Genomic DNA, 72089 nt, shown 5'->3' with positions numbered 1-72089 from the left:
AGTGGCTGCTATGGTCAGAACGAATGGACTTTTAAAAAAAATCTTTTTTCTTATTTTTATAAAACGAACTGATACCTGAATCATTTGACGGGCTGATGAAGTAAAAGTGGACGGGATCACATTGTTTTACGGTTCATAAACTTCTCTCTCTCTCGCTTCATCCACCTGCAGCCCCACTGTCTAGAAGCATCAGCAGCAGCCGAGCAGCCAGCGCGGCTCCATCCCCGTCCCTCAGCAGGCGCTTGGATGGCGCCCGAGCCACTCCCTCTCCCAGCAGCACCCTCCACAGACAGTGTAACAACAGACCCCAACCTCATCTGAACCGGGACTCCCCGTCCTTGGACGCAGGTGGGAGCTGCTACACGGAGCTGTACCCCGGCCCCCAGAGCTACGTGGAGAGGCTGCGGGTGGAGGAAGGGTCAGCGGGCGTGGCTCCACTCAGGGTGGAGGATGGGAACGTGTACTTCTCGCCGGTGGTGGAGACGGCCTCTTTGTTCAGACCGAGTGGGTACCAGTCGCTGCTGATGCCCAAGGAGAACAAGCCTCTGGAGGTGGGAGTCCTGCGGAGGGTGAAGGAGCTGCTGGCCGAGGTCGACCCGAGGATGGCAGCCAAACACATCACCAAGGCTGACTGCACGGTACGATATATACATACATGGATACACATGATGGATTAAATCACAAACAGGAGATAACCAACAGTCATGCGTCTGTGTTTCCAGGTGGCCAGAATTCTGGAGGTGACCCCGGAGGGGCAAAGGATGATGGGAGTGAGTTCTGGGATGGAGCTGCTCACTTTACCACATGGCCAACAGCTGAGACTGGACCTGCTGGAGAGGTGAGCAAGGATCCAGAAATCCTGAACACTGGGGTTACTTTACTGTCACAATCCCTCTTTGGCTTGTTGTTATTTTTCTGCATCCACATACAGATATCTGTCTATAGAGATGTCAACTCCATTCCCACTTCTCAAGTTTCTAATCGGACCGTAAACAATGGCCGCGCCTCAAAAGAGGAAGTCTTTGTTCGGATATTTGCTGGCTGCACCAGAAAGTCCAAAATATTAGCCGTTGCCCCCATTAAAGTTCAAAGTTTTTATTAGTCACATGTTTGTAAAAAAGAGCATTGACATGCATTTACATACAGTGAAACTAAAATCAGACAAACAGCCGACCTGTGTGATTGTCTGAGACTAGCTGCTGACTGTGGCTCAGCGGCAGAGTGGGTTGTCCTCCATTCAAGAGATTAGCGGTTCAATCCCCAGCTCCCCTGGTCCATGTGTCAAAGTTTCCTTGGCAAGACACTGAACCCGGAATTGCTCCCCGTGCTGCGAATGGGTGTGTTAATCTGATGTGAAGGGTTAGATGAGATGGTACGCAGATGTCCACTGCCATCAGTGTGAATGGGTGAATGTGACAAGTAGTGTGAAAGCACCTTGAGTAGTCAGAAGACGAGAAAGGCGCTATAGAAGTACAAGTCCATTTAGCTTGTGTTGATTTTAACGAGCTAAATGTTAAATGCTTTAAAGTAAACAGGTTGCTCTAAAACTGACAAATTACTGCTTCGAATTAGGGCTGTAACGGTCAGTGGATCGACTAATCTCTATTACTATTTTGGTAATCAGTTAAATCCCCAACGTAATTTTTAATGCAAAAAATGGCAGAAAATGCTGATTTCCTACATTTTTCTGTTCCATATCAGATTCAACTGAATATCTTTGAGATATTTAAAGGCTTTGAGATAATGGGATGGACTTTTTCACTATTTTCTGACATTTTAAAGTCAGAACGAATAAGGAATTTAGAATGAGAGACTAGATGAACATGAACAATATCGATACCAAGAAATAAGGGGATGAGTATCTTCTGCCATCTGCATGTTAAAAACGCGATAACAAGGTTATGGTATGAAGCAGGAGCACCGACCTTTGAGCAGTGGGCAAGCACTGTGTTAGAAATATTTGTAATGGAAAAAATTACACATAAAGTATTGTCAAAAGAGACACAATTTTAGGAAAAATGGACAGAGTATAGAAGAAAGCAAGAGGTCACCACCATCACCACTGGAAAACAAGGTCACTGATATAAGAAGGTGTGTAAACCTTGACACTGTAATTGGAATTTAAAAAAAAAACTTAAAGGTTGAATATGTAGAATCTTTATTAAAAGCTATATTTTTAGAAGAAATAACACACCCATGGGGCCAGGCCCGCCATCAGCCGTACAGTTGTCCCCGGGCCCTGGAGATGGGAGGGGCCCAAGCAGACGTTCTTTTTTTCTGCAAAGGTCTCCTTGGGCCCCTCCCACCTCCAGGGTGCTTACCATTACTGAAAAAAATCTGCTGATTCCCCATATTCAACCTTTAAGTTAAAAAAGAAGAATCAATCGATAGTGAAAATAATCTTCAGTTGCAGCCGAACTGCAAATAATGAAAATCAAAGTGAAAAACTGTGGTTGTGCAGAGGACAGACCCTGTGATTTAGGTGGCGACAAGATTTAGATTAAACCACAAAAGAAAAGTTAGATTTTCCTGTTTTGGGAGAGCTAATGATGTTTGTGTCATTTGATTGTGTCATATGATTGGGATCTAAACTCCTGCAGGTTCCAGACCATGGCCATCATGCTGGCCGTGGATGTGTTGGGCTGCACGGGCACGACCGAGGAGAGGGCCGGCCTGCTGCACAAAATCATCCAGATCGCTGCGGAGCTCAAGAGCACCATGGGCAACATGTTCGGCTTCGCTGCCGTCATGAGAGCTTTGGAGCTGCCGCAGGTAAACAGGGCGTCACGGGGGCCTGGGGTCACACTGATGACTCATTAAAGTTATGATATTCATGCCTCAGTCAGTCACCTGCAATAAGAGCTGCGGTGTAACCCCTCACACACTGCACACTGCACACACCGCGCATTATCTCACTGCAGCACGATGGCTGTGCTATCTCTGATTAGTGCTGTAAAAGGATTTACAGCTGCGTCCTGTGTTCTCCATTTCAAAGTTAAAGCATGACCTGGCAAGTTCATAAAGATATCGTAAATGCAACAGGAGACACACACACACACACACACACACACACGCACACACACACACACAAAGATAAGGATAAAACAAACATAAGAAAGAACCTAATAGCCCTGTCAAATACTAGTGTTAGAAGGGAAAGCAAGGTTGGACATGCAACAAATGGGTAGTTGAACAAAATATTAAATCAATATAAAATAAAGGGAGACAAGAAGAAAACAAAAAAGCAGCAGCAGAGACAACATTCCCGATAAAACGACCTTCTTTTACTTATCAGACAATTTTCAGGGTCAGAATTATAAACCATTTCTTAAACTATAAAAGAATTTAATTATTTTAAATACAATACATCCACAGTATTGTATAGTTTATCTAGTGTTGTACAGGTAAGTTGAGCCAGTCAAATCCCACTACAGACGCTTCCCCTCCAGACGAACCATCTAAAAACATCTTTTACACCAAATATATTCTATCACAAAAATAAGATATTCTTTTCAATTGCATTCAAATGCGTGTGAGTATATTTCAATCCCTGGTTCTTCTGGGGGCAACGGGGGGCCCGACCCCTTCATCTGGAAGTGATCCTGCAAGGTTTTGAATGGGGATGTTTTTCTGTCTCAGGTGTCCCGTCTGGAGCAGACCTGGACGGCGTTACGGCAGCGGCACACTGAGGGCGCCATTCTCTACGAGAAAACTCTGAGGCCGTTCATGAAGTGTTTGAACGAAGGGAGAGGTAGGGCTCCTCCACGCCGCTGGTTCCCAATCTTGGGGGTCACCCACACTTCACGGGGGGTCGTGAGGACATTTGAACTTCTAAGTTTGAATTATTATTTAAGATAAACTTAGGATTAGGACGATGAAGATCTGAACACAAGACATATTCACGTAGCTGTCAACCAAACAGCTGATTAAGCATTAGCGTCAGGGAGAGGAAAAACTGACTTTGTCAAAAAAGGAGCTTATTAAGTCTTTATGATTAAGTTAATTAAAATAACAGGAAAACTCATTTCTGATGCAATATTCACAGAAAATAATCCTCTCAAAGTTTATCCAAATGGCCAAATCCAATTTATTAATACATTTTTGTGTTAATTGTACAGTTTCTCAGTTGTTATAATATAATATGAAATATCTTTAAATGTTGTAATAAAAACCTCCCTTTAAACTTGATAAACTGTGTGTTCATCCTCCAGAAAGCTGTCCGCTGTCCAGCACCACCTTCCCCCACATTCTCCCCCTCCTCTCCCTGCTGGAGAAGAACATGGCAGTGGGCGAGGGGGCGGAGCCGTGGGAGACGGTGGAGGTCGGGGTGGACATCGTCATGTTCCACCTGGGGGCGGCGAGGACCATTGCTCAGCTGGGGGGCATCTACCGCTCCAATGCTGAGAGCAAACTACAAGGTGAGAGAACAGTTTGGTGTGCTGTTGAACTTTTTTATTATTACCTTTAATAACAAAATTAAGTAAAGACATTAAATAGGATTTGCCATGGCCTCCTCTGGCAATGGATAATGCTTGTGATTATTGCACAAAAAAATCTGAGGGCAGACTTGCACAGAAGCCCTGAGTTCATCTATGGATTACTGAACGGGCCACACGGGGCCCTGACTCATAAAAATGTCACTGCAAAAGAGTATAGTGACTAAAGGGATGCAAAACCACCAGAAAAAGATGCAAAATGACTAAAAATAGATGCAAAGCCACCACAAAAAGATGCAAAATGACTAAAAATAGATGCAAAACCATCACAAAAAGATGCAAAATTACTAAAAATAGATGCAAAGCCACCACAAAAAGATGCAAAATGACTAAAAATAGATGCAAAACCACCAGAAAAAGATGCAAAATGACTGAAAATAGATGCAAAGCCACCACAAAAAGATGCAAAATGACTAAAAAATAGATGCAAAACCATCACAAAAAGATGCAAAATTACTAAAAATAGATGCAAAGCCACCACAAAAAGATGCAAAATTACTAAAAATAGATGCAAAACCACCACAAAAAGATGCAAAATGACTAAAAATAGATGCAAAGCCACCACAAAAAGATGCTAAATGACTAAAAGTAGATGCAAAACCACCACAAAAAGATGCAAAATGACTAAACATAGATGCAAAAGTACCTCAAAAAGATGCAAAATGACTAAAAATAGATGCAAAACCACCACAAAAAGATGCAAAATTACTAAAAATAGATGCAGAACACCACAAAAGGATTCAAAATGACTAAAAATAGATGCAAAACCACCACAAAAAGATGCAAAATGACTAAAAATAGATGCAAAGCCACCACAAAAAGATGCAAAATGACTAAAAATAGATGCAAAGCCACCACAAAAAGGTGCAAAATGACTAAAAATAGATGCAAAACCACCACAAATAGATGCAAAATGACTAGAATAGATGCAAAACCATCACAAAAAGATGCAAAATGACTAAAAATAGATGCAAAACCATCACAAAAAGATGCAAAATTACTAAAAATAGATGCAAAGCCACCACAAAAAGATGCAAAATGACTAAAAATAGATGCAAAACCACCAGAAAAAGATGCAAAATGACTGAATATAGATGCAAAGCCACCACAAAAAGATGCAAAATGACTAAAAATAGATGCAAAACCATCACAAAAAGATGCAAAATTACTAAAAATAGATGCAAAGCCACCACAAAAAGATGCAAAATTACTAAAAATAGATGCAAAACCACCACAAAAAGATGCAAAATTACTAAAAATAGATGCAAAGCCACCACAAAAAGATGCAAAATGACTAAAAGTAGATGCAAAACCACCACAAAAAGATGCAAAATGACTAAACATAGATGCAAAAGTACCTCAAAAAGATGCAAAATGACTAAAAATAGATGCAAAACCACCACAAAAAGATGCAAAATTACTAAAAATAGATGCAGAACACCACAAAAGGATTCAAAATGACTAAAAATAGATGCAAAACCACCACAAAAAGATGCAAAATGACTAAAAATAGATGCAAAGCCACCACAAAAAGATGCAAAATGACTAAAAATAGATGCAAAGCCACCACAAAAAGGTGCAAAATGACTAAAAATAGATGCAAAACCACCACAAATAGATGCAACATGACTAGAATAGATGCAAAACCATCACAAAAAGATGCAAAATGACTAAAAATAGATGCAAAGCCACCACAAAAAGATGCAAAATGACTAAAAATAGATGCAAAGCCACCACAAAAAGATGCAAAATGACTAAAAATAGATGCAAAACCACCACAAAAAGATGCAAAATGACTAAAAATAGATGCAAAACCACTTAAAAAGAATCAAAATGTCTAAAAATAGATGCAAAAACAATCAAAAAGACATACAAAACAACTAAAAATGAAAGAAATTACCAAAACGAGAAACAAAATGACTACTAAACAACTAAAAGTCGACTCTTTGAATGTGGGTGTCTTGTTGCTACGTAGACAGAGTGGGGGGCCTCTTACTTGTCTGTGCCCAGGGGCCCGCTGACTCAGAATACGTCCATGCCAGACATGTGAGCTTGAGCAGGAACTGTGTGAGTGCGAGGGTGGGCGTTCGTAAACCTGAAATCAAATCAATGATGTTGCTGATGATGCAGGTTTCCAGGAGCAGACGGAGGTCCTGGAGCTCTTCCTGACCGACTTCCAGATGAGGCTGCTGTGGGGGAGCAGGGGAGCCCAAGAGAGCCAGGCTCTGCGATATGCCAAGTTTGACCAGGTGCTGACCGCCTTGTCCAACAGACTGGAGCCGCCTGTCAGACCATGCTGACGTGTTTTCAATAACTTTTTTTTAATAATCTGGGATGAGCTCAAGAAGTGTGAGCCACAAGATTGTATATTGTATTCTCATTTAGCAGTATACAATATCTAAGTGAGGACCACTGTAATGCATCTGTGAACCCCCATGTGAAGATAGCAGTGGATATATGCGGTACTTTTGTTCAGCAGAAGAAATGTGTCCTTGGTTTCTGTGATTAAGGCTGTGCTTCGGTCCGTTAGCTTAATATATATATATATATATATATATATATATATATATATATATGTATGTATATATATATATTTATATATATATATATATATATATATATGTATGTATAATGTATGTTTTCATGTGTGCCTGAAGGCTGGCCCTTCACTGTATGTCCTATTATTCAATAACAGAATAGCTTTCTATCTTCATTTACATGTGTTTATATTATGTTTATCTTCACATTTTTAACCGTATGGATTTAATCATTTTAAAGTGAACTGGTGCAGTGATCAGTGCTGGGGTCAGTTCAGAACTTCTCCTTCCTGTTTCCTTCCAAATGAAAGCTTCTCACTATCACACTTACTGTGACTTTCACCACGAGCCAACTGTCCCTAAACACCTGAGTACAGCACAATGGTACAGAGCATTTCTACATTTCTACTACTTTGCATAATATTAATGTCTAATAATTATCTGAAACATGAGAAGGGAATAAACGTGTTTACCTCACTGTCACAGAAATCGGTCCGTTTCATGTGTGACGCTCATTTCTTGGATGGATTACTGAATTCTGTCTAGCAGGCACATATTGTTGTTAGTAAAAACACACAAAATAATCAAAAAGAGATACTAAATGACCACAAACGTACACAAAACGACTACTAGAAGACACAAAATGACGACTAAGACACCCTAAATGACTGAAAAGAGACACAAAACAACACAAAATTATGAAAAGGCAAAGTATAACAATTCAAAATGTCATAATGTATAAAAAAAGGACACAGCATAGAGATGCAAAATGACTACAAATAGACGCAGAATATAGCTACAAATGTGGTTGTATTGCCTTCATAAAATGTTTTATTACCCTTACCGTCTTGTGTGTTTGATAAAATAAATGAAACCATACAGTGTTTTTCCAGTCTGGTCTATTTTTCTATAAAAACGTATCCTTAATTTACAAACCATTTCCACAATAACAGCACCATCTGCTGTAAAAATAACATTTTTTTAAGAGATTTTATTTTGACAGTGTTTTATTTTTATAGGACATCACAGGTCGTTACAAATATAAATGTGTAATGATATCAAATATGATATAAAAATGTCTAAAAGTTGATTTTTAGTTGATTTTTCTGTGTATTGTGTACTAAGTATTTTCTCCAGCTGTTGTGTTTACCTCTGGGCTTCTCTGAACTGTGACCCTCCAACGTGTCCTATAAGTTACTCCCAGATGCTTTCTGGGAAATGTAGTCCTTTATGTAACTTCATTACGTGTTTCTGGACGCCCCCATAGGGCTAGAAAAACTACAAACTGGCCGGTTGTCGTCCGGAGAAGCTGCAGTCGTGTTTTCCTGTGAGCCAGCAGGCAGCCAAAATGTTGGCCGTCCTGTCTGTGCTGCTTTTATACCTTTGTAACCCGGTCTGTGGTGTTTTCCAGAAGCTTTACTGTAGCATATCAGAAAATTGTGACTGCGACTTTAAACCGAATATCAAAGGTAAGACGACTGAAGTTAGCTAACGTTAACGCTAACTAACGGCTGCTTCTTCGTGTTAGCCAGGCTAAATAACAGCATAGCAAGGTTTTTCCGGTAATTTTAACACATGTGATGTGTTCTGTTTGTGTCCACAAATGGTTAGCTAACCGGTGTTTTAGTTTACAGTGTTCACGGAGAGCTAGTTAATACTGTTACTGAAAGCACCGCTTTGCTAGGTAAGTTAGCTGTTATGCTAAAGTTAGCTAGCAAAACACAGGAAGTCCTTTCTTATTTTAAGACTTGTTTGTGTTTATATTATTTATATGGTGAAACCAGCTCTCGGTCATTGCGACGTTAAAAATAATTACAATTATAATGATAACCCCACAGTCATTTAAACTAGAACAGGTTTTCATCTCATTTATATTTCAACACAAGTAGGTAGAGCTAGAAACCCTGTCAAAGTAAAGGTTGATTAAATGTAATTTAGATTTTTAAATTTGTACGTATGTTTTATCCAAAGCACCACTCCATCCCTACAGTGTATTAGTACTTTTGATCTGAATACTTCTTCCAACACTTATATTGGGTAATTATTTTTAATCAAATGTAGTTGCATAACATAAAACATTTTGATAAGGATCAATTCAAATTTGTAGTGCATCAACAAGGTCAAAATCAAGGATACCTGAACCTGGAGAAGGTGTTTTCCCGGGTTTTGTCAAGTTGCGTTAGAAATGACAGTCTAATAGCTTGTTTCTACCACAGGATCTTCTTTATTTGCATTTATACTGAAGGAACCAGGGTCTAAATTAAGTTATTCAGCCCTAAAAGACTCAACCTAAAGGGCACAGTATTGGGACTTTAATTCCTGGAATAAGTTCCTGTGGGTCCGCAGTTCCTGGAGCAGTTTTATTGAAAAGGAAATAAGTTTTAAGCGATGAGTCAATAGGGTGTTGAGGATGGTTGTTAACATTAAAATCACAGGTGTCTTTTATTTCCTGACCACCAGACCTGGAGTGGGACCTCTACAAGAATGTTTATGGACAACACATGGCCCAGGACATCGTGTCGGAGGAGGTGGAGAGGTTCCTTCAGAATAAAAGCCCCGAGCGGCCCCTGGTGCTGTCCTTCCACGGCTCCTCGGGGACGGGAAAGACGCTGGTCAGCTCCATGCTGGGAAATCATCTGTACGGCTCAGCGATGAGCAGCCCGTATGTCCACCAGTTTGTTCCCACGCTGCACTTCCCCTTACCCGACCGGGTCAAAGAGTACAGGGTACGCTACGTGTTGGGTAGCATTAGTCTTGATTCAAGCAGTAGTTTAAGGTTGTGACTGTCAGGACTCAACTTCCCTCCTTTGGTCTGCAGGAGGAGCTGAAGAGCTGGGTGCAGGGGAACCTGACGGAGTGCGCTCGCTCCGTCTTCTTTTTTGAAGAGATGGAGAAGATGCCTCCAGGTCTCATCGACATCTTGGAACCCTTCCTTGGTCCCTCTCACGTTGTGTTTCGCACTAACTACCGCAAAGCCATCTACGTCTTCATCGGGTAAAAACACACACACACACACACACACACACACACACACACACACACACACACACACACACACACACACACACACACACACACACACACACACACCATTATTGGGCAATGAAATCCAGAAAGTCCAGTTTCATTAACAAATCAATGAGTTTGAATGGTTTTTAGACACCGAAGCAGTGCTCAGTAGTTTAAAATACTATGAGAACTCTGGAAAGTAATCCTTTTATCCTCAGTCCGGACAGTCACCGGTACAGTAGATCTGGCTGGAACGGTAACTTCTCTCTGAGGGACTCAAAACTCCCAAGTTCAACATGAAACAGTTATGAGGGACTGAGGGTGGTTTGTGTGTTTTCTCTGCAGCACCACAGGAGAGGAGGTGATCAACAAAAAGGCTCTGGAGAGCCGGGAGGCCGGACGAGACCGAGAGGAGATCAAGTTGGCCGACATGCAGGACGCCATCTCACGAGCGGTTTACAACAGCACGACAAGTGAGTGTCTTTAGTAAGTTAAGTGTAAAAGCTCTTGCTGAGTACAGACTTGGAATTAAAACTACAAAGAGCTGATAGTGTGGTGAATGTTGATCAAACGGTTACATCAGTGTCTCTCTCTCTCTCTCTCTCTCTCTCTCTCTCTCTCTCTCTCTCTCTCTCTCTCTCTCTCTCTCTCTCTCTCTCTTTTTCAGGCGGTTTCTTCCAGTCCAGCATCATCAAACAGAAGCTCATCACCCGCTTCGTTCCCTTCCTGCCGCTTAGCCGACGGCACGTGGAGCGCTGCGTTCGCTCGCAGCTCTGCCAGCGGGGCAGCTGCGGCCGCAGTGACGTGGTGGAGGCAGTCGGGGGCGACATGATCTACAATCCCGTCCAGGGACATTACTTCTCCACCACCGGCTGTAAGGCTGTCCCCGCCAAAATCAACCTCTTCCTGTGAGTCGAGGGGAAGGGATTTTATTTTTTTAAAGGACTTAAAAGGGAAACTCCTTCTGAGCTGAGTCAGTGATGAGAAACATCTCAGAGTCTGTCTGAAGCAGGTCAGAGGTCAGAGAAGCATCTCTGGAGCGGTGTCCTGCAGGGTAAATGAACTCGCAGCCCTGCAGGTTCCCTGAAGGCATCGTCGGTACGCGTCCGGCTGTGAGCAACTTAGGAGAGTTGATTCCCTGAGCTGTATTCAGTGTCTGACGCTGGAGTCAGGCCACGCTGACGCTCTACCTCAAAACTTTCATTCATGAACTCTAAAGTTGGTTGCATGTGTTCAGGTTTCAGCTGCGGCTGTTTTTCCATCCGGTATCACCAGTTAATTTGTTTTAAAGTCTATTTATTCAGTATTTAACACTTTCCCTTTCATTCAGTCACACTGTTCACTTCCAGATCCCAGCCCTTAACTTAGCATCTTTTAGTTTTCCTCTAAATCGTCATAAAACTACAAGATGTCCATAAGTATTTGTCTTCTAAAAGTGCCACGTCCATTTTTATTTTAAATGGAGAAAAAGTCTAAAAACAGAAGATGGATTTTTACTTGAAAATGGTTTGGATTCTTTTGCTGCACATCATCAGTTCTGCCACTGGGGGGCAGTAGATACTTCTTTTAGCCAAGAGAGGAAGAGGTGAAGCAGAGTTCACTGTGCATTTTTAATTCAGCTGCGTTTATTTAGTTTCTTTAATGTCAAATATATCATAAAGAGACATCGCCTGTGTGTGTTTAAACACACTCAAAGTGCACTTTACCTGTATGGAGGATAAAACGGACCTGCTATATCATCGTTATAGTCTCAAGTGTGTGAGGAGAAGTCCCAATGAAAACTTTAATTCTGAAACATTAACGAGTTTGACTTGTTTACAGCTAATTACTGATTTATTGTATTACAGGACGGTTGTATGAACATGGTTACATTGCAATGAAAATCAAGTTTTAATTCAATTCAAAACGAGTGCAGGACAGACAGAGTAACAGTCTGTACTGTTTTAGTGTTGTCAAAAGAGTGAAGGAGACTGGAGGAGATTTATCACTTTTCACATTTATTTCCTTCTTTCAGTTGTTTTATGTTCTATTGTTTTAACCAAAGTGCAGAGACTTGCACACAGTTACCTCCCACCAGACTCCATTTTAGCACACCGGTGTCACAGGCAGTGTGGTGATCGCACACCTTTCCCTGCCAATAAGTGACATGATTCACCATCAGATTGAGACATTATTTATAGTGTTGTTTGTGGACGATAACGTCTTCTTCCAAAGTTTCCAGTTGCAGCCGCTGAAGTGCCTGAAGACAAATTCAACTTCTGGTACTACAGTGTAATGGAAAAAATAAAATGGAAGTGCACAACAAAACTGTTGTTCTGTTCTCTTTTAGACATTCAAGAAAAATGTTCCCTTAAGTTTGGCTGCAACTGACGATTCTTGTCATGGGATTATTTTCTTCATTAGTTTGGTAAAAAATGTGGATTAAAAACCCAAGATGACGTCCTCAAATGTCTAGTTTTGTCCCCAATTCAAAGGTATTTAGTTTACTGTCACGGGGGGGGGGGGGGGAGAAACCAGATCCTATTCACATTTGAGAGGCTGAAATCAGAGAATATCCTCTTTTTTGAATTAAAAATGGACTCAAAATAACTAACCAGTTCTAATAGATTTAGTGTTGATTAAGTGGTCAGTTTGTCACATGCATTACATAACATTCAAGAAAACAATCGTACATCATCCGTATTGGGCTCAGTGTTTGGTTGTTATTACTAAGTTAGATTAAAGAGACAAAGCTTACAAGTGGCCTCGCACTGATTTAGTTTTTATAGTATCATATTGCAAAAAATTATCTTATCAAAGAAAAATACAACAACAAAATGACAGGATGCAGACGAGGCATAAGCTTATATGTTTCACACATTTCCAGAAGAGAAATGTAAACATTGGATAAAACCAGGTTCCAAATTCCTGTTTCCTTTTGTTGACCAATTCGATTTAAAGTTTTTAAAGAGAGATATCCCTTTTTATCACTCCATAAATAAGAAAATACTGGAATGAAATGTTGTATTAAAGAGGCTGTGAATGTAAAATAAGTAGATACCTGCTTTTCTGGGTTTTTTGACCCACAATCCTCTGCAGTACATATGAGCCAGAGGGTCAAAGTTCAAGTCGTGATGTCATATTTTATGTAAAAACCGCATTGAAAACCTGGCTTTTATTTGTTCAGGACTCAAAGGCGTCGTAGTTACTGATAATCTGATGTTGTTTTTCTCAACCTGTCACTGATGGAGCTGCTGTGTCACGGTGAGCAGGAAGCAGCGCCACTATCTCCTCCTGCAGGAAATGAATAGTTTCTCCATCGGAAATGAACAGGTGACAGGTGTGTGTGTGTGCGTGTGTGTGCGTGCGTGCGTGCGTGCGTGCGTGCGTGCGTGTGTGCGTGCGTGCGTGTGTGCGTGCGTGCGTGCGTGCGTGTGTGTGCGTGCGTGCGTGTGTGTGTGCGTGCGTGTGTGTGTGTGTGTGTGTGTGTGTCAAATCATAAAAGACAACAAATCGTGAAACACACCAACAAATCATGAAAGAACAACAAATAGGAAAACACCACAACAAATCATAAAAGACAACAATTAATAAAACACAACAACAAATAACAAAAAACAACAACAAATTATAAATAAATCATGAAAGACAACAACAAATAGGAAAACACCACAACAAATCAGAAAACACAACAAATGGGAAAACACACCAACAAATCATAAAACACAACAACAAATAAGAAAATACAACAAATAGGAAAACAACAAATTGTAATTAAATCATAAAAGACAACAACAAATAGGACAACACAACAAATAGGAACATATAACTAAAACAACAAATAAGAAAATACAACAACAAATAGGCAAACAACAACAAATTATATTAAATCATAAAAGACAACAACAAATAGGATCATATAACAACAAAACACAAAAACCAATGACAACACAACAACATGTGTTTGTTCTGGTGTTTTTCTAATTACTGTTTGGATTTACACTTCAGGGCCACCGTACCTCATGCATGAACTAGTCATACGAACAGATTTCTTGAACGAGTGATTTAGATTTAATTTTCTCTGAACACAATTTAAAAGTCCAGACCTGTCGCAGTTGTAGTCTCTTCAGTTTTTCACAAAATGATTCTATAGTTCATTTATCTATTCCTAGTTTGAGAACCTGACATTAATCGCACTTTATAATTATGTTGACATTACAACGTTTTACTACGATATCATCATATCACAATCATATCATATCACCGTTTTTCTTCAGAAATAGAGCCTGTTTCTCTTTTAAAGCCAGAAAACGTATTGTTGCGGCCACTTTCTTGCCACTCCTGGATTATGGGGATGTTGTATATATAAATGCTTCTGCTCACTCATATCACGGGGCCTTGAGATTCATAAGTGGCTGTAAACCCCTCACACACATCACTGTACATTGTACTCTCTCACAAACTGGTCTTCACTCTCCATGTGCAGAACCACTCACTGGTATCTATTTATCTATAAATCCAGTATCGGACCGCTCCCCTCTTATTTGTCAATGTATCTGGTACAGAATCAGTCCAATTGCAGCCTCCGGTCCCTGGACTTCATCTCGTTTGCCATCCCGTCAGTCCGTACTGAACTTGGCAAGAAGGCACTTTCCTACGCTGCGCCTGCGACCTGGTCCAGCTTTATTTCTTTAGGGGACTTCAAACTGTTGAGACAGTCTGTGGGGGTCTGCACTTGTACATAACTTAACTTGTACTTAACTTGTTCTTTGCCCTTTGCAGTTTGTACTTTGTACTGTTTTACTGTTTGTGTTGTGTGTTGTGTCTCCTGTGTGTTCAGTTAGTGTGTAACTTTGTGTTTTGCTGCTACCTACCTGAACAGGTCTCTCTTGCAAATGAGACCCTGGGTCTCAATGGGATTTTACCTGTATAAATAAAGGTTAATAAAATAATGAAAAAAAATCATTATTTTAATTTGACTATAAATGATATTAACGCACATATGGATGCACATCTTTTTTGCAGTTCGGCCCTCAGGGGACATTAACAGGTATTCCTCCCGTTCCTGTCTTCAGCAGGTTCTTTAACTCCGCTGCTAAGGCTGTAATATCGGGACGTTATTATGCTCATTTACGCAGTTCTCCGATCGTCCAGTAGGAGTAATTTGCACAATATTGACCCCCATGTTAAACAGGCCGTTTTCACAGCATCATTAAACCTGTTTAAGGCCTGGTACAAAAAACATTCTAGTCTGCATGTTTAGGTCATATCTCCATGACAACACTGAGGGGGGTGAATTTTTTTGTACCAGGCTAGTTTTTATTTTATTGGAGGTTAAAGTCTATGAATAATTAGGGGCGTGGCCTCTTGAGTGACAGCTAGCCTCTGGCCCTCACTTCTCCTCGGAGGCTAGTTGTCATGATTAGCATCATTAAAATGCTCACTCCTTCATTTCGACCTTTGCTCTTCGATCAACTGTACAAGCAGATGGTTTAGGACCACACTGTGTTTACGTTAGCTTTGTTATGCTAATTAAATAGCAGCACTTGCACCATGATTTGTAGTACAGCCTGCTATCTATGACACATACACTACATGCTAATCTAGAGCAGTGGGAGGATTCAGGCTGTGAGGGTCTGTGTTTTACAGTCTTTGAGCATGGTACTGTGTTGAATACCATTTTAAATCATAAATCATAAATGCTGCCTGCACTTCACTCCTGGAGCCGGTGAAGTCTCCACTAGAGACAGGGGACTCAGACTCCCGTTTATCTAGTAACGTGTTCTGTTAGCCTAGCTCCTGGGCAGTGGAGCTAATGTGAGCTAATGTGGCTAATTCTGTAAACGTCACCCAGACGGACGTCTCCCTCCCCCCAAAGTCACATACATGCCCTTTTTAGGTAAGAGGAAATGAGGAGGAGTCAAAGTCTGACAAGATGGCTGCTCCCAGAGGCGAGTATGATTGGATCAAGTAGAGAGAACGGGCCCCGGCGGAGAGGGTACGTCCATTTTTTATACTGTACAGTCTATCGTTGAAACCCTTCCATCCCTCCTCTTTCTCTCTCGTCATTTTCCGTCCCGTCTCTGCTCCCCTCCATAAACAGCGGTTTGGTCCTAAACATGAACAAAACTACGTCCCCAATGACTCGTCACCTGCCGGAGGTGACCGACCCACCATCTCTTTTGGATGCATTACCTCATGCTCTCAACGGCACCCCGTCGCCTCCTATATATGCCAACATCTCTGCCCGAACTTGCCGTGATGACTTCATTAACCCCCCAACCCAACGACCCACCCACACCACCATCACCACCATCACCACAGAGGAAGAGGAGGGGCTCGGAGGTCAGCTTATAGAGGCCTCTTCACCCCCAGCTGCTGTATCACCATCTCTCCATCCTGCTGGACAATGAGACACACACACACACACACACAAGCATAATAATGCTGGGATGACCACCACACATACAAACATCTCTTCTGACCTCTGAGCCTGTTTTCACACGCTCCCTGCAGAACAGCTGGACCGGCCGCCACAGGGGGGAGGGAGAGAGAGGGAGGGAGAGAGAGAGAGAGAGAGAGAGGTGTTCCTTTCACTTTCGCCTCCTCCATCTCTCTCTCCCCCGTCACAAATCGGGTGTAAAAAGCAACTTTCACCTCCCACTTTACCTCCTCACCCCTTCCCAGCCCTCCCTTCTTCCTCCCCCTCCATTGGGGGTGGGCGGGGGGGGGGGGTGCAACAATGGGACGTTGCTCCTTCCTCCCCCCTTTTTCCCCTCCCACCTCCACCTCCACATCTGTGAGTGCCCCTCTGTCTCCTCATTCTTCTCCCTAACCGCTCCATTATTGGGCCTCTTTCAGTTGTAAATGTGGCCGGCGATACTTCTGATGGGTCTTTTATGCACGCGGCCGGGGTCAGCAGAGAGGTAGAGGGGGTGGGTCAGGGATTGAGGGTGGGGAGGGGAGGGTTTATGGAGTCTTGTGCCGTTTTTTTTTCTTGCAGGCCGGAGTGTGAGGGAGTTTGGGGGGGGGGGATTGTGACAAAGAGTTAAATCCTTTTTTGTGTGTGCAGTCATTTGGGACGGTTGGGACGGGCCCAGCTCTCTTTCGCCTCCTGGCATTCCTGCAGCCGCCCTCTCCGCCCCCCCCCCCCCCCCCCCCCCCCCCGCAGGACGGAGAGGACCAGAGTGGAAGCTCAACAGGCGTGCGAAGAAGCCTTTAGCATAGCATGACAGAGCAGATCACATTGTAATCCACAGCATTACAACAGGTGCTCTCGCTATAAGGTGATGTTTTTGGGGAGGTTTTATAATAATTTCTGCTTATGCAAAGAAATCAAACTGAAGCTCCTACAGCCATACATGCAGCTCTGAGGCTCAGTGGTGCTGAAAGAGGGCTAAAGCCTAACAATGACCATGCTAACATGCTGATGTTTAGCAGGTAATATTTACCAGTGGGGTGTACTACGAAGCTCGATAAATGGGTTAGAGAGGTATGTTGAGCTTAAAGGTCAGCTGTGACACGAAAGTCGCTCTCTTTAAGCATCACTGTATCACCATGGTAACTGATGCTTTCTACCAAACCTGGTCAGGAGGAGGTTTTCAGCTCAGTGACGTAGACTTTGGTGTTAGAGCGGCTCCTTAAAGCTCAGAGCAGCTTCCTAGACTTCCTTTATGAGAGACACAGGTTCATCAGAGGGTCTTCACTGTCTGACCGTCCTTGTTGGACCTCATGTTGGTAATGTTACTCACAGAAGCTGCACTTAGTGTTGAGCAGTGTTTCAATGTGATTCTCTGACACAGGTTCATCAGAGGGTCTTCACTGTCTGATCGTCCTTGTTGGACCTCATGTTGGTAATGTTACACCAGAAGCTGCGCTTAGTGTTGAGCAGTGTGTCTGTTTCACTGTGATTCTTTGCTACAGGTTCATATTATCATGCAGTTGGTGATGCCGAAAATCTGAGCAAAAATACGATGTGCTGTGCTATCAGCAGGATTGTAGCTGCGGTACTCTGTCACTGAAGTTACCTGAACGTTTACCGTAGCTATGGCAACAACAACAAGCTAGCGTTTCAACAACAATAAGTCATAAAGACAGAATTCAGCACCAACTCCCAACAGTCAAAGCCCTCAGGACCTGAACCATGTGTTGTTACAGGTTCAAATGTTAAATGTGAAGCATAAATCCCTCTGTGACACAGCAGCGTCCTCACAGCTGCTTTACTGGGGAAATGGAAACTTCCGGTCAGAGAATTTTTGAATTTTTGTGATCATAATACACGGACCCAAAAGATACACGGACCGAAAAAAAAACACTGGAGGAGAAAAATAAAACACTATTTTTCTAACTTTGAATTTAATACATTTTTGACTTTTTCTATTAGATTGGCTAGTTTTTAAACTCGTAAATCTGAGAGTTTTTTCTCGTAGAATATTCATATTAATGTCATCCTATTGGTTTTATTAGTAAAGGGAGACACTCCAGGCAAAATCATCATTTGGAAGACTTGTGGAAAGACAACATTTATTTTATTAAATTTGTCTGTTTGTGTCTGTAGATTTCTCCTCAATTCACCAAAAGTTTATAATAGATAATGCCTCATTTGCATTTACAATAAATCTGTATAAATGTTTTTAAATCTGTCCTTCAGCAGCACTTACAGGCACCAAACTTTACACTTTCATTCCTCTTTTAATCTGAAGGATTTTACAGCATCAGTTATGCAACATTTTTTCAGAAAAACATGGAGAAAATTCATCTTAGTTATGGGGAGTTATTGAGTTATAAAAAGAGATATCTGTAAAAACCTTTGATTCTACTATGTCAACAAAATTAAACAAGAATTTTGAACCTGGTTTTATTTATTGTTCACATTTGTCTGTTCAGGAAATGTATGAAAAAAATGATCATATTTTTCAATTCAATTCAATTTTATTTATAGTGTCAAATCATAACAAAAGTTATCTCAGGACACTTTACAGAGTAGGTAAAGACCACACTCAATGACTTATTTATGATTTACATAGACCCAACAATTCCTCTGTAGAGTACAGTGGCAACGAAAACCTTCCCTATAACAGGCAGGAACGTCAGACAGACCCAGCTCTGTGGAGGACGGCCATCTGTCTTGACCGGTTGGGGAGGAAGAAAAGGAGAGAGAAAGAGAGAAAAGACACACAGATGGACAGGGAGAGACAGACAGACACACTTCCAGAGATGCAAGCAAAGCCTAACAGTAACTATAATATTTATAGTAATGTGAATATGACGTATATGTTAAGGCAGTTAATACAACAGAATAGTAGAAACAAGCACAGCTAAAGTGACAGAATATGAAAATGATAATAATTATGGTGGCAAACATGATCAATGATGAGTAGTGGCAATAGCAGCTACAATACAGCTACAAATTTTATAGTTTATTAAACTAGTGATAGTATATATGAGTAACAGTGACAATAGCAGCAGGAAGCGTCATGTAGGACCACGGCAGCAAGCACCACCACGATCAGCAGAGACCTGCGAGACGACAAAGCACAAACAGCTCCGGGGAAGAAGCTGAATCAGTAACATGCATTGATGGGACATGAATGATTCAGACAGAGAGGAGAGAAGCTCAGAGTATCAGGAAAAGTATTATCCCCCGGCAGACTAGGCCTATAGCAGCATAATTAAGCAGAATAAGTCTCATCGTAAGCCCTAGCTGTAAGCTTTATCAAAAAGGAAAGTTTTAAGTTTACTCTTAAATAAGGGGACAGTGTCTGCCTCCCGAATAACATTTGGGGGTTGGTTCCACAGGAGAGGAGCTTGGTAGCTGAAGGCTCTGCCTCCCATTCTACTTTTGGAGACTCTAGGAACGACGAGTAGCCCTGCATTCTCAGAGCGCAGTGATCTAGTCGGGTAATACGGTACTATGAGCTCTTTAAGATACGACGGAGCCTGACCAATAAGAGCTTTGTACGTAAGGAGAAGGATTTTAAATTCTATTCTAGATTTTACAGGTAGCCAGTGCAGAGAAGCTAATACAGGAGAAATATGTTCTCTTCTATTTGTTTTAGTTAGTACACGAGCTGCAGCATTTTGGACTAACTGGAGACTCTTAACAGACTTATTGGAGCAGCCTGATAATAAGGAATTGCAATAGTCCAGCCTAGAAGTAACAAATGCATGAACAAGTTTCTCTGCATCTTTCTGAGACACAATGTTCCTAATTTTTGCAATATTACGCAGGTGAAAATATGCAGTCCTAGTTTTATGTGAGAATCGAAGGACATATCCTGATCAAAAATAACACCCAGATTCCTTACTGTGGTGCTGGAGGACAACACAACATCATCCAGAGTAACAATGTCTTTAGCTATTGAGTTTCGGAGGCCTTTGGGGCCAAGTACAATAATTTCAGTTTTGTCTGAGTTTAACATCAGGAAATTGCAGGTCATCCAGCTTTTTATTTCCTTAATGCACATTTGAAGTTTATCTAACTGATGGGTTTCTTCTGGTTTGATCGACAAATATAATTGTGTATCATCAGCATAACAATGAAAATGTATGGAGTGCTTCCTTATAATAATTCCTAAGGGAAGCATATATAAGGTGAAAAGAATCGGTCCAAGGACAGAACCCTGTGGGACTCCGTGACTAACTTTAGTGTGCATGGAGGATTTGTCATTAACATGTACAAACTGAGATCTATCTGATAAATATGACTTAAACCAGCTCAGTGCGGTTCCTTTAATGCCGATCAGATGCTCTAGTCTGTGTAGCAGGATGTGATGGTCAATAGTGTCGAAGGCAGCACTAAGATCTAGTAAGACAAGTACAGAGACAAGTCCTTTGTCTGAAGCTATTAGAAGGTCGTTAGTAATTTTCACCAGTGCTGTCTCAGTGCTATGATTTGCTCTAAATCCTGACTGGAAATCCTCAAATAACTCATTATTATGTAAAAAGTCGCACAACTGATTGGCAACTAATTTCTCGAGGATCTTAGAGAGAAAAGGAAGGTTAGATATAGGTCTATAGTTGGCTAGTACCTCAGGATCAAGACTGGGCTTTTTAAGAAGAGGTTTAATTACAGCTACTTTAAAAGACTGTGGTACATAACCTGCTGACAAAGACATGTTAATCATATCTAATACAGGAGTGCTAATTAAAGGTAACACTTCTTTAAGTAACCTAGTTGGAATAGAGTCTAGAAGACAAGTAGAAGGTTTTGATGCTGAAATAGTAGAGGTTAATTTGTTAAGGTCGACTGTAGAAAAGCAGTCCAAGAATATTTCAGGTCGTACAGTTTGTAAGGTTCCTGGGTTTGATGAACAAATAGTGCCAAGCGAGTTGATTTTGTCTCTAATAGTTATAATTTTGTCATTAAAGAAGGTCATGAAGTCGTTACTACTGAGGGTTATAGGAATACATGGCTCAATAGAGCTGTGGCTCTCTGTCAGCCTGGCTACAGTGCTAAAAAGAAATCTAGGATTGTTCTTATTCTCCTCTATTAAAGATGAGTAATAGGCTGCTCTGGCATTACGGAGGTCCTTCCTATAGGTTTTAAGACTTTCTTGCCAAACTAAGTGGGATTCCTCCAGTTTAGTGGAGCGCCATTTACTTTCCAACTTTCGCGATATTTGTTTTAATTCACGGGTTTGTGAGTTATACCACGGAGCTAACTTCCTCTGTTTTATTATCTTCTTTTTTAAAGGAGCAACAGAGTCAAGTGTTGTTCTTAGAGAGCCTGCAACACTTTCAACAAGGTGATCAATTTCAGAGAAACTAACGTTAGTGCAGGAATCTTGAATATTAGGATGAGGCATTAAAGTAAATGCAGATGGAATCGCTTCCTTAAATTTAGTTATAGCACTATCAGATAAACATCTGGTGTAGACACTTTTACCCAGTGGTGAGTAGTCCTGTAATATGAATTCAAAAGTTATTAAATAATGGTCTGATAAAATAGGATTCTGTGGAAAGACTATTAAGTCATCAATTTCCACACCATAAACCAAAACAAGGTCGAGGGTGTGATTAAAACAGTGAGTAGGTTTATGTACACTCTGACTAAAACCAATCGAATCTAATAGAGAGATAAACGCGATACTGAGACTATTATTATCGCTGTCCACATGAATATTAAAATCACCTACAATTATTACTTTGTCGGATTTAAGGACTAAATTTGACAGAAACTCTGAGAATTCGGACAGAAATTCAGAGTACGGACCAGGAGCACGGTACACTATAACAAATATAATTGACTGCACAGTTTTCCAGGTTGAATGTGAAAGACTAAGAACAAGACTTTCAAATGAATTATAATTTAGTTTAGGTTTAGGGTTTATTAATAGGCCTGAATTATAAATAGCTGCAACGCCTCCTCCTCGACCACTGCCTCGAGAAATATGAGTATTAATATGACTGGGAGGAGTGGATTCATTTAGGCTAACATATTCTTCGGGACGCAGCCAGGTTTCGGTCAGACAGAGTAAATCAATATGGTTGTCTGATATCAGATCGTTTACTAATACAGCTTTAGATGAGAGAGATCTAATGTTTAAAAGTCCACATTTTATTTTCTGATATTGTTGCATTGTCGCAGATTTTGCGTTGATTTGTATCAAGTTTTTCTTTATAGCTCCTCTTCTGTTCATTTTTGATCTGTTTAATTTAAATGATCGTGGGGCAGACAGTGTTTGTATACTAAACTGAGCTGGAAAATGCTCCACAGGGAGCGCAGAGAGGTGTGTAAGACTGCCACTCTGCTTCCTGGGCACCTGCGATAAGGGCAGCGCAGAGAGGTGTATTAAACTGCGACTCTGCTTCCTGATCCCAACACTGGGTTGTCATGGTTTTAGACCGCTAACAACTGCGTCCAGGTTCTTAGATATGAGAGCGGCACCCTCCAAAGTAGGATGAATACCATCTCTCCTAATAAGACCAGGTTTTCCCCAGAAAGACTGCCAATTATCTACGAAGCCCACATTATTTACCGGGCACCATCCAGACAGCCAGCGACGGAATGATGACATGCGGCTATACATGTCATCGCAAGTCAATATTTCATTACATAAGTCCTAATTTGCATATTAAACATTACATTTCAGAAAACTTGTAATATAAAAAACATTTGTCTTAATGTCAGTGATCAACTGGGGAAGTTTCATGGTGACATCTGTGAGTTAAATATTTCCCCTCATTCACCTGTAGTGTCTCCACAGGAGATCAGGTGGTGTAGAAAATGCAGGAAGTTTGTTTTGTCAGCATTTTTTGTCCTGGTGGATAAACCTCAGATTTATGCCGTTTATGTTTCTTTGAAAGTTTGCTCCTCCATTTCACACTGAACCAAACAAACAAATGTGTTTAAATCTGTGTTCTTGGGCACTTTGCTGAGGTAACCCCTCCACCTGCCATGTTTAATTCAGTGTGTGTCTGATCCTCCAACCAGCACTTATTTTACTGAGTAATTATTATATTTAAGTTTGTTCGTGAATAGTTTTATTCTTACAAAGTATATTTATGCAGAATTGACAAGAATACTGTCAACTTATGGAGACTTCCATCTTCTGTTTCTATCCATCCATCCGATCCCTGCTGACATCGGGCGTGAGGTGGGGTCCACCCTGGACAGAACGCCAGTCCATCACAGGGCACATAGAGACAAACAGAGACAGACAACCATTCATACCTACGGGCAATTTAGAGTCATCAATGAACCTATCACCTGCATGTCTTTGGACTGTGGGAGGAAACCGGAGAACCCGGAGGGAACCCACGCAGACACGGGGAGAACATGCAACCTCCACACAGAAGGGCCCCAGCCGGGATGCGAACCAGAAACCCTCCTGCCTTGAGGCGACAGTGCTAACCACCACCCACCGTGCCAAGAATGTACCGCCTAGAGATGTGTTTTTGCATTTGTGCTGTTGTTTTGCACATAGTGATCCTGCAAGATCTCCAGTCTTTGCCAAATCAAATGCAAGGTCTTCAAATGCAACAGTTGACTAAGGAAAGAAAGTTTATGACTGTTTTTTCAAGAGCAATAATTCGCAGTTCTTCTTTCTTTCTTGAGTTCTTCCAACCTCAGAGTGTTTTGAGTGTCTTAAAAACATGAGTCATGCTTTGGTTGCCATGAGAGGATCTTGTTGCAAAGGCTTAAATGCATGACTCTGGCTTAATTCAAACTACTGTATTGGTAGTTGAATATCAACTACTAACACAGTGGCCGGAGAAGAAGCTGAAAGGAAAAGTGTTTGATAAGACAGGATGAACAGAAACAGGAGGCCTTAAGTAGGTTTAATTATGCTGTGAAAATCGGTCTGTTTAACATGGGGGTCAATGAGAAACTGCTCTGTTATGAAACCTGCTCCTACTGGACACTCAGAGAACTGCAGTTTTTGGCACTTCCTGATTGGATCAAACAGGAAGTCGCTGTGGCGGGGGCTTGGTAAGTAGGCTATCCGGCTGTAAGCGGCGTTGTTTGAACAGATCTGAGTTTTAAAAAAACAACGTAATCATCATTTGACCTTTTTCTTATCGATGAAATAGGCGTCTAACTGACGAAAGAGTTTTGCTTCAACGGAGTGTTTGGACACAGAAATCCTATTTTGAAAGGGTGTTACGTCAGACGGAACAGCCGAATTGAATGTGTGTTTGTTGATGTAGTGATTTGATATGTGATTGGAAGACTTGCTCCATGCCTTTCCTGTATTTGATTTCCTGCCTGGCTCGAGTTTCTCTGTGCAAAAATCAAGAATAGACTATACGCGTGTCTTTAGAGAGCATCTTCAGTGGACTCCCGGTCACCGCTTGGTAAAATATAATACAAACCTGTTGATGGGAATACGTAGCTCAGACACCTGTTGGAAATCTAAAATGAACTGAGAGGTTCTCACATTAGCTTTACTACAGTATGCAACCTAACGACACAGATTGAAAATAATATCTTAAGAAATATGGTATTCTATTTGATGCCGTGAAGCGTCTACCGGATAGTGACTTTTAGGTTAAGTTTAATCACTAAAGGACTTGGTTCAGATCATAAAGGCGTATTTGTTCTTCCAGGACTTGAACACCAGTCCTCCAGGTCTAAGTCCTGTGTTTTGGGACCATCCAACACCCTGACCCTCCTCCCTACGGGTGTGTTGGTGCTCTGATACTACGTCACCTGATTTCTTTCTTCTTTGCTCTGAACGTAATTTCTACAGTAATAAAAATGTGATGATGACACACAAATTACAGTGCGTTACTTTTTATAGTCATGTGTACAAACAGAGAACAAAAGCAACAATACTCCATCTAGTGTTTTATTAAAGTTCTCTGATATGCTGTATGAAGCTATGGTCAGTAAATATGATGTTGTGAGTGTGTAATGTTCATTTCTGTGACGTTATTTTACTTTCATGTGGTCGCTAAGTGGCCTCTGTGGTGTCATGGCCTGACCAGTGTTCTGTGGGATTATCTGCTATTTTAGCATCTGCCCTGACCTCTGACACACACACACACACACACACACACACACACACACACACACACACACACACACAGAGCCATCGTTCACAGTAGAGGGGTGGTCTCAGTGGCAATAGAGTCTCCAGGACAACAGGTGGACAAAGGGGACACGGCGGGGGGAATGTGAGGCGAGGAGGGTGGTTGAGTGTGTGTTTGTGTGTGTGTGTGGCTCCTAGAGAGGGCAAATGGGTGATGAGATGATGGTGGTGTTTGAGGGGGGCAAGGTGGGGGTCAGGCTGACCTTGGCCTCTGTGCGGTGGTCAGATGGGGTGCGAAGGCCACCGGCCGTGAAGGAGGAGGATGGAGAGCATGGCAGGATAAAGGCTGTGACGCCTCTCACTCTCTTCAAACCAAAGTGATTAATGGCAAAACACACACACACACAAAACACACACACACACACACACACACACACACACGCAGAGCACCCAGGCTGACCCCTCTGAGCCCGCTGCTCAAACAGCGGCCCTGGGTCTTTGCCGTGGTCACTTTCCCAACACTTCTGATTGATGAGCGATTCCTTTCCCACCACAAATTATGGTAATAATGCTGAAAGAGGCGAAGAGCCGCAGCTGCTCCGCACAACTCTCTGATCCCACCCAACAACCTCAGTGTTTCTTCTTCTTCTCACAAAGTATACGTTTAAGTTGCTTGGTTAGCCGACAACATGCTCCTATATGCACAAAGCTCTTCTAAGATGTTTCTAAAAGCCACACGTAAGATTCAGAGCGTCTCAGTTTATCACCACATCTGTAGGGAAAAATGAGTCCGAATGCCTCTGCAGTGAAATTTGAGTCACTAAAAAATGTTGGCCATCTACCAAAACAAAAAAGTTGACGGTGAAGGTGACGGTTAAGTTAAGACAACAAAAGGTGAAAGTTAAGTTTAGATGACAAAAGGTGATGGTTAAGTTTAGACAACAAAAGGCGACGGTTAAGTTTAGACGACAAAAGGTGATGGTTAAGTTTAGACGACAAAAGGTGATGGTTAAGTTTAGACAACAAAAGGTGATGGTTAAGTTTAGACGACAAAATGCAACGGTTAAGTTTAGACGACAAAAGGTGATGGTTACGCTTAGACAACAAAATGCGACGGTTAAGTTTAGATCACAAAAGGCGATGGTTTATTTTAGATGACACAAGGTGATGGTTAAGTTTAGACGACACAAGGTGACGGTTAAGTTTAGACGACAAAATGCGACGGTTAAGTTTAGACGACAAAAGGCGATGGTTTATTTTAGATGACACAAGGTGATGGTTAAGTTTAGACGACACAAGGTGACGGTTAAGTTTATAGGTGTAGGTACGAGGAATGGATTATTAGAGAGCACACACTCTCTCTCTCTCACACACACACACACACACACACATACACTATTATATAAGGGTTTTTCCCTGCGATGTAAAACATTATTACAGTGAACTGACATCAGGTTGGTCTTTGGTCTTTGTAGTTATCAAGATGTCGCGCAGTGTTGCACCACAACATCATGGCCACGCTCACCGTCTGCATGGAGGCAAGTGGCTTCTACATTTGCAGTTTTTCGACGTCTTTTCTCCACCGAAGTGTCTCCTACAGGAATTTGTGGACGACAGCAGAGAAACGACAACTTCAGTCATGTCCTCCTCTGGCCAGGCACTAAGTGTTGCTTAAAATAAACAAAGCAGGCGATTGGCCGGGAGGATGCGTTGATGTCAGAGCGCCCCTGCTGAACTGCAGCTGTGCGTCTGCAGCTGCATGGGGCTGAACAGTGGTGCAGTGTGGTGGCGGTGGTGGGGGGCGTCTGCTGTTTGGTACCAATAAAAGGGGTGATGGGGGGTGGGGCGTGATAGCGGCTGGGTTGGGGACGTCCAACCGATGTCTAAAGGGGGAAACAAAGTGCGGCGAAAGAAAGCACGTAAGCTAACACATGTGTCGCGTGGCATCGTAAAGGATACATTTGTCGGCAAACATGGCCGCCTGTAGCATAACAGAGTGCTCGGCGAGCACAGCGGCGGTGACATTTTGCAGGAGGTGATGTGATTTGATGGGGCCGTGTGTGTGTGTGGAGCAGGGCACCGTGCGACTACATATGGACCATCTGCAGACCGCCTCACACCCCCAACATCCTAAAACCTTAACCCGCCTAAAACTGGACCTCTTAACGACTGACACTGCAGACTGTGGAGGATGCACATGAATTCTGTATGCAAACACACACACACACACACACACACACACACACACACACACACACACACACACACACACACACACACACACAAATGGCCTCTTCCTGCATCACTAATAAAGACGTCACGTCTTCGTGGAGTCAGGAGGTCATTTCCAGACAGACCTTCAGCATTATTTGTCAGACGCCTGTGTGATGCTGCCGCTGTTGTGTGTGTGTGTGTGTGTGTGTGATGGTAAGGAGGTCGTGATGTGACGTCACCCCTGATGCTTTCACACCTCCTCCTCCTCCTCCGCCCACATCCGGTCCCCTCCCTTCATGTCCTTCTCCATCCTCCCTGCCTTTTACTCTGCGGCGGCGGTGTGTGTGTGTGTGTGTGTGTGTGTGTGTGTGTGTGTGTGTGTGTGTGTGTGTGTGTGTGTGTGTGTGTGTGTGTGTGTGTGTGTGTGTGTGTGTGTGTGTGTGTGTGTGTGTGTGTGTGTGTGTGTGTGTGTGTGTGTGTGTGTGACAGTGATGACACATCCAGGGTCATGTGACTCTGGAGGTGGTGGTGTACGTTTAAAGGAGGAGGAGGGGTATGTACGAAGGAGGAAGTGAGTGACCCGTGAGTGAACACAGCAGGATGAGAGCTGCGCGACGGCGTCCAACATGGAGGCCGAAAACTGGGAGAGGAAGTGTTTCAACGCTGCGTCAACGCCTGGTATCACATTCATCTTCAGTCACCCCCCACCCCCCTCCCCTGCCTTCAACACACACATTAACCTTTGAAGAAACACGCAGATGAGGACAGAGATGAATCTGTCTCTTTTCTTTTAGACACTCGCCAAAGACGAGAGGATTTCAGGCAGCAAAAACGTTCAGACAGACACACGCGTTGTGTCGCTTTGTTCTCGTTTTGTGTCTCTTTGTAGTTGTTTTGTCTCTTTGTAGTCGTTTCGTGTCTCTTTGTAGTTGTTTTGTCTCTTTGTAGCCGTTTTGTGTCTTATGTAGTCGTTTTGTGTCTTTGTAATTGTTTCGTCTCTTTGTAGTCATTCTGTGTCTCCTATCTAGTGGTTTTTGTGTCTCTTTGTGGTCACTTTGCAACTCGCTGTAGTCGTGTTTTGTCTCTTTGTAGTTGTTTGTTTCTTTGTAGTTGTTTATGTTTCTTTGTAATTGTTTTGAGTCTCTTTGTATCAGTTTGTGTCTTTTTGTAATTGTTTTGAGTCTCTTAGTGGTCATTTTGTGTCCTTTTGTAATTGTTTTGAGTCTCTTTGTGGTCAGTTTGTGCCTCTGTAAATGTTTTGAGTCTCTTTGTGGTCAGTTTGTGCCTCTGTAAATGTTTTGAGTCTCTTTGTGGTCAGTTTGTGCCTCTGTAAATGTTTTGAGTCTCTTTGTGGTCAGTTTGTGCCTCTGTAAATGTTTTGAGTCTCTTTGTGTTCTCTTTGCATCCCTTCGTGGTTGGTACGTCTCTGAGTGACATTTTGCAGGTGAAGGCCCGTTCAGTGATCCATCCATGTTCTGAGGCTTTGTAAAGTCTTGAATCAGGAAGAGACTGAACATATTCAGAAAGACACAAGATGACAGAAGCAGCTGCAGGACGAGGAGAAGATATTATATCATCCTCTAATAAAACATGCACAAAACCTCCAGGAGGCCCAGCGGTCAGTCTCCATCATCAGCAGATGCCAGTGAGGTTAAACAGCTGTAATGATCTCTCTAATCATTACACCGCTCTCCTAATTGTTTCCTCCAGATATCTTTGTCATCAATATCGCTGCCGATACTGATCCATTCCTCGCTGAGGCGCTCAGCTGCGAGGGCACCTGAAGTAAACCTCACTTCAGCTTTATCAGCACTTTTAGGGCTTTTGTTTGGTGAAAAATAAGCGTGATTCTGCCTGTTTTTACGAATCGATTGATTGAATAAACGGACGGGGGGTTATTTCTACATGTGAATCCAAGCTTCTCTTCTTTTTTATTCAACAATTCTTAGACCAGCTCAACTTATTAAATATCCACTTTTGAGTTGTTAAATATGACAAAACTATTGAAAACTTAATTGAAAAATATTATTGAATAATGCAGTAAGACAGTGGTTTCCAAACTATGGGTCAGGACCCCGAGAAGGAGTCACAAGATATATCTGAGGGGTCGATTAACGGAATATTTTTATTTTTCACTTCACAAAATGATGGTTGTGTTTTCAGACATGTCTCTAATAATGCCATTTTATTTTTCGTGAATTGATCAATCTTTTTTTTTGTCTTAACGCCACTAAAAGATAAAGAAAGCCAGTCGCTAAATCTGTTACAACAAAACCTTTACCAAAACAAACAGTAGGATTATTTTTGTTTGTTTGTTTTAAAAATTCTACTTTTTATTTATTATTTGTTAAACTGTTGAAAGCCAGAAGTCTGCATTGATTTTGATTAAATACCTCCAGACTAGATTCACAAAAATACAAATTTCAGACCTTATTATATTTACAGAAAGTTTTTATTTTAATTTTTGATATTTGACCTTTTATTAACTTTTAATTAACCCTACAATTTAATCCTTGCAATAGTCCTTTGTTTCAGAAAATGTAATTTCACATTATTACAATTTGTCACTAAAGTAAACGAGTGCTGAGCATTAAAAACAGTAGAAAACCAAAAGTTTGCATTGATTTTGATCAAATAGTTCCAGAAAATGTACCAATTTTAGACCTTACTCTATTTAAATAGATGTGGTTTGGCTTAAAAAATATTGGCAAAAGTCACTGAACCCAAACCAAATAGTATGCCAAATATTTGACCTTTTAGTCTTAATTTTTTAAATTAAAACTTTACCATGAAACCAGTATAGTCAGCATAAAAAGCTGTCAAAAGTGTACATTGACTTTGATCAAATAGTTCCAGACTACATTAAAAAAATGCCAATTTAAGACATAAAGTTTTTCATTTTTAATATTTTACCTTTTTTTTATTAACTTTTAGTCTTAAATCCTTAAATATAAGCCCTATTTTAGAATGTTAGACCTTATTCTATTTACATAGGTTTTTCATTTTTAATATTTTACCTTTTTATTAACTTTTAGTCTTTAATCTAATATAAACCCTAGTTTTGAATGTAAGACCTATTTCTTTTACATACGTTTTTTAATATATATTTGACCTTTTTATTACCTTTAAGTCTTAAATCCTTCAATATAAACCCTATTTTAGAATGTTAGACCTTATTCTATTCACATAGTTTTTTTAAATGTATATATTTGACCCTTTTATTACCTTTAAGTCTTAAATCCTTAAATATAAACCTTATTTTATCATTTTAATCCTTACGTATAGATGTCATTTGGCTTCAAAAAGACAGTAAGCAAATAACAGATAAAAACATATAACAACGCATTAGATTCTGGTGTACAGTGTATTTTTTTTAATACTTGACCTTTATATTAACTTTAAGTTTTGATTCCTTAGATTAATGTGCGATCAGAGCTAAGTATGTTAAAATGAAAATATAAGTATAAATATATTTATAAATATAAATAAAATAAAACCCCTAAACTTTTTAAAAATGTGACCAAAGTGCTGGAAAACTGTCAAAACCCAAAAGTTTGCATTAACTAACATCAAAAAGCCCCCCCCCCAAAAAAAATTTTTAGAATCAATTTTAGACCTATGTCTGGTCCTTTGTGTGTAGATTTATGGATTGAACCCATTTGATAAAATAGACAAAATAAGAGAAAAAGAAAAACACAGAAACACATCAAAAGCAATCCTGAGGTTCGAGCGACATGAGAAGAGTCACGATGAGGCGTTCAGTGGCGCTCGGTCAACAGACAAACGTGTGCCCCCCCTCCCATCTTGGGTGGTGGTGTTTGGACTCGGCATACACACACACACACACACACACACACACACACACACACACACACACACACACACACACACACACACACACACCATACACACACACACACACACACACACACACACACACACACACACACACACACACACACCATACACACACACACACACACACACACACACCTCCTTGAGTTTTTTAATCCAGAGCTGTGAGGCTGAGCTGCTCTGCTCCTCGGGCAACACGCTGAGAGCGGATTACAGCAGCAAATTAGTGTGAGGAGACCCGATGCATCCGAGCCGAGCTGAGGCTGTGGTGTGAAAATCAAACAGACCCCTGTCTCAGAAAAGCCAAGGAGGCCAAAGTCAAACTGAGAGCTTTGATGACAGCTTCTCAGAGTCCTGTCTAAACTCTCACGTGTGGAGATTCCACCAAAAAACACATCAATGTCATCAGCGAATAGATTCATTTAAGGGGAAGGAGTGAATGCGGTAAATATTTTGACTAACAGATGTCACCATGAAACTTCCACAGTTCATTACTGGCATTAAGGCGGTTATTTTTTACATTACAAGTTTTCTGAAATGTGATGTTTAAATGTGCAAATGAGGCGTTATGTAAAGAAATATGAGCTAAACTTCACACATTTCCCAGACAGAAATGTGAAGATCGGATAAAACCAGGTTCAAAGTTCTTGTTTCATTTTGAAAAAGAGATGTCTCTTATTATCACTCCATAAAATCAGAAAATACATAAAAAGTAATTTTTCTGCATGTTTTATGAATAAATGAGACTGTGAATGTAAAATCCTTCAGAATAAAAGAGGAATGAAAGTGTAAAGTTTGGTGTCTGTGAGTGCTGCTGAAGTGCAGATTTAAAAACATTTAGTTCATTTCTGATATTCAGATGATTCTTTTTTACATTACAAGTTTTCTGAAATGTTTTGTTTAAATCTGTAAATTAGTCATTATCTCATGTTAACGTTAACTTTAGGAGAAATCTACAGATACTAACAGACAAAGTGAAGAAAGTTAATGTTTTCTTTCAGACTGATGGAAAGAAAACATTTATTCTAAATTCAAGAAAAAGAAAAATTGACATTTAAAATAAAGAAAAACATATTTTAAAGTTAAAGACTCTCCTCTTGAACATTTGAATCCAATTCTGAAAGAAATAATAGAAGTTTTTCTGAAGATGTTTTTTTTTTATATGAATCGTATAGGGGATTGTAATATTCGTTTGGTTTATGACATTACTGAAAATCCTCTTAAACTATTCAAGATATTATTTTTATGCAGGTCACTCCAACACACTCAATCCCTTCATAACCCCCCGGTTATATAGATAAAAGTTGTTACAATGTAACATCCATCAAAACAACACGATTCATCATATCATTATAGAAATATAAGAACTTTTATAAATATGAGACGTCATCAGAGAGATCCTCACAGAACATGTGCATAATGCGTGTCTCCTTTCTGATTGGTTCACTTTCAGATGTCAATTACTTCGTTTCTCCTTCTGTAAAATAATAAAATATTTGATCTCTGCATCATTTTCTGGACTGGAAATCAGTTTCCTTTAAAACAGACAAAGCAATGAATTAAAAAGGAAATAATAATAATAATAATAAACCTTTCGACCTGCGGTTAGTAATGTCAGGACGACAGAAGAGACGATTAGTCGACTAACCCACAGGAAAATAATCCTCAACTGTTTTAATAACGGGTTAATGGATAAAGTCGTTTTTTAATGCAAAAACGTCATAAAACGCTCATGTTTTCTGTCTCTCAAATATGGAGATTTGATTTATTTAATATGATGTAAAAAAAAAAAAAAAAAGACTTAAAGACGTTGGACTTTAAGAAAACTGGGATGCAAATGTTTCCTTACATTTTAATGACCAATCGATGAATGTAAAAATAAAAGCAATCCCAGGTTAACGGATAGTAAAATAATGTTCAGTTGCAGCCCTGCCCGACTGAAACTCCATCTAAACATGGATCATTTTGACACCACAAGAAAGAAAAATACATAAAAAAAGCACAATTCCTTTTCCAAACCTGCAGAACTTTTTTCTCAACGAAATCAGATCTGAATGAAACCATAAAAAGAAAAGATGGAAACCAATCAAAGAGGACAGATGAGGAGAAGGAGGAAGAGAAAGAAAAGGCGACGCTTCCACTGATCGTTCATTCTTTATTATTCAGGTTTAACAGTAGCATCGGCACAAACGAATCCCGTCTTTATTGGCTTGTAATGGCGTCTTTTTATCAAAAGGATAAAGGGTTTGGGAAGGGTCACGGTTTGTTAAACAAAATTAAAATGATACATTCCTGGAGAATTATGCTAATTATAATCCCCCCCAAAACGCCAACAAAAGGCGGCAACAAAAGCTCACCAGTGGAGCGACAATAAACCTTCCCTGCGAGCTTTTTCTGCAGGAAAAGTGCGAAGAAAGCAGAGGAGCTGTGGAGCTGTGGGCCTGCCAAATATTAGTTTCACTCCAACAACTTAGGAAAAATGCCCCAGCTTGTAAAATACTTAATTATCACTCTTTATTATGATGTTTTTGGGGAAGCTGGCCTCCTTTCCCCCCCCCGCAGGCCTGGGAGGGATGGAGCATAATGTGCACAGAGTGACTGTTTTTAGAGTTGGCTTCTGCTTCGCTCCCTCGCTTAAAGGAGCCGAGATCCCCGCGTTTTAGAGATTTAAAAGTTGATTTTTTTAAACAAAAACAACAAATTGGAGTCAAATGGAGGTGTCGGAGAAAGACTGTGGCCCTCTGAGAGAAAGAAAAAGAGGCCTTTAGACGGAACGGCGTGTGGTAATTCAAAGAAAAGGATGATTATGTGATTCCAAATGTGAAAAAAGAATCGAATAATGCACATGCGGAGATGGGGAAACAAAATAAATGCATATCTGTATCCGGCAGAAGAGGATCAGGAGTGCGGGAGCGTCCAGCAACAGATGTCCAGGCACAATTCTCGGGTTGGGTTTGAGATTTGACAAGAATTGCGTTTGGACAATCAGCGGCTAGAGCTCAGAAACACCGGGCGGACTTTGGAAAAAGGTCCTCTCCATCACCACTCACGTTCAATCCCACAGGAACAACAACAACAACAACAAACAGTGAGCGCACATCATCACAGGCCACATCGGCCATATTATCCAATTACAGCCGCTAATTAAGCGCTCCCCGGTTGATCTGAAAACCTCCCCGAAAACAGCAGCTCCCATCTTAGACACCGCACAGACAACAACTTTGGCTTTCTATGGAGGGACAGAAGGAGAGGGAGGGGAGAGGGAATCCAGCTTTACCCCCAAAACTCCTCTCCGCCATAGCTGCACCTGTTAAAGACGCATCTCTCTCCTCCATCCATCCATCCATCCATCCTTCTTTCCTTCCTTCCCCTTCGTGCTGCTGTAGCAAAAGAAAAAAAGGAAAAAAAAGAAGATAGCGCTCTTTTTCAGCTGCACAAACCTGCAAAAGAAAGAGCCGCAGGTTGCACTCATGCACCTGCTCCGCCGCGGGTAGTTCCCTCGGAAGAAGAAGAAGAAGCTGTTACTCCTCCAGCGGCTGGTGACGGAGGGAGGGGAGCGGGGCAGGGAGGCTGGAGGCTGCAGGCTGCAGGCTGGAGGCTGGAGGCTGGAGGCTGGAGGCTGGATGCTTCCTCCTCCGGATGGTCGCAGGAAAGGACGGAGGGTGCGAGCCGCCACCACATGCACCGCCGCGGTCTCCGCTCCTCCCGGTCTCCTCCCTCCTCCCTCCTCACTGGCCGACTCGGGGGCTCTTTTTCTGGGTCTCCTCCAACAATAAGCCCCGGTGCGTCCGTGTCACCGAGAGAGAGCTCGCGGGGAGTGTGGGGCCGGTCCGCTCTTGGTACTGAGATTTGAATAAACACACACATTCACACACACCGCGGGGGTGAGGATAAATGCCCATTGTGCCCCCGGAGGAGGAGAAGAAGAAGAAGAAGTAATGAATCTGCACTGGGGGAGAGAGAGAGAGAGAGAGAGAGAGAGCGAGAGGAGAGAGAGAGAGAGAGAGAGAGAGAGAGAGAGAGAGAGAGAGAGAGAGAGAGAGAAGCAGCAAACCTCTTAAAGACACAACGGTCTTTTTTTCTCCTTTTCTCTCTCTCTTTTCTTTATTTTCCTTCACGACCAATTACAATCAAAACACTGTTTACCCTGCTGCATAAACACTGTTTTACAACACACACGCACACAGATGACGTTTCCCTTTTGGCTGTTGTATCTGTATGAGACAGTTGTTTGAGCTCACAGAGGTTTCCCTCACTGATGATGATGATGATGATAATGATGATGATGATGATGTTATGGTGGAGGAAACAACAATAACAGGAATAAAGAAAAAGGTGCATTAAGTTTCATGACAAACGAAATTAATTTTAAAAATATTGGACAAAGTATTGGACATTTGTGCATCACAAACACTCACTAATTATTATACGTTTTATTGTGAAGTATTTTCAAATATAATAATGATAATTATTATTATCATTATTATATAAGCATTGTTATTCAATACTCTATTACAGACTCCAGATAAAAAATAAAACCATTATTATTATTATTATTATTATTGCTAACTTTTTAAAACGCCTTAAAATGCCTTATTACGCCTTATTACGCCTTAAAATGCCTTATTACGCCTTAAAATGCCTTATTACGCCTTATTACGCCTTATCACGCCTTATTACACCGTATTACGCCTTATTACGCCTTACACCGCCTTACACCGCCTTACACCGCCTTACACCGCCTTACACCGCCTTACACCACCTTATTACGCCTTATTACGCCTTATTACGCCTTATTACGCATTATTACGCCTTATTACGCCTTATTACGCCTTATTACGCCTTATTACGCATTATTACGCCTTATTACGCCTTATTACACCTTACACCGCCTTACAACGCCTAACACCGCCTTATTACACCTTACACCGCCTTACACCGCCTTATAGCGCCTTATTAGGCCTTATTACGCCTTACACCGCCTTACATCGCCTTACATAGCCTTATAACGCCTTATAACGCCTTACACGCCTTATAACGCCTTACACCGCCTTACAACGCCTTACAACGCCTTACACCGCCTTACACCGCCTTACACCGCCTTATAACGCCTTATAACGCCTTACAACGTCTTATAACGCCTTATAACGCCTTTTAACGCCTTTTAACGCCTTTTAACGCCTTGTACTGCCTTAAACCGCCTTGCACCGCCTTGCACCGTCTTGCACCGCCTTGCACCGCCCTGCACCGCCTTGCACCGCCTTGCACCGCCTTGCACCGCCTTGCACCGCCCTATAACGCCTTATAATGCCTTATAACGCCTTATAATGCCTTATAATGCCTTATAATGCCTTAAAACTCTTTATACCGTTTTGCACCGCCTCACACCGCCTTAAACCACCTTATACCGCCATATTCTGCCTTACTCTGCCTTACATTGACTTATAGCACCTTATTGCCGTATTCTGCCTTATACCACCTTATACTGCCGTATACCACCTTATTCTGCTTTATACCACCTTACTCCGCCTTATTCTGCCATCTACCACATTTTACCGCCGTACACTGCCTTATTCTGCCTTATTCTGCCTTATATCACCTTACTTACTTACTTTTCCCCATTAATCAGTATTTTCAGCTCATACATCCATGATTTTCAACCACAGAGTAACTTCAGACAATGTCCAGTGTTTGTAAAAGTCACAAGATATGTGTTTTCATGAGATTATTTCTGACACAGAGCTTAAACACGATCTCAAAGTTAGGATAATTCTGTAAAAGCTAAATTCATATCCCAAGATAAGATTACATTTTGTCCCGAATGCAGTTAGGGAACATATTTTTGTAAAAAAAAAAAAATCCTAAATGTCATCCTAAACTGAGATAAGGCAGGATTTCAGACTTGTAATAATTGATTTATTTATTTGTTTATTTCGGGCATGTCAGTCAGATCAATCATCATCTCACAATATCTGAAATCATACAATTCACATGGCCGAAAGGGAAAGCGGGAGAAGCAAAAGCTCATCTAGTCCCGCCCCTGTTACCACAGGATACATTATCTTCATCATACTATTTTTCTTATGACATTTGACATGTGATGTTTCAACAGCAGGCTGTAGTCAGAGCTGCAGTCCAGCTCTAGACAGTCAAACTATGTGTGTGTCTGCACAAGTGTCCATATTAGTCCATCATGAGTGAGCTTACGCACAAGTTGACATTTGCCTCGTACTGTGCTTTTCAGTGTCAGTAATTGTTTGGGTACAAGTGTTTTTTCTTTTTTCTCCCATCCCGTCTCAACACACTGCTGACTCCTGCCTTTGACCTTTATCCACCCTCATCATGCGTCATTCTGTCACGATTAATAATCATACTTACATACTTCTTTTTGAAGTCCCTCAGTTTTGCCGATTTTTTGACCGCCTCATCTAGGTCATTCCACTGGCTGACACCCTGTAATGACATGGTAAAGGATTTTAATGTAGTTTGTACCTTTCACTGCCTGAAAATCCTGTTCCCTCTCAGATTGTGTCCCTCCTCTCTGTCTGGAATAGCATTTGCAGGTTGTAAGGGAGGCTTTTGTCGGCAGCCTTATACATCAACTGTACTGAGCGATAGTTAATTAAATCATATAATTTTTGATTTGATAAATCATTGATTTGTATGTGCCCTATAGTTAGCGTAATGTAGAATTCTCAGAGCCCTTTTTAGGAGTATTAGCAGGGTGTGTGTGTTGCCTTTATAAGTGTGTCCCCAAACCTCTGCACAGTGTTGTGGGTGTGCAGAGACTAGTGAGCAATACAACAGATAAAGTGCTTTCTGATTGAGTAGTTTTTGTCCAAAGTATGGACACACTCCTGGACAGCTAACTTTTTAAATGTCTCATGTATGGCTTCCAACTTAACATGTCATCAGCACTTTGTTCTCACTAACCCTTTAAATATTCACTCCATTAACTTGAATGTTAATACTCAGCAGCCTTTTCCCCCCACAGCATGTATTTCGTTTTCTCTAGATTTAGTGATAGTTTATTCTTAATAAACCACACATGAAGCTTGACTATTTCATTATTGACTGTTTCCACTAATTGGTTCAAATCCTCCCCAAAACAGAAAATATTAGTATCATCCGTGAATTATATTAATTTCAGAATATTGGATACCTTGCATATGTCATTTATATATATTTTCAGCTTTGGACCCAGAACTAACCCCTGTGGGACCCCACAAACTATGTCCAAGCCAGTTGATGTGTTATCATCATAGACTGTATAAAAAAATGGACGTAGCCTCTCCGCCAGGGCTCGATCTCTCAACTTGATCCAATCATAGTCGCCTCTGGGAGTCACCATAAGCGCGGGAGTGGGACTCTAGTAGAGACTACACCGGCTCCGGGAGTGAAGTGCAGGCAGTGTTTATGCTCTATGATTTAAACTAATATTCAACACAGTACCATGCTCAAAGACTGTAAAACACCAACCCTCACAGCCTGAATCCTCCTGGTGCTCCAGATTAGCATCTGGTGTATGTGCCATAGATAGCAGGCTGTACTGCAAGTCATGGCGCAAGTGCGGCTATTAAATTAGCATAACAAATCTAACGTTAACACGGTGTGTTCCTAAACCATCTGTTGGTACAGTTGATCGAGAGCAAACCATCTTGTCACTTATAGTAACACCACAACACGAATAATCACAGTCCAGGTCGAGATGACGGAGTTAGCATGCTAATAATGCTAATCCTGACAATTAGCCTCCAAGGAGAAGTTAGGGTCAGAGGCTAGCTGTCACTTAAGAGGCCACGCCCCCTAATGATTCATAAACTTTATCCTCCAATAAAATAACAACCAGTTACAAAAATTTTCACCCTCCTAAGTGTTGTCATGGAGATATGACCTAAACATACAGACTAGAATGTTCTTTTGTACCAGGCCTTAAACAGGTTTAATGATGCTGTGAAAACGGCCTGTTTAACATGGGGGTCAATGAGAAACTGCTCTATTATGAAAACCTGCCCCTAGTGGACACTCAGAGAACTGCCGTTTTTGGCACTTCTGTATTGGATCAACCAGGAAGTGGCTGTGGTGGGGACCGGGTTATCAACCCTTTTTAACAAATTGAGATCTCTTGTGTTGGTAGCTCTTGACCCAGTCCAGTACTATATCTCTTATACCACATCTCTCCAGTTGTGCTTTCCCTGGACCCGTCCTGGACATGCAGAGATGAAACTGATATCCACCTGCAACACTGGACTCTGGAGAACAAGAGGATTTCAAAATGATCCTGACTGTCAGTTTGCTTTTAACTGACATAATTCATGCAGCTGATTCAAAACGACACATGGATGATTATTGGTTTATCAGATGATCACAAACATGATGAGTCTATTAAACAGAAACGTGGTGAAGACGAAAACATCATTAGCACTGATGAGATGAATGAAGGGCCAAAGCCAATATGCTTTATTGATTCATGAAATCAATACTGACCAAAAAGCAGTCAATGCACGAGACACAGAGGTGTTTGTGAAACAGCGTATCATGTGAGTTCAACGTGTTCTCATCAACAAATGTGTACAATAGCTCATGAAAATATGACATTTCAAAGATAGTGTCTAAACATAAGTCAGAACAAGAGCGTAAGCAGACCATGAGTTCAGACGGATTTATCGACTCTACCAGATTTTTCCGTTAATAGTTGTTAAACAAAAAAAAATGTCTTGATGGCTTCTTTGATGAGTGTATTTGCCGTAAAAGACCATGGGACGCTGGAATTTTACTTAGGTCACCTTTTGTTGTCTAAACTTAACCATCACCTTGTAAACTTAACTGTCACCTTTTGTTGTCTTAACTTAACCGTCACCGTTTGTTGTCTAAACTTTAATCACCTTTTGTTGTCTTAACTTAACGTCACCTTTTGTTGTATAAACTTAACGTTAACTTTTGTTGTCTAAACCTAAGTCACCTTTTGTTGTCTTAACTTAACCGTCACCTTTTGTTGTCTAAACTTAAATCACCTTTTATTGTCTTAACTTAACGTCACCTTTTGTTGTATAAACTTAAATCACCTTTTGTTGTCTTAACTTAACGTTACCTTTTGTTGTCTAAACCTAAGTCACCTTTTGTTGCCTAAACTTTAACGTCACCTTGTAAACTTAACTGTCACATGTTGTTACGTAACTTTACCGTCACCTTTTGTTGTATTCACTTAACATCACCTTTTGTTGTCTAAATGTAACTGCCACCTTTTGTTGTCTTAATTTAACATAACCTTTTGTTGTCTAAACCTAAGTCACCTTTTGTTGCCTAAACTTTACTGTCACCTTATAAACTTAACTGTCACCTGTTGTTACGTAACTTAAACGTCACCTTTTGTTGTCTTAACTTAAATCACCTTTTGTTGTCTTAGCTTATCCTCACCTATTGTTGTCTAAACTTAAGTCACCTTTTGTTGTCTTAACTTAATGTCACCTTTTGTTGTCTAAACTTAAGTCACCTTTTGTTGTCTTAATGTAAGCGTCACCTTTTTGTTGTCTAAACTTAAGTCACCTTTTGTTGTCCAAACTGAAGTCACCTTTTGTTGTTTTAATGTAAGCGTCACCTTTTTGTTGTCTAAACTTAAGTCACCTTTTCTTGTCTTAACTTGAACGTCACCTTTTGCTGTCTAAACTTAACTTTCACCTTTTGTTGTTTTAGCTTAACCGTCACCTTTTATTGTCTGAACTTAACCGTCACCTTTTGTTGTCTAAACTTAACTGCCACAGTCATGTAACGGTCGCCGCGTCGCACCATTAAATAGTCATATTTGGTAACGTATCATACTGATGGATGAGAAAACGTTGCGTGAGAGCTCATTCTGTGAAGACGTTTCCGAATCCTGTTCAGAGCATCAACTCTTTTTTCCACTAAGGCAAAAACCACCTCAAGTGAGCAGCTTGTCTTATGCAATATTTTAAAATGTGCATAACAATATATTAGGCTAGTATTGGCTTTCATCAGCTTAAATAATATAGGTTTTAATTCTTGGTATAAACCAAATCATTTTGTGCCTCAACAATGAAATCTGGAAATGACTGTATCTGTATTGGCTTCTAAAACCTGCATCGTGGATCCCAGGGTGGTAATCCATGATGCGATCTGTATTGTGCACCTGTTGTGAGTCGCTCTGTACCAAAACATCACCTTAAAGCCAAATGTAAACAGTTAGACAAGGGGTTAAAGGATAAATTACCCAGCAGGCTTTGCCTTCAGAGCGACAGTGGACCCTTCCTTCCCCTCTTGTCAGTGGATTCCCTCTGCCTCGCTCTGCTCTGTATACGGCGAGTTAACATTTCCGTTGCTGGGAACATCTCTGCACGTTGGATGCTCATTTGCCTCTTAAAGGGCCCCGCTGCTGCCTTTTCATGGCCCTGTAAGAATAATTTAGTGCGGGAGGCCCAAGATCATTGGAGATTATGGCTATGAAAGAGGAAAAGGATGCGTTATTAATGCTTGCTCATCGGAAAGAGATGGGTGAGAAAAGGATCCCCAACGGACCTGGATTCACTGTAACACATGACTCTGCCATGGGAAACCACAAAGGCTTCAGTCGGTTGTATTAAAGAAAAGCTTAAAAAAAGAAAGAAAGAAAGTGCAGTGATACTGAGAGATACTATAGGTCCCTACTGCAACATTACAGTATCACATCAAGGGATAAAACACATTAAAGTCACTAAAAACTGCTGTTCAGTCCCAGCAGATATATTAAAGGAGCGTCATGAGGGTTACCGTAAGACTAATGGGGATAAAAATAACATGAAACAAACACAGTAGGGTCACTATTCTGGGCCTTATCGACACTACATGTGGTTGTAAGGCATATCGTTCAAATATAAATGCAATGAATACAAATACAATTACAGGACAACTGCACCAAACTTCAATCTGATTTATTATATATGTACGCAATATGCAGTAAAAATAATAAATATACACAATATAATTTTAAAGGCCACTGTTATAGGGGCACTTAAGCGTTTTAGTATTGCACTTCCATAAAGCTGAGGGACTATATGCATCATCAAAGCTAAAAAAGCTGAAATGTCCGGACTTTTATGGTTGGAGCTCCAACCATGCTGGATCCTACATTTCCTACGATACAACACAATAACATCGTCTATTGTCATTCTATTCTAATATATTAACAGTAAACTAAGCTAACAAATAACTTTTGTTTTGTTTTATTATTGTCTCCGCCAACCAGTAATGCTGCAGTATTTAAATGCAGCCCAGAAGATCTACACAATTAGCACAGTTTCAAGTTTAGATTAATGTGTGGAGGTCCACAAGGCTCTATACTTGGACTGATTCTATTCACCTTGTACATAATTCCTTTGGGCGATTTAATAGGAAACACTCCATACACTACTTTCATGCAGATGATATCCAGTTATATATCTATCAGAAAAAAGCAATCAGTTAGCTAAACATCAAGCATGCATTAAGCACAAGCATGGTATAGTGTAGTCGTAGTATAAGACAGCGGATCTCTGTGTAGGGAGGATGGTCTGGATGGTGGATGGATCCCAAAATACATGACTTTTGTCTGGGCGATCAGTGCTCAAGTCCTGGTAGTTCTAACCCTAATCACAACTTACTTTTTAATCCTAACCATATCTAACCCTAATCATCATCACGTGTCATGTAAGAATAGTTTTGTTACCTAAACCTAACCATCACCGATTGTCCACTTCCGGACGTCGTTTTTGGCATTAAACAGAACGTCATATTTCTACGAACCCGTTGATGAGAATATGTTGCATATGATGTTAAACTCATACAAAGCTAAAGTTACTGTACGTGGCCCGGAACACCTCTGATGACTAATGACACAATTGCTCTTGGTAGCATTGCCTTGGCCTCCAGCACCACCGTAAGGAATCTCAGATCTTTGATTAGGATGTGTCCTTTAACTTCCACATAAAACAGACAACATGGACTGCCTTTCATTTTTGGATCTCTTTTGGGTCTGTAAATCAAATAGCGTTGTCCAGGGCTACCCTACTGGTGCCTGGACCTCAGTTTGGGCACCACTGATGTCTGCAGTGAGGCTCTACGTCAAACTCTTTAAGAGTCACTCTTGTTGTCCTGTATGTTGACACCTCTGACACCACATGCCTTTGCAGCACGTTGGTGGTGCAACAGGTCGCCAAGGTAACAAGGGCTGGTAACTGTGGTCAGGAATTGGCCTCGAGATGCCGGTGCCATATGGGACCAGGAAAACCAATGACATGAATGACAGGTCAGTCATAACTGTGTGAAAAGCTTTAACAGAAGAGTGGCCATTCAGACAGGATGAGCTCCCTTGTTCATACATCACTACCAGGCGTTCTCCAACAGCTAGTAGCTGACTGATCCTCTCAGGCAGTCAAGCCGTGAAGGGTATACGCAGGTATAAGGGATATACCCACTTCTATTTATGGCAGTTTACAGACCCCACCTATAAGCCAAAGAACCATTGGAATATACAGGAGAGTATACCCACTTTCTCTACTCAAAAACACGAATGTCAACCTCATGCTGGCACTAAAGGAAAAGGCAGAGGTTCATCAGAGTCAGTAGAGCCCCTTTCACACATGCACTGCAAACTTTGACTTATCTAGACATCAGTCAGAGGAGTTGTTTGTGAGAACGCAACCGCCGAATCAGTTGGACCAAATGTTAAACAGACTTTTCCCTGCCAGGGCCATAATACAAAGTATGTGATGTCTAATAGAGCCAATGTGTAAATGCTGAATATTAGAAAAAAAACAGGAACTTCTGTTGGTAACGGCAGGCACTGAAATCATCAGACGAATTCAAGGAACGGCAAGAGACTTTCACAACCCAGTCGCCAAACCACAGATATGTTGGATCTCAATGTTTTCTGAACCGCTACAACCCATTCTGATTCCCCTTCCGTCACATATTGACACTTGTTTGATGCTCCACGATTCGCGGTTTTGAACTCAAACAAAAGCTATTAATGTTACTTAGGTTTAGTCATTTCAAGCTACATGGTTAGGTTTAAGAAAAGATTGTGGTGTGGAAATAAGAATGTCTGTTACGTTATAAAGTTTCACTTTCACTTTAATTTCGCTTCATGTCCTCTTTCCTGCACGTTCTACCCAGGCGCCAACTCTCGCCCAATCCAAACTGAGTATTTACAGTAAGTTAGAACAAGCCTGACAGAAAAAATGGCTCAAAGGTTCATCCTCCGAGGAACACCAATGTCTGACCATATTTCATGGCAATCCATCCACAAGATGTAAAGGTATTCCAAGTGGGTCTGACCACCATTGATGGATTATATATTGATCAGAGCTTTAAAAGAGTGTAAATGTGTGCATGCATCTTTAAGGTAGCTCTTTTTAACCGGGCTTGTTCAGTGTTTCTGCAGAGTTAGCACATGTGTGGGAAGACCCCCCACCAGGCCGTGGTTAGCCTGGCCGTAGAGCTTGTGGGGGGAAGGTCGGGGGGGTCCCATTCCTGAATAAATTTAGGGTGTCTTCTAAAGACCCAGGTGTCCAGCCCCACTGCTGACCTCTGACCCCTGCAGAAGAAAAGTTATTGAAGCTGCTGGTGAAGCCTCCTAAAGCTGACCAGCGAGGAGGGGCTGGGAAAGTGGCCTGATGGAGGCGAAGGCTGGCTCAACGGGGTCACAGCAGAGAAAGACTTTAGGAGAGTGAGGGGTGTTCAGTGTGTGTGTGTGTGTGTGTGTGTGTGTGTGTGTGTGTGTGGTGGGGGGTGTCATAGAGTGAAGAAGTCCCCCCGCCCAATCCTCCTCATGTCCACAAGTGTGTCCCTGCAGCTATTGTGACTCTGAGCTACAGCAGCACAGAAGGCCTCAAACAAACCGGCTCTAAACAATGTTTGGCCCCTTTTGTTTCACGCCTGCCTTTCTTCTTCAGCCCTCCATCGCAATCTACTGGCCTCCTTTGTATTGATTTTTCCTCATTCAGCAGCTCGTCGGCCTCTTTCCGCTGTTTTATATGCTCTTTTCTGGCTTTTTTTGTCCGCACCCCCACCACCAACCCCGCCGAAAGTCCCCCTCCGCTGGCATTCTCCGCAGTGTGAGAACGCAGTGCGCCTCTTGACTGGATGCAACTCATTAAAGACACCCTAATTGATGAAGAGTGTAATTAGTGTCGCAATCGTAAAGGGGAAATCAATATGTTTTCAGCCAAAAGAGCCACATCAGGGAGGACGGGATGGAAGAGAGCAGCGTGTTGAGGAGAACCCTAAGTTTGGCCGGCGGCAGCGTGAGGAGGCCTGCTGGCACTTATACTTACAAAAGAGGAGAAATTGAGCTTCAAGAAAAGAGGTTTTTGTTTTCTTCCAGCTCAATTCTTGACTCTGAACTGCATCACTTAAGAGTCTATTAACTTAAAAACACCACACATACACACAAATAAGGCTGGATGCTGTTGTTTTAATATGTTTCCTTTATTTCAGCTTTTAGGGAATAAAACCTGAGACAGTTACAGACACAGAGAGGACACTAATCACTGTTTACCAACCTGTCATCAGACATCAGAAATGCCATGTATACCTACAGTGATAAGATAAAAGAGAAGATATTCCTTTATTAGTCCCACAAAGGGGAAATTTTGCAAAGTGCATAGCAAACATAAAAGAAGCATCAATAAGAAACAACAAATTCCTTATAAATAAAGAAAAATCTTAACAATATAAACACAGGGAAGTATAAAATATAAGAATAACAGGAACGGTATATAGTAGAGATCAAAATTAGAGAACAAAGTATTAATTCTTTATTTATTTTGTTATTTTTTTATTGTTCAAAACCTTTATTTAAAAAAAACAAAAACAAAAGGCAAAACACTTTCAGATCCCTCCCAGCTATTGGTGTCAATCTGCACCTGGTGACAATTGACTTCATTGTTGGACACACCCTATTTATCTGCAGCTCTCCTGGTTACTTTGTAAGATGGTGATCTGCTCTAAGGAGACTGAAGCCCTGAGTCAGCAGGTGTCCAGATGAAGGCCAAAGGGATGACCCTCTCAGCCATCAGAGAGAGGTTGGGCATTCACACTCTGTGATTTCAAGAAGATTGAAACTTTACAAGGACACAGATTCATATAAGTCCCTCAGAAAGGCCGGTCGTCCACGTAAAACAAGTGCACAAGAGGACAGGATTATGAGAAGACTCTAAATGGGGAATCAGTTCAACACTGCAGCTGGAGTTGGTCTCCAGTTCAGTACTGAACAGGGCAAGGATCTGTCTCTGCACAGTGTCTTGTCGTTTAAGTCTTTCTGGACTGAAAGCCCACTCTGCAGTTACCAAACCTCTCATTAGTTCCTTGAAGCTAAGAATATTTCAAACAATGAAATGACCAGCCCAGAGTCCAGATCTAAACCCCATAGAGAATCTCTGGAAAATCCTTGTCAAAGTAATGTGTAAGAAACCCACTCCAGTTAGTGAACTGTGTTAGAGACTGAGTCAGAATGGACCAAGATCAAACCAGAGCAGTGTGAGAAACTAGTGATGTCCTGTGGGCGCAGGTGTGCTGAAGTCAGTCAAAGCTGTGGCCTCTACACTTCCTGTTCAGTTTTGTTCTCTAATTTGGATCACTGTTTTTTTTTTTTTTTTACAAAATAAAGGTTTTTGTTGAAGTGCCTTGGTTATTTAAAGAACATGCTAGTACAGTAGTGGTTTAGACACAGAGGATATTCTATCAAATTCTGAACAGTAAAAAATCAAGAATTAATACTAATTTTGATCTCCACTATAACATATATATATATACACCTATATTTCAGTATCTTATGACTAAAGTTTCAGCATTGTGCATTTATTGTTTTTGTTGTTATTTTACTCACTTTTGATGTTCATGTTAATGTTTAACAGCATTTTGAAATGTTATGTATAAATACACTTGATCCGAGGCTTCACAGGTCTCTTAATTTTTTATTTTATCCAGAATAAATATATACAAATCTTTAATCTGCATCTGTATGAGCTTCAAGACACACAGGCAACCATGGGATTACTGTACCACCCATGCACGGTATCAATCCAAACCAACGATCAATGTTCAGCATTTAGAGGCGGTTGTGGCATGTAGAGTTACAACCAGTGATTATTTTCATCGATGATTTGTCTATTGATTGTTTTCTCCCTTAATGGATTAGCTTTTTGGTCTTTAACATGGTAAAAATGTGGTTCAGCGTTTCCCAAAGTCCAAGATGACGTCCTCAAACGTCTTGTTTTGTCCACACCTCAAAGATATTCAGTGTTTTTCAGGAAAGAAACCAGAACTCACAGCAGAGAATAACTACAGTCTCAGCTAAGATTCTCTCTGTGAAGCTTCAGCTGGAGAGCTCGAGCGCTCTGTCTCCTTCCTCTTCTGTGCTGTTTGTCTGCCCCCTGCTGGTGAGGAGGGGGGGTGTTGTTGAGAGTCCTGTTGTTGGGGGAGCTGGGAAAGCAGGAGGTCCACGCTCTGGACCAGAACAGAGTCAAGAACCTTCCTCTCCTCGGAGGAGAACCGACCCAGGACGTAACGCTCCACCGAGGTTCTACCCGTTGGCCGGCCGATACCGACCCGAAGTCTGGGCATCACCTGAGGGAGAGGAGAGAGGAGAAAAGTGTCAGCGTGGTGACATGGTTACCTGGTGACCATGGGCGGATGATTAGACAACGGGCCTCTGGGCGCGGACATGTAGGAGGTCCCCCACCCTGTCTACGTAGGATCAACACACCCAAATTTCTCTTTTTGTGGTCATTTTACATCCATTAAGCTGTTTTGTATGATTTTGTGGTGGTTTTGCATCTATTTTTAATTATTTTGCATCTTTTTGGGGTGGTTTTATATCTAATTTTAGTCATTTTACATTTCTACGTCATTGTTTAGTTTCTCTCTGTGGTTATTTTACATCCATTTTTAATCATTTTGCATATATATGTTTCTTTTTTGTCTTTGTGGTTGTTGTGTCTATTTTCATGAGTCATTTAGCATCTCTTCAAGGTCGTTTTACAGGGCCATTCAGTAATTATGGTGGCGGAGCAGTATGGGATCATGGGAGTTGTTGTCTTCATGTCACTGAGGAGGTTTTTACCACAGGGGTCTTTTATTTTACTATATACGTATGTGTGTATATTTCAGTTCTGCTATGTATAAGTTAAGTTCTATCATATTACGTTACATTACATTTAATTTAGCTGACACTTTTATCTAAAGCGAATTCAAGCGAATTCACACCCATGGACCAGAGGAGCCGGGGATCGAACAGCTGATCTTCGGTATGGGGAACACCCACGAAACATTTCTTAAATTAAATTAAACACAAATAAAAACAAAATCAGATGAGAAGATGTAATACTTGTAGTGTTGTTAACGGTTTTGCGGCGTCACTTACATCTGTCCGTAGGCAGTCGACACAGGAGCGGACTCCATTATGACCCCTGTGCACAACAACAACAATTTGGGTCTAAAGTTAATTTGCATTTTCACTGTAATTTAAAAAAAAAGCCATACTGAAAGCTTTACAAAAATCACATTTCTTTTACATTGACAGACGTTCAAACTGCCGCACATCCAATCTTAAGTCAGGTGAAAGAAACCCACCTGGCACTTCCTCCGTGTTTGATGACAATTTTCCCCAGAGCTTTGTCCAGATCGTCGTGGACCAGCAGGATGTCCTCAGGTTTGATGCCGTATTTACCAGCTAACAGAAGGACAAACAAACATTCAATTTAATCCCTCAACTGTAATAAATATGCAAATATTTTTAAAAAAGTTACACATGAAACTAGACAATCTAAGGAGTGTACTGTGTAATGCTAGCTTTTCAGGAAGGAGGTTAAATAACGCTCCAAAGTGAGGTTAAATGTTGGCGAGGGAAAAACTGTCCTGTCCATTTCCAAAGGGGTCCGTTGACCTCTGACCTCCAGATGTGTGAATGTAAACGGGTTCTCTGGGTCCAGATGTGTGAATGTAAACGGGTTCTCTGGGTCCAGATGTGTGAATGTAAACGGGTTCTCTGGGTCCAGATGTGTGAATGTAAACGGGTTCTCTGGGTCCAGATATGTGAATGTAAACGGGTTCACTGGGTCCAGATGTGTGAATGTAAACGGGTTCTCTGGGTCAACACACGCACACGGTGAGCTCACCTGCTTTGGCCACTGCCACTCCGTTGACGTTCATCAGCAGCCTGGGACGGAGCAGCACCACATGTGTTTGTTGCACCTCTGACAAGATGACCTCGCCGGACACGTGCTTGTCGCCGCGCCAGCAGTCAGCCACACCGAGCCGGGCGGCGAGGGCGCCGAGCACCGCCATGCCGACACTGTGTCTGGTACCCTCCATCCCCGGGTTACCCAGCCCCACCACCTGTCACACACAAATGACTTTATTTAACATTATTATACATTGGTTTATATTTTCAACCAATTCTACAAAAGAAAATAAAAATAAAAAGCTATATATGCAACATGTTCTGTTTTAGTAAATTTCAGAAAAGACTAAATTAAATAGAAACAAATAAATGGCTAAAATGTATACATAAATATAATATTATATAAAGAATAAATAAAGAATTCAATAAATAGCTACATAAAAAAAAGACGAAATAAAAAAAAAATATATATATATAAATAGCAACAATATTACGATATATACTTGCATATATTTAGACATAAAGAATACATAAAAAGGGTTTTAATATCGGCATATACTGGAGAACATACACACCGATAACGATATGTCTTTGATAGGCAAGTGTGTGAATTGTGCAATATAAATGTATAGTTTCTGTTGTGTGGTTATCCAAAGCCTGATATGTCTTATTCATCTGTGATATAGAGCTGCATTGTTTCAATACATGTAACCAGATGACTGAGTCAAATCCAATGCAACGGAGAATGACTAACACACACACACACACACACACACACACACACACACACACACACACACACACACACACACACACACACACACACACACACACACACACACACACACACGCACACACACGTACTGATGGTACTGATCCACTGGCAGCAGCAGCAGCTCTGTTAGCAGAAGAAACACTATAGACTGCATTGTATTAGACTCTATGGCTGCTGACACACTGCAAACATTGTATTCTGCCTCTTACACAACAAGCTCTTATCTATTTTGGATTGAACAGGACACAGTGAACAATGGAGGCCGGCTCTCAAAGTACATTCGTTTCCCTTAACCCATAGTTTTTTCTGCCTCCATAAAATCCATTTTTGTGACCAAACTCCTTGGACAAACTAGGACCAATCATTGACAAAAATCCCAGCTGACAGACCAAACTCCATTCCAAAATGTAACAATTTAAAGCAGCTTTGCTTAATAAAAAACATTGAGCTGAAAGTACAGATCGACACTTAATTTGATATCGAGCACATAATGCAGCACCTAATTTGAATTAAACTCACACCGATTTGAAAAGTGACTTGGATCGATCCAGAAAATGTATTCAAACATATATTGTGGGATGGATCAGCAAAACAGCAGTAAATTGTTTAATTTTTTGAATGGGGTTTGGGGGGATTTACCAATCCAGTAAAACTGATTGACAATTATTGGCTTAATAAACCCATGGTAGTCAACCTCAAGCATATATCCGTGTAGCTACCGTGTAGTGGACGAAATGTAGCAGATGTGAGGTGAGACACTTACCAACCGTCTTCGTCCTTGTGTGTGTATTTCTGCTTCGACGCCCATCGCTGGAGTCAACGGCTCGTTCAGCAGAACTCGGTTAATAACTCTCGTCAAAAGTCGTCGCATCGTGACAAAGTTCAACAGCTTCTTGAGAAGAAGTGACACATAACGACAAAATCGACTTATAACGCTGCCTTTTTTCAATCGGCTCATAATTAAAGACGCCAGCTCGTGTCATTAAGTCACATTTTAGACGTTTCAGCAATGATTTGTCGCGATGAAGCGACCTTTCCTATGAGAACACCCTGTATGTTCATTATATAATCAGACTGTTTTTCTCAATGGGATTCAACATAACAGGATTTAACCTTTAGCCGTGGTTATCTGCATGTATTAGCTGAGTTATATCTGGAGCTCATAGGAGAAAAGCAGATATGTTTTTACAGCGTATTTATGTCACAATTTTAACTTTGCCCGGTATTCTTAGCTTGCTAATGTTAGCTTACTGTACCTTGGTGGCTAACGCAAGACAGCACAACACCAGCAGACACACTCAGGAACAACCACAAAAAACTGTGACATATACCGTGTCAAGCCAATATATAACGAGATGTATAATATATAATATACAATACATATAAAGGTGAGTTAAGATACTTTTTAAAGTATATTCTCAAGTGTCATGTAAGGTTAGCTAGTTGTCCTTCCATGCCTCTCACAACAGTCAAAGAGTGTTAAAAAGACAACACTGGGAACACTTTTCTCCCTCTGTTGGGCTACACTGCCATCTAGCTTGGTGTAACTTATAGTTTACTCAAGGAAAGCCATGTATATACAGTATATTATATTATATTATATTATATTATATTATTCATTCATTCATCTTCAACCGCTTGTCCCTATCGGGGTCGCGGGGGGCTGGAGCCGATCCCAGCTGACATTGGGCGTGAGGCGGGGTCCACCCTGGACAGGACGCCACTCTATCACAGGACACATAGAGACGAACAGACACAGACATTATATTATATTACATTATATTATATAAATCAGAATGTCAAAATATAACCAATTTTAATCTAGTTATACCCCTGATTTAATATTGTTTCTATTTATTTAGATTCAATTCTTCATGTTTTACAATTCCCTGTAGCCTAATAATTGTTATACTATATATATTTTTTTCTTCTATTTTTTATTTTTATATCATAGCATATGTAAAAAGATATGGCATCACTGTTTCAGAATGATAACATTGATCTAAAACATTGATTCCATATATTTTTACATAAGCTATGAAATAAGAATTAAAAAAGAAACAACAAATCCTTGTAACTGGACCATAGACTGTATAATGAATATTATTATTATTATTATTATTATTATTATTATTATTGTTGTTGTTGTTGTTGTTGTTGTTGTTGTTATAGTATTCATTATACAGTCTATGAACTGGTCAAGTATTAAGTGAAATAACTCATCTGAAAATTGCTTTCAAGCCAAGGGTTAAATCCACTGAACTTAAAATTAAAATATATCTTTTTAGCCTGGCTTTTTTTCTAGTATGCATTTCATTTCTCTTTCCCTTTTAATGTTATCTTTCATTTATTATTTTACTTTTTATTATATACTGTCTTGACTTATCCATGTTTATACCTTTCTATTTTTTTATTCAATTCAATTTTATTGAATCATAACAAAAGTTATCTCAAGACACTTGACATATAGTGGAGGAAATGACCACACTCTATGACTTATTGATGATTAACAGAGACCCAACAATTCCCCCATGAGCAGCAACAAATCGCATATTTAATAAAAGTAGTAATAATTATTATATTCATTATACACAGTATTAATCCAGCAATCTTGTGCACACAGTGGTGACGAAAAACAACTTGTTGTGCTTTCTAAACCTATACGGTATTATTATGGTATTTTAAACTATCTTTATGTTCAGTGCTTAGAGTTGCATTTTATTTATGACTTAATAGTAAAGTAATTAAATAAAGTTTGATTGATTGATTGGAGACAATAAGGTTGTTCCGATACCATCATTTTAAACTTTGATTCAACAATAGTAGCATAAAAAAAGTCCTTGGCACACAAAATAGGATAATGTTTTCCCCTTTTTAAAAATAAAAAAAAATTACATCCTGCACACAGTGTTGGTTCAGAAAAGTCACGACCAAAAGTCCACATCGTTTTGAAACGTGTTATTGAAAAGTATTATATAATATATATCGATACTTTTGAACACCTTAAAGGACACAAAGTAGACACCCCTTCAAAATTTATAAATGTATTTTATTCTGAAAACCGACTTTTTCTCAACTTTCTTAACAAGTCCAACAGGCTGATCATCAGTCTTGAATTGGGGAGCAGGGAACAGCGTCGGCCACTGGCTGGCACCTCTCCACCACGGCGTTGATCTCCCCGACGCTCACTCCGTCATAGATGCCCGTGATGTACGTCCAGTGGGTGTCTCCGTTGTGATTGGTTCTGCTCAGCCTGCCAGTGAAGGGTATATCCGCCGTCATCTTCCTGCCGTCCATCCTCACGCTGCACGAGTGGTTGGGAGGCACCAGCAGCTCTACAGAGACGTAGTGACCGATGGAGTCCACCACGCTGGTTCCCTCTGAGAAGGTCACCGTCTGCTCCTTTGTGAAGTCCACCATTCCCGGGCCGAGGATGGGAACTTTGGCCTTCATGGTAGAGACGGAGCCGTTGCGGGTCTCTCTGCCGATGTCCCAAGTCTTCGCCACCGAAGTGGTCTTCTCCAGTCTCACCGTCTTCTCCACACTTCTACACTCCAGGTTGGTGACTTTGGCGAGCTGCAGGGCCTCCGGAGGGTGGTGGAACAGCTCCATCTGGTCGATGCCGTACTCCACGTGAGAGATGTGCTGGCTGTAGCCCTCTCTGTTGATGGCGAGGACCTGGTAGCTCTTGTACCAGTACTCGTCCCCCTCCCAAGGAAGGAAGAACGCCTCGTGTCGGGCCACCACTTTGCCAAGACCGTACTTGTTTTTGCCCACATAGATGTCCGAGTTGGGGCAGGTTTTTATGGCGTAACTTGGGACTGACCCATACGAATCATCAACCCACTGCAGGAACTCAAAGTGGTCCACGTTGACCAGAACTTCGAACTTTGAGGAAGCGTACTCGTTGTCGGCGTACGGGTACTGGCAAAAGCTCCCTTTGCTGGGAGTGTAGAAGCCGGCTTCGCAGTTGACTTTGCACACATAGTCGTTGCGTTCGGTGTAGCCGTTGAAGATGGCGACGGCGCCGTTTGGGAGGGAGCCGTTCCACGTCACCCACTTGAGGTTGGTGTGTTCACCAAACATGGGGAAGGAGCGTGAGGACGCCTCAGTCTGCGGGATCTCTCTAATTTGAGGAGGTTTGATGGCTCCCCGGGATGGGACAACATCTTTCAGCGTAGGGTTCAGCCATGGCTCTGGAAAGACAGAAAGAAACTGGAACTAGGTTTTGATGTAAAACATGTTTTTTTTAGGAGAGAGCACATTGACTCTGGAACATTTAGAGGATACAGGATCAAAACAATGTAAATTACAATACTAAAGAAAATCACCCACCAGAATCTAGTCTTGTCCAAACCTGATATACTCGTAAACTAAACACTGTTCTATCATCAACAGCTTTGTATATCTTATGATGTTCTGTTTAATGCTGTGAAACGGGGACTACAAATGGGATGGATCTGTTATGTTTATTTATCAAAACAACAGGATTTGAAAAAATGCTGTGGTTTGGCTTCTTGGACAGGAACATGAAATCCTGTGCTTTGGGAGCCATCCACCACTCTGACCAGCCTCCTTATGCAGATTTGAACTCTCTTATACTATGTCACCTGACTTCTATGCTGATATGTGGATTACATACAAATAACCGTGCACTGCTTTTATATTTATATAGTAATAATAATAATAATAATAATAATAATAATAATACGTAGTAGTATAGCAGCTTTCATAGACAAAATGTAGCCCCAAACAGGAACATGTATGTGTTATAAGAAAAAACCCATGATGATAAAAATAAAAACAAGTTAAGGAAAAAATACATAGAATGCACTTTCCCATGGATAAAACAAAATAAGGATTAAAAAAGGGCAACTCGTCAGTGTACTTTCAGGTTTCTTCTAAACCTTGGTTAAAAACCTTTACGGGTTCAACACATTTATCTCTGACAAAATTCTGAAACAAAAAATCGGTTAAAATGTATAATTTATTATTAGAATAAGTTAAAGGCTAAAGTGAAGGAATACGTTTTTAGCTTTCTTTTACATGTGAATGGAACCAGCCTGAACCACCGCATACAGCTGTAACACATACAATATTGTTCACATAATTTGTAGTCACTGTAAAAATGTATCCAGTACTGCAGGTAAGCTGCTGTCCGTCACAAGAGCACTTATTATTATATTAACCACATCCTAACTCCTGACTCTTACCAGGTGGGTTTGTTGTAGCAGTGGATCGCATGCATTTGACTATCCAGTGCATTAACAAGTGAAGTCAAAGGGTCCTGAATCATTTTAATGATTGATTTACAGCTCACAGAAGAGCTTAGTTAAAGTTAAAGTCTTTCTTTAGGGGTCATACAAAGTTCTGATTTACACGTTATCTGCTCAATCGGGCAGTAAGTGAATGGAGTCTGGGGTTCCAGGATAATAGACCTTTGGACCAGTGGGTAGTCCTCAGTGTACCACCACCTCTTCCATGCTCTTATTGCTTCTTGCAGACCTGTAGTGTGGATTTACAGGGACACACACCTTGACAGGTCGAGGAAATTGAAGATACGCAATATGCAATTAAAAGTGTTATGTTTCAGTTAACTATGTTTATCATAAGTTTGCTTGTAGGGTTTCATTGTGAATAGATCATGTTTTTAATGAATGCTTAAGGCCATTTTTAAAGAGCAGACTTTGTTGTGAAATGATAGAGGAATCTTTTCAGTGTCCGACCGGAAGAAATATCACAATGGGACTCACTGCTGGTTTGCTCTTGCCCGTCCTGCAGCTGGGAGACGTAGAGCAGCGGGTCGGACTGCAGCGCTGGGCCGCAGAGCTGCAGCACCCCAAAGACAACAGCCACACACCACCTCATCTGGACACACAGGAAACACAACTGGTGGGAATTTAGCCTGAAGACAGAACAACTCATTGAGCGTACTCAAAGTATCAACACTGATATAGCTGAGCGTAGTCATGTCCTCCTCTGGAAGCTGATCCACTCTTTTTTTTTTTATCAAAAAATTACAATATTTGGGAAATCAATAATACTAATAATAATAGATATATGTATATAACACCGTAAGTGAGTGTATGTTTTTAATAGCAGGTGAAAAAACCTTTTTAATGCTAAAAGTTTGAACCCTTAATATTCAGAAATATCATAAAATTAGGATCACCCCACTTATGAAAATGCACAAAAATAAAAGGAAATTAGAGGAAAGAAACAATTCTGATAATTGACAACTTCATGGAAGTATTTATAAATCTGATAATATAATAATACACTTTGTGCAGAGATTAAATGTCCTTACATAAAGTGTACATTTAAAATAATAATTGTATCGCTTCATGTAAATGAATAAAAAGCTGTATACCTAATTAAGGAAGCAGCATTATTAATTGAATGCCCCTTTGTGTATTGTCATTTTAAGAGCAGCCTTCATCATAATTGATTGACTGATTGATTTCAGATTCAAACATTTCAGATCCATTTATCCATTTGTCAATCTCATGCGCTGTTGGAAAAAAGTATCAGACAGCGAAAAGGATGCAGAATGTTAATCAGCACACGGAGAAGCAGTTTTTACCTCGTCAGGTTCCTCCTGCAGTGACGCCGCCTGCAGCCTGTGCTGAGTTTTAAAACCTCCCTGCAGACTTATCGCCTGCAATAAAGAGAGAGCTGCAGCAGCTCCTCGCCCGTTGACCCAGAGTTTACTGTCTTATGCTCAGTTTAATGTGTTCGTGTTAAAGGAAACCGCACGTGAAGCTTCGGAAATGAAAGATTCCCAATTAACTAACTTTAAAACCTGTGTTAGGGAGGTAGAAAGGGAGCATGTTTCTGGTCTGCTTCACTATCCCTCTGTTTCACTCCAGTTAGATGTGTTTTAACTGTAATCTGACCAGTTAAACCAGTGTCCTCTGAAGTACGACACAGAAGACTTTGAGAGGGAGACAAGCTTTCCCTGCATGGGGTTGATTCAAAACATCCATTTTGATGCTTTTTAAATTCACATCCAGACAAGTTTTAAAGTATGTAATAATTACTATGCTGTGTTTAACAGCCTGTTCTAGTTTTCAGGGTCTCAAATACTGGCACCAACGCACAGGGCAGTTGGCAATATCCACCCGTCTACAGCGATATTAGACACTTAAGCATCAATTAAGAGCACTAAACTTTGCGTAAGAAGGTAGATTGGGGTGGTGGATGGGTCAAACAAACGCTGGACTTTCCCCCAGTTACGTACAAATGTAGTCTCCTTATTTTAAACCCTGCCCACGATCTTTTCCTAAACCTGACCACGTAGTTTTGTGTGAAATCACAATGTTAATCATGTGTTTTAACCGTGTTGAAAATAGCGACCTTAGAGAATTGTCACAGGTTTGTCGCACAAGGCTATCCATGGAGTGACGCCAAATGGTCCTGTCAAAGAACGACTGCAATCACATGAAAAAAACTCTGCAACAGGGGGATGGAAGCACATCTACACTTTCTCCCTCATTGAGAAATCACGGATCTGACCTCTCCCCTGCCCACCACTGCTGATCACACTAGGTTGACCAGTGGAACAGCAGTGCACATCAAGATGGCTCGAAATATCGGAGAGATTCACCCATACATGCTTGAGCCTCTCACCAGGTTCAGACAGGAAGCGGAAGCACTGGGGAGCATCTGCTAGCTGAAATTGTCAACACTACAGTCTACAAGAGGGCTTTCCTTTCAAATGTATCATGCATCTTATCTCAAGAAAATGTGAATTAATGTCTTTTTCAGAAAGTGGCGCCAATTCTCCGGTCAGAAAACGGTTACCACTGCGGAGAAGAGGGTGCAACAAGATGACGTAGTTAAGACATAGTAGAAATAGATGGAAATATGACATTTGTATTTGTTTTCTCTCCTTTGCCCCACTCTCGTTTTCTGTCCGTTTATCAGGATCGGCTACAGACACGATGGGTAAGGGTCATCAGGCTGTTCTGACCTACGCCGTCCTTGACAAGAAGACATCTACCTGCAGCACTTGAGGAGTGTAAAAGGACGAGTCCTGCTGATATATTGATAACAGGGTTCTTTATTGATCCCTGCTTAAACAGCCCTCCTCCCTCCTCTTTAATGAGACTGTTAAAAGTGCTTCGTAAATAAATTTGCCTGGATTTAACAAGGCTGATAGAGGATTGCATGATGTCCAAAGTGCTGTGCTGCTCTTTCTCCATTGATGACAAGATACTGTATGTCCAGATAAGCTCAGCTGGGAACACGGTGATCGGATCGCTTGTAATAGTGGGTCATTGATTAAGAAGCTCCTCGTTGCGTAATGTCGCCTGCTGCCAAGATTAAAGCAAAAGGAGAAGCTGCTCAACACGGGTCACTGTCCTGCACGCACAGCTCTATCATTGAGAATCGCTGATGTCACGGCCATCTGCGTGCGTCCTTGAAACAGAAAGTTATTATCAAGTTATTTGTTTAGGTCTGAATGAGGCTGTGTAAAAGGTCGTTTACATTGACAAAACTGCTCTGTCACAGCCTTCAGCTGCTTGTGTGAAAGGAAACTTGCGATTCATGCAACTTTAGACCGAATTTCATGTCATTCAGATGCCTGTTCTGTAGTGAGAGTGGTGAGCAACGCCGTTGTTATTCAGATCTTATTTTGGAAGCTGATTGTATTTGAAACTAGGCAGGTTTTTTCTCCAAACCAGTCGCCAGAAATAAAAACCCCACTGATAAGTTGAATATAAATGTTTTATACAGACATACAACTTTTTGTTCTCCACAGTCACAGTTTGAATCACATGATTAACATTGTGAATTCAAACAACTATTAACGTGAGTAGATTAATTAACCGAAGTGTCATTAAAGAAACAAACTCAAATATATAACACTGACACATACAAGAAAACACAGACAATAAAATGTGTCAACTGGTGTGTACTATTTATTTATTTTTTATTTATTTTTTATTTATTTTGGTGGTTTTGCATCTATTTTTAGTCATTTTGTATCTTTCGGGGTGGTTTTCCATCTTGTTATGACTGGCTCAAAAAGCCATGACAAAAGATGTTAAGACGTGGATAAACGTAAGAAATAACAATATTAATTAAAGTAAAATGCACAATTCAGAATAATGCAATGAGGTGTGAACATGTAGTTATCAGTGTGTCTGCTGATGGGTGCAGGTGAGTGATGTGTGTGGAGCGTTGTGTAAAAAGCTAGGCTGAAGCATGCTGCTACAGAGACTGGAGCATCTAATTGGCATTAAGGAAACCGCATTAAGCTGGTTTAAGTCTTATTTATCAGATAGATCTCAGTTTGTACATGTTAATGACAAATCCTCCATGCACACGAAAGTCAGTCACGGAGTCCCACAGGGTTCTGTCCTTGGACCAATTCTATTCACCTTATATATGCCTCCCTTAGGAAATATTATAGGGAAGCACTCCATAAATTTTCATTGTTATGCTGATGATACACAATTATATTTGTCGATCAAACCAGAAGATACCGATCAGTTAGCTAAACTTCAAATGTGCATTAAGGAAATAAAAAGCTGGATGACCTGCAATTTTCTGATGTTAAACTCAGATAAAACTTGAGTTATTGTACTTGGCCCCAAAGGCCTACTCATTCAACTTCTTCCCCCGGAGTTGTTTGTGCTTTGTCGTCTCTCAGGTCTCTGCTGATCGTGGTGGTGCCTGCTGCCGTGGTCCTGCATGACGCTTCCTGCTACCATTATAACTATTAGTCATATATACTGTCACTAGTCTTATAAACTATGGAATTTGTAGCCATAAAAACACCATCCGTGATATGTCTCGCTGTGTCGTAGCTGCTATTGCCGCTGCTCATCATTTATCATGTTTGCCACCATAATTATTATCATTGTCATATTCTATCACCTTAGCTGTGCTTGTTTCTACTATTCTGCTGTATTAACTGCCATAATATATAAGTCATATATACATTAATATAGATATTATTATAGTTACTGGAAGTGTGTCTGTCTCTGTCTTTGTGTCTGTCTTTGTCTCTCTCTATCCATCTGTCTGTCTTTCTCTCTCCTTTTCTTCCTCCCCAACCAGTGCAGACAGATGTCCGTCCCCCACAGAGCTGGGTCTGTCCGACGTTCCTGTCTGTTATAGGGAAGGTTTTCGTTGCCAGCGTACTCTACGGGGGAATTGTTGGGTCTATGTCTATCATAAATAAGTCATAGAGTGTGGTCTTTACCTACTCTGTAAAGTGTCCTGAGATAACTTTTGTTATGATTTGGCACTATAAATACAACAAAATTGAAAATTGAAAAATCCAAGTAATTTCTAGTTTGATTGTGGGTGAAACATTCCGTTAGTTTTTGTGCATCCTAATTTCCTCAAACATGTTCGTAAAAAGGAAAATTGACGCACAAAATCCAAAATGGCCGACTTCCTCTCCAGTTAATTTTTTTTCCAAAACTGTACATGTGCTCTTAAAGATGAGAGCAATGATCCAACCAAATTTCATGAACATCAAAAGAACTTTATCCCAACCATGACCTACGTTTGGGGGGCGCTATGGTGCCCATTGGCCACGCACGACCCAACTGACTTTTGAATTTTGCAATTTTCGCCACTTCTGATCTGTGTACCCATTTCTGTGAGCCTACATGCATCCTAAGCCCCTCATAATAATAATAATAATAATAATAATAATAATATTTCATCAAAAACAAAAGGTTTCCTCGCACTTTCAGTGCCAGTGACCGTTTGGACCGAAGTGAAGAAAAAATCCCAAATTTTTTAATGCATTTTAACATGTTGAATTTTCTTTTAGACACAAAACAACACAAATGATATTTGTTTACCACACAACGTGCATGGTTTAATTAATTTTTATTGTGACCCTACATTTGTTTTCAGTATCACAAAAAAAGGTCAGTCTTTCAGGGGCACGGCTGGGCGTCAGGTACAGGTTCACAGCGGTCCACCACAGCCCGGACTTCTCCGATCTGGACTCCATCGTAAGTCCCGGAGATGGAAGTCCACTGTGTCTCTCCATTGCGGTAGGTGCGGCTGAGGCGAGCTGTGTAGGGGATGTCGGCTTTTATCTTGCGTCCCTCCATTCGCACTCTGCAGGAGTGGTTCGGCGGGATGGTCAGCTCAATGGACACAGAGTGGCTGAGCGACTCCACCACGGTGGTCCCCCTGTTGAACTGCAGCGTCTTCTCGCCGCTCAGCTCAATGCCCCCGGAGCCCAGAAGAGGGATTTTCGCTGTGATGCTGCCCAGGATACCCAGCATTGTGGATCGGCCGATGTTCCAGGTGGTCTCAACTTCGCTGGTCTTTGAGATGGAGACTGTCTTCACCACCGTCTGGCACTCGTTGTTGGTGACCCCTGAGATGCGCATGGTCTCTGGAGGATACTGGAATATGGTGACATCATCAATGGCATACTTGACGTCGCTGATGTGCTGAGTGTAAGCATCCCTGTTGATGGTCAGGACCTGGTAGCGCTTGTACCAGTACTCATCACCTTCCCAAGGCAGGAAGAAGGCTTCAAACTGAGGAACAACCTTCCCTAGACCGTACTTGTTCCTCCCAACGTAGATGCTAACACCGGGACAGGTCCTGACTGAAAACTGGGGCACTGAACCGTAGGAACCTTCCTTCCACTCCAGAAACTCAAAGTTGTCTTTGTTGGCCAGGATCTCGAACTCTGGGGCGTAGTACTCTCTGTCTCCGTAGGGGTAGCGGCAGTAAGGGCCCAGGGTGGGGTTATAGAAGCCGGCCTCGCACTTGTACTTGCAGACGTAGTCGGTGCGTTCAGTGTAGCCGTTGTAGATTGCAACGGCCCCGTTGGGCAGAGAGCCGTCCCAGGTCAGCCACTCCAAGTTAACGTTATCACCAAACATGAAGGAGGAAGGTAGATCGTACTGCTGCTCCAGGTCAGCAGGAATCAGGGGACCTGACACCACATTGTTACCAGTCGGTTCGGGCTCCAGACCCTCCAGCTCTGGGTTCAGCAAGGAAGCTGTGTGGAGGAAACACACAGAGAGTTTATATATCTCACGACACAAATCTGTATAGCTTGGCAAATGTCAGAGGACCCAACACCAGGGACCAGAACGTCTGCTAGGTGTATACCACAGGTGTAAGGCAAAGCTACATTCTGAATCTGTTCATACCACAACAGTATACTGTATAATATGAACCTTTTCTGTGCTGTGAGCTCTTCTTCACGATCTCCAGCAGACTGGCTGAGGACAGAGCCAGCAGGGCCAGCAGCAACAACAGTGACTGCTTCATCTGGAGACAAGACCCAAAGAGGTTTCAGTCGGAAAACTTTACATACACTTTTACCCTTTAAAAACAAAACAATTCATCTCTTAAATCTTGTCCAAAATTGTATTATTTCATCTTTTTCTCTTTGGCTGAATACTTCAGACAAAACCACCTTCATCAAACACCACATAGGTCCAAACTTTTGGGATGTAATGAATATTTTGACCAATTAACAACCTTTAATTCTAACATACAAAACACAGATAATTTGGAGAAAAACAGGAATTTTCTGCATCCATTTGGAAAATTGACTTATTTATTCACTGTTTTTAAAGCTGTCTAAATGAGTTATAACGTCCTAATATCAGTAAGGCCACTTGTGATGTATGTACATTTAACTTTTATATATAGTTTCATTTTTAATAATTTATATGTCTTTATCCTAATCTTTATTTTGAAAACTTTTTTAGGAAAAGCTTACAAGCACACCGCATAGCATTTCATTACATATACTATATAATTTATACATTTATAACCTTTATCTAAACTCAGAAATATATTGATATTCACCTCATTAATATAGCTGAGACAAAACACAAAATATCTGAAATATACATAAGCATAGCCCAAATAAGTAAAGGTGACAAAATTAAATAAATAAAATGATAAATTGAAAAGAAGGAAGTCTAGTTAAAAACAGAAGCATATGGAAGTAAAATAAGATGCAGTTACAGATTTAAATCTTCCTAAAAATAATGCAAAATTGATGTTGGAGTAACATAAAAATAAAATTATGCATATTTTGATTAGATTTTGCTACGGATTATTTGATTCATAATTTCATGTCAATTTGATTAAACCAATAAATGTGTTTTTTATATGAATTAGTATATTCCCAGTGGGTTGTTGTTGTTTGAGAATTGTGCAGCAGAGCACAAAACTATAGTTAACTTTATTTTTAATGTTTTGATAATAAGATAGTAAATTATAAAGTTATTTAGGTATTTTTGAATAACAACACTGAGACACATGGTAACATTTCTTTCCAGGAGATATTTGATACCCTAAGTCTTTACTTGACACATCTTTACAAAACTGAAAATAATAAATGATATAAGCAAAGCACTCAATAATCAATTCATAGAAATTGGTAGCTCGAGATCATTGACACTTGATTGTGATTGCCTTGTGTCTGATTGACTGGAGGTGGAAAGAGACTGAACAGCACTCACCCTTACAGTCGCTCCCCACTGAGTCCAGCACAGCCAGTCCCCTCCACGTTTATATCCACCTGTTTATGGCTGAACCATAAAGCACACTGTGCACTTTCACTTCATCTGACATTAACCAATAAACACAAACTGGTGCAGTAGGTTTGTCAGTGTCATTCTCAGACTGGATTTATTTTGCCTAAATAGTTCATTTTCATCGCTGTTGGTTTGTCTTTTCCTTTCTCTGCCAAAGACATTGGATTTCCATTAGAATACATTTAGTGCGTGAATCTATAGTTTCAGTCAATGGACAATTACAATCTGCTATTAAAAATTAAATACTTCATTCCGTTCAACGATGCTAATATAGCACTTGGAGAGCTTCAGTCAAAAAAGACTCAAGTACATTTGTCGCTGATAGCAATGTGAGAGCATCCCATCCAAAGACCGTTGCCAAGGAGATGATGATTTCAGTTTGGTTTGTCTGTTTATTTGTCAACAGGTTTATGAGAAAAAAACAATTGTCGTGAAACTTGGTGGAAGGATGAAGCATGGGCCAAGGAAGAACCCGTTCAATTTGGAGCATACTGTACATGGAGCAGATGTAGCTCAGAGGCGGAGCGGGGGATCCTGGATTGGAAGACGGGCTGTGCGTGTGTGACAGTGGTTTGAATGACAATCCATTTACCATTTCTCATGGCTGCAGTAAAATTCCCTTTGGCTGTTTGGAAGCCTGCTGCTTTAACACTGAGAAGTCACCAACTAACCTGCAAGGTCAGTGGCAGAAGAAACATTGTCAGTCTTAAACCCTATTCGGACGGGATTAGTTTGACGTGGAGACTTGGGGTGATTTTACCTCAGGACATCTGTAATATAATAATAATAATAATAATAATAATAATAATAATAATAATAATAATAATAATAATAATAATAATACATTTGATTTGTATAGCCCTTTCAAGGTACTCAAAGACACTTTACATAATGCAATAAAAACCAATAGATTTAAAACAAGTACATTTAAACAACAAGTAGGCTACACTTAAGAAACAAGCTATTTCCGGTAAAAAGATTCAAAGTGATAAAACGGCTAAAAAGCAGGCATATTTAGAAAAAAGTCAGAAGCAATAAAAGTTAAATGAAATAGTGGATTATTGGAGGTTGAAGGCGATTCTGAAGAGATGGGTTTTGATGAGCTGGGCGCGTGCTGGTCGGTGCCAATTCACACAGGATTAAGAAATCCCTGTATTCTCCCAGAGGTGGGAGGGGTTACTCAATCTACGCACTGCCGTCACCTCCCTGTCTCCATGTGCGTGCTATTGCTTACTGATATCACAAAATTTAGTAAACACGAAACTAAAGTACAAAATCGATTATCTAAAAAAGTGATAAGAGTGCTTCTTCAAGCGCCTCCATGCTCCAAAAAATGTGCAAACTACGTATTAATAAGATATGACGGAATATCAACACGGGATTAGTTTGACCTGAGAGATTTTTTCCAGAGTGAAAATCGTTGTATTTTTAGTGACATTCTCCAGAATAATTCCTGAAATGGCACCTTCTGATAGGACTAAAACCCCACATTAAACTTAAACTGTCTGAATAGGGCTTTAGGACTGCGCAGTGGCTGCAGGTGTGTTACCAAAGCGCTGGGGAAAACCATACAAAGTGAGATGAAGGGTCGTGTTTATTAAAAGCCGGGACGAGCCCCCAAATATGTTACTATTAACCAATAGAACCTGAGGGGAGGGGAGAGAAACACAGGGAGAAACACAAGGAGCAGATATGAAGGATCAACTAATTGTTGAGTCGATCGACAACTATTTTGATAATCAAGTAAATCGTGTAAGTAATTTTTTAAAAATTGCAGAAAATGCTGTTTTCAGCCTCTCAAATATTCAATTCAAGTCAATTCAATTCTATTTATAGTGCCAAATCATAACAAAAGTTATCTCAGGACACTTTACAAACTAGGTAAAGACCACACTCTATTACTTATTTATGATTTACATAAATATGGAGATGTGTTTTATTTCATATTGCATTCATATCTTTGGGTTTTAGACTGACAAAACAGGACATTTAAAGACATCACCTTGAACTTAAAAAAGACAAAATAATCAATAAATTAATTGATAATGAAAACAATCATTGGTTGCAGTCCTAATATTGATATTACTAAGCAGCTCCCAGGCAGTTTCATGAATGTTTAGCATTAGGCATTTAAAGGCAAATCTGAAGACGTTCATTTTGCACTTTTCTCTATAACCGCGCTGCTGTGTTCACGCTGATTTCACGAACACATTATAAAACAAGTGCCAGATAAGATTCAGGATTATTAACGAGTGAAAGAAAAAAACAGACTGATAAGGCAGTTAACTTATCAGTCAGCTCTGTCCTCCAAACTATCAGACTGTATCATTGACCTTCAGTGTGTCAGTAACTCATTTGTCTGTCAAATGTCACCTGAGAAAAGTAGGAGAGACTCAGATCTCCTAACAGGAACACAATAAAGATGTAACTGTGATTAAAGTCATGCTTTACGTTCAGTGAGCCAAACTCTTCATGCACGACTGCATCTGTCGTCAGCAACTTTGATACAGATTATTTAAACCAAATAATCCACCACTGCTTTACTTTTTGTGGAGCCTTCAACAGTCGTATGTTGTAACTGCGTACTGTGAGTGCAATTGTGAGGTACTCGAGTATTTCCATTTCATGCTTCCTCCGCTACACTTAAAGAATCAAATAATGCACTTTTTGCACCTGCAATCTGGCAGTGAATGAATGAATTAAACACATTAATGCTACAATAATTATAATCCAATAATATAATATAATTCTGAAATGAGGCATTCTGCATAATGAGCTGCATTTAGTACTTTGAGTATATTCTGATGCTAATACTTACTTAAAATGTTGTTGTGTATATATTTACAGTATATATTTTTACAGTTTACTACTTTTACTTGAGTTAAAGATCTGATACTTTTTACTACTTGATTTTTATTTGCTCTTGTTCAAGAGACACAAATAACATAGCACACTTGTAAGAATGTTTTACATAAATTGGCATGTGGAAATAACCTTTGGATATGTAATGTGTAATTGATATGATCATGTTTGCTGTATGATATAATGAGCTGTGGACTGGCACACCATCCGCAATGTGTGGTGAGTTAGTGATCTTCCAGTGGCACCTGCTGGAGATCTTAAATACTTCAGTTTATTTGGACTTTGTATCTATTGGCTGTTAAGCAGTTGGTCTGTTTTCCGAGGTATGGTGAGGTACATGGATTTTCCGGAGTAACAGGGGGAGTTTCAGCACAATAAACTCTCAAATATCTAAAAGCTGGGTAATAAGACCAAAACTATCTGCATGATATATATATATATATATATATATATATATATATATATATATATATATATATATATATATATATATATACATGCTTTTTCATTGTCAGGTTGTACAATATTTGTATTTGTCTTTAATTTATTATTTATTTATTCCGAGCATTTAAAATAGAAAAACAACACAAAACAAAAAAGACAACAGCTGTTGTTCAAAACATAGCCAACTAAATAGAATTAAAAAAGAAAAGGAAGAAAAATAGAAAGAGATACCATTATCAATTTCATAAGCCAGTTTCCTTAATTTTAAATGGGTGAAAAATGTGGTGTTAAGAATTTTTTCACAGATCTTTAACTCATTTCTCTTTATTTATTTTCTTGATTTAATATTTTTTACATTACAGAATAATACAATATAAGGTCCTGTGCTAGAAACTCCGAGGTGGTAGGGGGCGAGAGGCACCAAAAGTTGGCATTGCAAAAAAAACACGAAGAAGAAGAAACAGTCGAAGAAGAAGCCGATGTAAACACAATGGCGGAGGAGCAACAACAACCAGCGATGAACAAACTGCCTATCCCTCGTTTACCAACAACTGCGTACACAGCAAAGACAATTAAACGGAACAAAACCGAGGACGAGAAACAGGCTAAGAAGAGAGAGTGCGACCGAGTCCGAAGTAAAACCAGAATCTACATCGGAGCGGCTTTCGAGAGGTGGCGAGAGCTACGGGAGCTGAAAGGGTTCAAAACCGACGAAGAGTTAGCGAAATTTCTCCTTGACGGGTAAATGTTCACTGTGCGATTTATCTTTGATTAATCCAAAAAGTGAAACAAAAAATCACGGTTGTCAAGACGGCTACGGTCGAGTTACCGCAACAGCCAACTCTTATATTACTGTGGTGGTGCAGTGGGGCTAATGTTAGCTTGCTCCTAATGCTAACGTTACTGGTTAGCGTTGTTTTATATCTTCGTAAAGAGCCCAGCGAGTCCTATAGGTCTGGATTTGGCAGCTAAATATTTTCAGTATCAGCAACAATAATATTATATTATAATATTTATTTTTTTAACACCAATTGTTATCAAACGCCTAACTAAAGTACTATAAAAAGTCAGTGTATGCTAGCTGTATGTTGCTGTTGTGTGACCGTGTATCTGTCAATGCAAAGGCTGCAGATGTGGATCAAGGATGTAGATATTTCACACGTATGAATGTCACTTTTTGGAGGATATAACATCAGTTTGTTCATTCAAATTATTTCTTTACATATCCTGTTGAATTTTGAAATGATCATTGTTTTTCAATCGAATCCCATCGTGATGAAAACGTATATGGAAATATTGTGATACGCAGTCATGTTACGTCGTCTAAATTGATAATCACAGCTCAAATTTCTCCGAAAATCTAAAGTGGAATATCTGGAGTTCATAGTTTACATAAACGAGTGAGTAAAAACAATGGTGATTGATCATATGACACAGTAATGAAAGTACTTCCACTTGCCCTTTTGCCAAGTATTACATTATTCGTGTCTGTGGCGACTTTCCCAGGCTGGGCTAGATGACACTGACGGTTATGCTCCGTTCACTTGTCATCTGAAATCTGGAACTTCCAACTTCTGAGTCAGCCTTGTAGTGAGGGCCGAAGTGTAACAGGAACATGTGTGTGTGGATTTAAGAGGGGAACATATAGGGGACGGACGGAAAGTAGAGAGGTGAATGTGTTTTAATAAAGTTTACAAAAGAGCAAAAAAAACAAAACAATTGTCAATTGTTCAAGTGACCCTGAATGTGACGAGATGGAGGCTCTGAATGAACGGGCTCGCCTGCAGTTACCTTTTACCGCCAAAGAGGCTGCTAGAAACAAGATGTCTCAATTCTTATGGAGTACAACTTTAAATTCACACAGGAGTTTACAAAAAAATAGGCTTCATCATGTGGTGATTTCATTGAGACAATTTGTTTATGGAATTACCAGCGGCCATGCTATATCGATATTGCGGTTGAAGATTTTGGGCCTATTGATTCAACCTTTTAATGATCTGTTCCGTGTGTTTTCTTACAGATATCATGCAGGATTTTTGTCTGCAACATCAACTACGACCAAACGTGGAAGGTCGACACATCCCGCCCCTTTACGGTATTACTGGCAAGTCGCTCTCAGCTAGGTAAGTAAACAGTTACAACACACCAAATTGTTAGAAAATGTATTTTGTACCAGGTATTGCTATTCAAGAAGCCTCTGTATATGTGTGTATAATAATACTCTTTTGTACATTAAACTAACATGATTGGTAAAATGCTATTTAAATGTATAGTTGAGTATCTAATTCAGGCTAATCTTGAACCTTCCAATGTATACTTTTTGTTTCAGCTTGTGTCTAAGTTAAAGTGAAGCAAAATGATATATTGAGGAACACAGGTTTTACTTGGCTTTTATTTATAATGACAAGCTTACACAATAACTTTTATTCCTTTATTTTGTTTACATTTTAGAGTCGGACCCCCAACTGAACCCCAGGGTGCTCATCATTCATCAGTTTATGGAGGACAAAGTTGACCTGCGTTTTTCCTCGACCTTGAGTCTGAAGGGCGTTGAAGAACTGGTGTTTGCCTCCTGGCCGGCTCACCCTGCTTCATACAGAGTTGACTCTTGATATTCTGAGGTGCACAGTCTATGACATGGGGAAAAGGATGAGCAGATGATCTGTTTTTAGATAAATGGCGGTTGATGATGATATCGCAGAACCTGCTGAGGGAGACACTGGAGAACCTGGCTGTGCTGGAATAGAACCAGCGGGCACATTAAGGGACACGGTTTCTGCAGCTGGATCATCTAGAGCAGGGGTGTCAAACTCAGGCCCTTGCGCCAAATCTGGCCCGCGGTGTAATTATATTTGGCCCACAGGATCATATCAAGGTTCTCTGAGAGCTGGCCCGCGAGTATAAAGCACACACGTCTACTTTCTGTTGACAAACATGAGCATCCATGCTACCAGTCTCTGCAGACACACTGAATCCACCCCTCCCCAAAAACGTCCAAAAGAAAGATGGAGAACAGGAGCTTTCAGCAGATGATCTTTGTCTGAAGGTAAAGAGCTGTTTGTCACCGTGGCTGTAACTAAAGAATCAAACAGAAGAAACACCACGACAAGAACAAGAAGCTGCACTGAAAATGTTAAACATTACACATCTGGCCCACTATGAATTGGATTTTTACACCGCTGATCTAGAAGCTGCGGTAACCAGCCTGACAAGAGCATGACTGTTTGTATATGCAAATACTATCTGTAGTAAAGCATGTCCTCCCTTTTAAAGGCCCAGATGCTTTTCTTGTAAAAAGTTGCTTTGTTCTTTTTTTTTATAGTGATAGTACTGATAAGTGCTAGTCATATATTGTAAAATAAATTTGCTTTAGCTTATAAATACATTCGATTTTTTATTGGATTTTTCCACTTTTATATAACATTCAGGCATGTATTCAAACATACAAAGTCATACAAAAAGGATAATACTGGTTCTTTATCATAAACATAGCAGAGTTGCAGCCATACACTGGTTGCATGGCACACCACAGCATTAAAACGGATGACCATCATACTGAATACTTGATGTTCAATGTAAGATAAAAATAGTTGCCAGACCTTATAGGACTTTTGGGAAAAGCCATGGATGGCGTAGCGAATGTGCTCAAGCCTTGTGAAATAGTTATGGTTAGATGATTAAGGTTCAGTCAGTTTAATTTGATCAAATATATGTACTCCACTCCATGTCTCTTTCAGCTAAAGGGTCATTGGCCTGAACATTGAAGGCCCCCCTGATCTAGACACAATCACTGTAATCAACCAGAAATGAATCAATAAAGACGCCAAAACACCATGTGTTTTCATTGTCAGGTGCCTTGGGGAAAACGGCATGCAAGATATATGCCACTGTGACATTATTGCACCTTTAAAAGAATCCAAATTGGCTGAAGGAATGTATTTCTTTCTCTTCTTACAACGTCCCTCCCTGAATAACAGTCCCGTCCAGTAGGTGGCGGTAATGCGCCTTTAAGCTGCTTCACTAACCGCCAATAAACACCATACAGTATACGTCTCATCTCACCTTCAAAGGAGTAACCCCAAGCCATTGGTTCAGATATGTGGACGACACATGGGTTAAGATCAAATCCAAAGAGGTGCAAACTTTTACTGAACATATCAACTCAGTGGACAGAAACATCAAGTTCACTAGAGAAGAAGTTAAGGACAACAGCTTGCCCTTCTTGGACTGTGACGTCCATATGGAGAATGACAGGAGCCTCCACATAGGGTTATACAGAAAACCCACTCACACGGATCAATATCTACTGTTTGACTCTCACCACCCTTTGGAACACAAGCTTGGCGTTATCAGAACACTGCAGCATAGAGCTGATAACGTACCCACTAGCTCACAGGCTCAAGGGGAAGAACGCAAGCACCTGAGAGGCGCCCTCACAAGGTGTGGCTACCCCAGCTGGACCTTTGTGAAAACGGCAGCTGCTTCCAGAAAGAAAACCAAAGTGGTTGAGAAAGAAAAACAAAACAAGAGAAACAACATAGTCATCCCATATGTGGCTGGGGTATCAGAGAAACTCAGGAGGATCTTCAACAAACACTGCATTCCTGTGTATTTCAAACCCGGTAACACGCTCAGACAGAGACTAGTACATCCGAAGGACAGAACACCACACCACCACAAAAGCAACCTGGTTTATGCTGTCCAATGCAACGAGGAATGCAAAGATCTTTACATTGGA

General features: G+C 40.7%; 4 protein-coding genes and 1 long non-coding RNA gene across 7 annotated transcripts in view; 3 read left to right on the top strand and 2 right to left on the bottom strand.

Annotated features, from left to right (window-relative positions):
- sh2d3cb (SH2 domain containing 3Cb) overlaps positions 1–7017 on the top strand; it is a 46395-nt gene extending 39378 nt beyond the window's left edge. For both annotated transcript variants that reach the window (XM_083912627.1, XM_083912628.1), the window contains 6 exons: positions 172–638; positions 723–838; positions 2601–2772; positions 3640–3751; positions 4212–4418; positions 6627–7017. In XM_083912627.1, the coding sequence (XP_083768753.1) occupies positions 172–638; positions 723–838; positions 2601–2772; positions 3640–3751; positions 4212–4418; positions 6627–6796 (1244 nt within the window). In that variant the 3' untranslated portion in view covers positions 6797–7017. The remainder of the gene's footprint in view (positions 1–171; positions 639–722; positions 839–2600; positions 2773–3639; positions 3752–4211; positions 4419–6626) is intronic.
- Positions 7018–8366: 1349 nt separating this feature from the next.
- tor2a (torsin family 2, member A) lies at positions 8367–12422 on the top strand. Its single transcript, XM_083912024.1, has 5 exons — positions 8367–8502; positions 9494–9759; positions 9852–10027; positions 10388–10515; positions 10710–12422. Exons 1-5 carry the CDS (start codon positions 8382–8384, stop codon positions 10952–10954), a joined length of 936 nt encoding a protein of 311 aa, XP_083768150.1. The 5' UTR covers positions 8367–8381; the 3' UTR covers positions 10955–12422.
- Positions 12423–47528: 35106 nt separating this feature from the next.
- On the bottom strand, positions 47529–51942 carry ptrh1 (peptidyl-tRNA hydrolase 1 homolog). 2 transcript variants are annotated; one of them, XM_083912552.1, is made up of 6 exons: positions 51752–51942; positions 51259–51384; positions 49716–49935; positions 49171–49270; positions 48962–49007; positions 47529–48165 (listed from the first exon to the last, which is right to left on the bottom strand). In XM_083912552.1, exons 2-6 carry the CDS (start codon positions 51364–51366, stop codon positions 47893–47895), a joined length of 747 nt encoding a protein of 248 aa, XP_083768678.1. In that variant the 5' UTR covers positions 51367–51384; positions 51752–51942; the 3' UTR covers positions 47529–47892. The 2 variants fall into 2 exon arrangements, with proteins under 2 accessions (XP_083768678.1, XP_083768677.1); XM_083912551.1 differs by lacking the exon at positions 51752–51942 and having other exon boundaries at positions 51259–51636.
- A 1658-nt stretch (positions 51943–53600) lies between these two features.
- LOC310945898 (uncharacterized protein) lies at positions 53601–62762 on the bottom strand (the record flags this gene model as incomplete). Its single annotated transcript, XM_083912155.1, has 4 exons — positions 53601–54691; positions 56249–56400; positions 61410–62487; positions 62669–62762. 4 exons carry the CDS (start codon positions 62760–62762, stop codon positions 53601–53603), a joined length of 2415 nt encoding a protein of 804 aa, XP_083768281.1.
- A 5065-nt stretch (positions 62763–67827) lies between these two features.
- Positions 67828–70997, top strand: LOC310945640. Its single transcript, XR_014593163.1, has 3 exons — positions 67828–68092; positions 69372–69474; positions 69803–70997. It is a non-coding gene; the product is annotated as an uncharacterized lncRNA (long non-coding RNA).
- Positions 70998–72089: the final 1092 nt, after the last annotated feature.

Source organism: Echiichthys vipera (assembly GCF_963691815.1).
Source record: "Echiichthys vipera genome assembly, chromosome: 4".
In the NCBI taxonomy this organism is placed as follows: Eukaryota; Metazoa; Chordata; class Actinopteri; order Perciformes; family Trachinidae; genus Echiichthys; species Echiichthys vipera.
Note: the sequence above shows the minus strand (reverse complement) of the source record. Positions and strands in the feature narration are given on the sequence as shown.

Coding starts and splice junctions, on each gene's coding strand:
- tor2a (XM_083912024.1), top strand. CDS start 8,382: ATGTTGGCCGTCCTGTCTGTGCTGCTTTTATACCTTTGTAACCCGGTC. Junction 10,028..10,387: donor GCCATCTACGTCTTCATCGG/GTAAAAACACAC, acceptor TTTTCTCTGCAG/CACCACAGGAGAGGAGGTGA. Junction 10,516..10,709: donor GGTTTACAACAGCACGACAA/GTGAGTGTCTTT, acceptor TCTCTTTTTCAG/GCGGTTTCTTCCAGTCCAGC.
- ptrh1 (XM_083912551.1), bottom strand. CDS start 51,453: ATGAGCCGATTGAAAAAAGGCAGCGTTATAAGTCGATTTTGTCGTTAT. Junction 49,271..49,715: donor AGTGGCAGTGGCCAAAGCAG/GTGAGCTCACCG, acceptor TCCTTCTGTTAG/CTGGTAAATACGGCATCAAA. Junction 48,166..48,961: donor TCGACTGCCTACGGACAGAT/GTAAGTGACGCC, acceptor CCTCTCCCTCAG/GTGATGCCCAGACTTCGGGT.